The sequence below is a fragment of the Entelurus aequoreus genome, linkage group LG12, assembly GCF_033978785.1.
Source record: "Entelurus aequoreus isolate RoL-2023_Sb linkage group LG12, RoL_Eaeq_v1.1, whole genome shotgun sequence".
In the NCBI taxonomy this organism is placed as follows: domain Eukaryota; kingdom Metazoa; phylum Chordata; class Actinopteri; order Syngnathiformes; family Syngnathidae; genus Entelurus; species Entelurus aequoreus.
In genome coordinates, this window is record NC_084742.1 from 43,594,344 (window position 1) to 43,666,432 (window position 72,089).

The following is a 72,089-nucleotide window of genomic DNA, read 5'->3' on the forward strand; positions in this document are numbered from 1 at the left end:
GGTAATAATTAAAAGAAGATCTCCATCGAGACAGAGAGACTTTTAAAACTGAAGAAAGACAAGGAAGACTTCTATAAACAAGTTATCGATGCTTTTGTTCAAAAGGAGCGGCGCATGGACTTCATTTATAAGTAAAGGTAAGACCATAATAAAGTTTTTTTTATTAAAATGTGCTTTTTTGGTGTGCTACAGTTTGTATATGTAAAGTTAAAGTTAAGGTAAAGTACCAATGATTGTCACACACACACTAGGTGTGGTGAAATTTGTCCTCTGCATTTGACCCATCCCCTTGCTCACTCCCTGGGAGGTGAGGGGAACAGTGTGCAGCAGCGGCGCCGCGCACGGGAATCATTTTTGGTGATTTAACCCCCAATTCCAACCCTCGATGCTGAGTGCCAAGCAGGGAAGAATGCTGGTATGAGCTTTTAAACATAACCCGTTAACTGCTGCCAATCAAATGGTGACTAATATACTCTTTAGGGTTCATATGTTTGTAAATCTGACTGTGATGAAGTCAGTGCCTCACCAGCCATGAACCTCACCGCACGTCACTGATTCAAACCATAACCAAGCATGCATCACTATAGCTCTTATCTCAAAGTAGGTGTACTGTCACGACCTGCCACATCACGCCGTGGCTTATTTTGAGTTTTTTGGTGTTTTCCCATGTGTAGCTCCTATTTTGGTGTTGATTGTCATGTCATGTACGGATGTACTTTGTGGACGCCGTCTGCTCCACACGCTGTAAGTCTTTGCTGTCGTCATTCTGTTTTTGTTCACTTTGCAACCAGTTCAGTTTTAGCTTCGTATTGATAAGCTTCAATGTATTTTCTGAGCGGAACTCGCCTTTTGTTTATTTTTTGCTTAAGCGTTAGATACCTTTTTACCTGCAAACCATCGTCATCCTTCCCGACATCTACAAAGCATGCTACCTGCTGCCACCTACTGATATGGGAGAGTATTACACGGTTACTGGACAGCACAGACACTCAACAACGGCACATCATTTGCAGACTATAATTACTGGTTTGCAAAAAATATTTTTAACCCAAATAGGTGAAATTAGATAATCTCCCACGGCACACCAGACTGTATCTCAGTGGTTGAAAAGTTAGATGACATGATGATGAATGATCGACGACATTCCAAAAAAGTGAAGTTCCCCATTATGGTGCATCATTTCTTACATGGAAAAAATATTTTATATAATAGGGGGGCTTTGGAACTCTAAAACTGGCCTCCAGTGAGGTAACCTTTGCAGAGGTCATTACCATACCACTACACATGCAGGCAAATCACGGGCTGTCGCCCGCCTCCGTGTGTAAATAGGTGTCGGCAATGACGTCACGCAAGGAGCTCTGCGTCTTCACCGTCTCCAACAACAACGGCACTGCCGCTGCTGCTTGACTTTGGAAGCTGGCTCTAGTTTTATTTTTAGCTCCGCCGGCGGAAGAACACAGCGCGGCGTGGGGAGAGAGCCGCCAAGGAGCTGGGACGATGCTCTTCTAGCTGGACGAGAGGATGCGCATTTGCCGCAGGCCCCGTCATTGTGAAACCGGACACCGACGTGCGGCGGATGGGGTGACCGAGCGCGCTGCTCCGCCGGGGAGGTCCCTCGCTTCGGACGTTGCCGGGGTAGGAGCCGCCTGCGCCCGGTTGTAGAGGGGGAGGAGGCAGGAGGGAAGATGCGGACGGAGGAGGAGAGGGCCGCCGCAGAAGAGCCCATTTTGGACGAAGGGTCAGGACGAGAGCAGGTAAGGACGCGGCGGGGACTACACTGCGTAAAAGTTGCGCGCACTAAATCCGTCCTCGCCGAACGTCTGCAGTGGACATTATGTCATTGAGGCGTTCGGAAGTAGTTCATAAGAAAAAAGAGAAAAAAAAGACGCAGTCGTGACTCGGTCGAGGTTTGAGTGCAGAGCAAGGACACCGTGGACACTACTGGCTGAAGGATGGAGTAAACAACACTAAAAACTACAGGTCGTGTCTATACTATACTGCGTCATGCATTGCGCGCGCAATGTGTGTGTTTGAACATATCCTAATGTTGATTTGTCATCCTATGTCTACTGCAACATGCATTGTGTGTGTTTATTCATTTGTCAGCTGACATCCAAGCCTTATAGAATCATCCATCCATCTATCCATTTCCTACCGCTTGTAATCAGAGCTACCTAATTCATTTTGTGAAAAAAGGCATTACAACTCCATCATTAGTGACACACAATGTATTCATCTAAAGGCCTACTGAAATTAAATTTTCTTATTTAAAACGGGGATAGCAGATCCATTCTATGTGTCATACTTGATCATTTTGCGATATTGCCATATTTTTGCTGAAAGGATTTAGTAGAGAACATCGACGATAAAGTTTGCAACTTTTGGTCGCTGATAAAAAAAAGCCTTGGCTGTACCGGAAGTAGCGTGACGTCACAGGTTGTGGAGCTCCTCACATCTGCACATTGTTTACAATCATGGCCACCAGCAGCGTGAGCGATTCGGACCGAGAAAGCGACGATTACCCCATTAATTTGAGCGAGGATGAAAGATTTGTGGATGAGGAAAGTGAAAGTGAAGGATTAGAGGGCAGTGGAAGCGATTCAGACAGGGAAGATGCTGTGAGAGGTGGGTGGGACCTGATATTCAGCTGGGAATGACTAAAACCGTAAATAAACACAAGACATATATATATACTCTATTAGCCACAACACAACCAGGCTTATATTTAATAGCCCACAAATTAATCCGCATAACAAACACCTCCCCCCTCCTGTCCATATAACCCGCCAATACAACTCAAACACCCGCACAACACACTCAATCCCACAGCCCAAAGTATCGTTCACTTCCGCAAAGTTCATACAGCACATATATTTCCCCAAAGTTACGTACGTGACATGCACATAGCGGCACGCACAGACGGGCAAGCGATCAAATGTTTGGAAGAAAGCTGCGTACTCACGGTAGCGCGTCTGCTATCCAACTCAAAGTCCTCCTGGTTGTGTTGCTGTAGCCAGCCGCTAAAACACCGATCCCACCTGCAGCTTTCTTCTTTGCTGTCATCATTGTCCATTAAACAAATTGCAAAAGATTCACCAACACAGATGTCCAGAATACTGTGGAATTTTGCGATGAAAACAGTGCTGTTTGTATTGGGACACAATGGTGTCCCAATACTTCCGCACAATCCGTGACGTCACGCGCAAACGTCATCATACCGAGACGTTTTCAGCCGGATATTTCCCGAGAAATTTAAAATTGCACTTTATAAGTTAACCCGGCCGTATTGGCATGTGTTGCAATGTTCAGATTTCATCATTGATATATCAACTATCAGACTGCGTGGTCAGTAGTTGTGGGTTTCAGTAGGCCTTTAACCATGAACCTAAATCATATATGTTATTGGGATTTATAGAAATATCGTGATGGTTTACCTTACTGTACATGTGACATGATGGACATATTGGTAAACTAAGCATTATTATCACTGTAAAACAGAAGGTTATATAGGCCTACATTATAACATAATAACTAACAGAGCTCACATAATGAGGTGTTTACTCGTTATAAAGCAGGGGTGTCAAACCATATACCACAGTCTCCTATCTCCCAGAAAAATTATTAACTCCAGGGGTCCAACTTTCTTTCTCCATAGTTTTAATTATATTACAATTACTAAGAATCAGGGATCTGCTGTGATGTACAATTCATCTTACTATTGGCATTATTTAGACCAGGAGTGTCAAACGTAAGGCCCGCGAACAGGTTTGAGTTTGCTAAGTATAAAAATGAGCCGAAATTTTTGGAATAAAAAAACCTGCTGTTCTAAATTTGTCCACTAGATGTCGCAATAGCAATTCTTTGTATCTTTGTAGATGATGCTACATATGTAAAAAAAAAACCAAAAACCGCATGATGTTAGTGCACCAGATAACATCCTGTAATTTCCATCCCATCCATTTTCTACCGCTTGTCCCTTTCGGGGTCTCTGGGGGTGCTGGAGCCTATCTCAAGTCGTCACTTCATCGCAGGGCCAACACAGGTAGACAGACATCATTCACACTCACATTCACACACTAGGGCCAATTTAGTGTTGTCAATCAACCTATCCCCAGGTGCATGTCTTTGGAGGTGGGAGGAAGCCAGAGTACCCTGAGGGAACCCACGCAGTCACGGATCGAACCCAGGACCTTCGTATTGTGAGGCACACGCACTAACCCCTGTACCACCATGCTGCCCCTTATAGAATCCGACCTACCTAATTCATTAAAAATGCATTACAACTCCGTCGTTAGTGACACACAATGTATTAATTTAACCATGAACCAAAACCATATATGTTATTGTGATTTATATAAATATCGTGACGGTTTACTTTACTGTACATGTGACATGATGGACATATTGGTACACTAGGCATTATTATCACTGTAAAACATAAGGTTACATAGGCCTGCATTATAACATAACACATAATAACTAACAGAGCTCACACAATGAGGTGTTTACTCGTTATAGACCAGGGGTGTCAAACGTACGGCCCGCGAATAGGTTTTATCCGGCCCGCGGGATGAGTTTGCTAAGTATAAAAATGAGCCGAAATTTTTGAATGAAAGAAACTGCTGTTCTAAATTTGTCCACTTGATGTCCCAATAGCAATTCTTTGTATATTTGTAGATCATGCTACATGTTACGTACAGGAGGAGTAGACGGCACGGTCAACAAGGGCATGGGATTTAGCTCTATGTTTTATTATATATATATATATATATATATATATATATATATATATATATATATATATATATATATATATATATATATATATATATATATATATATATATATATATATATATATATATATATATATATATATATATATATATATATATATTTTTTATATATAATCACCAAACAATAATACAACTAAACTAGAGAATGGAGTGTGACGAAGACAAAGTGTGTGTGTCTGTGTGTGTGTGAGACTCTGTGGAGATTAGCTGTTGTGTGTTACCGGGAGTGTTGAGCGATAGGCGGAAGTCTCGGAGGGTAAATGCAGGCTCGAATGTCCGTGAGACAGGCAGGTAGAAGGGGGGGTATAGCGAGGCGTCAACAGGTCCGTGTCCAGGCGAGAGGTCGAGATCCAAGAGGGGCAGCCGGAGAACCAGAGAGGAACAACGAGGAAGACGAGACGCATAGCTCGTCATGTGGAACGAAGGCAGAGTGCAGGAAGGACGACAAGGAAGACACAAGACCAATCAAACACGAGGGTTGAGAACACACAGAGAGAGAGCAAGTTTGCATAGAGCTGGATGATCGCTTACGGTACTCGAACAGATGTTTACGTTCTGGCCCGGAACGCAGGTCTGCCCTGGCTTAAGAAGCCCAGGAAGATCATCAACGGTAGGTGCGCAGAGTGCTGATTGATTGCAGCTGCTTGCTGCCGCTGGAGTGACGCGTGCAGGAAATGAGCGGCAGTGGGCGTGTCCCGAGGTGCGCTCAGCAGGGCTCATTGATGAATGTGCAGCGGCATGCGCTTGCGCCGTGACACTACATATGTAAAAAAATAAATAAACCGCATGATGTTAGTGCACCAGTCGAGGAAAATGAGCAAACTACATGAATAACATCCTGTAATTTGACTTTGATATAATTTTTTTTATCTTGATAGATTGAAAATTAACACCAATTAGTTGACTGATGAACGTTATCACATAATTTATTCAGAAAGTATAAATAACGACAAATAAGGATAGAATACTATTAACCACAACGTGTAAGTGTAAAAAAAACCCAACAACATTATGATTTGTACATTTTAAGAATGTGCTTGTTTTATTTTTAAACAAAGAAAACAATCTGAAGTTGTCTTTATTTTTAAGTTATCGTGCCGTGATTTTACCAGACCGCCCCACTTGGGAGTAGATTTTTCTCCATGTGGCCCCCGAACTAAAATAAGTTTGACACCCCTTTTATAGAATGTAATGTGAAGTTCCAGTGCATTACACTCTTAAACTTAACAGGCCATACTTTCAGTTCCTGTAAAATCAAATCAAACATATAATAATACATATTAAATAAATAAATACAAAACTTTGGTTGGCGGTTCCATCACCTAAAAACATTGCGTTTCAGTGTTTGTTTCTTACCAAAAAACACAAAAAACACTAATATCGTTTTCATAGAAGTACATCTTTCATGAACAAACAAAAAAACTGCATTTAGTATATCAAAGATTGAAGAATATTTTTGGTAAAATTGTGGCTATGTTATGTCTTTTCATTGTGTGGAAGATGGTAATCTATCACACTCAGTACGTGTCCATGCACTAAATTAGTCCGATTTCTCAAATAGTTTGACTCTAAATGAGCCTCCTACAACCAGTGTTCTGAAAATTACTTTTAAAAAGTAATTAATTATAGTTACCTGTTACTTTACCAAAAAAGTAATTGAATTATTAATGGAATTAATCTTTAATAAATGGAATTAATTACTAGAGAAAGTAATTTATACGTTACATAAAGGTGCCATATGTTTCATGTCAAGTCTGTAATGACCTGGTCGCATCGTGGTGCGAGGTGTTCTCCCAAGGATGCAGACGGCTTCGGACACAGCTTGCAGGTAGGAAAATGATTTATTTCAGCAAATAAATCAGACAGGAAAAAACAAAAACGTGCTCATAGCACGGAAGACAAAAAACAAAGGGACTAGCGTGGGAGCTAGCAAGCAAAAATAACATAGCATGAAAGCTAGCAGGAAACAAAGTGGTCGTTAGCTGTTGCGTAAAAGCAAATTAGGAAGCCAGACCGAGTGAGGCCAGGGCAAAGACTAAATAGCCCTCTGATTAGTGCCCGGACAACAGGTGAGCGTCTCGAACACTAACCAGAGGCAGCTGAGCATAATCTGCCGTCATGGCAACAGAAACGAACAAACACAAGGTGCTGAAAACACATGTGACTAGAAAACGTAAACAAACTGTGATCTGAGCAGCGGATCCTAACAAAGTCATCATTAAATGACCCTGATATGTCAAAAAGCATTAATAAATCATGTTCTTTTCGAATACCTCTATAAATGATAACAGTAGTTATATCGGGGCTATATCCTTTATAGCCCCGAAGTCTTATTGTTTTCATTTCGATGCCCCGCCCTCCACCGTTTGACCAATTAGAAAGTCCGTGAGTGTGTCACATCCAGGTTGCCAGTTACACACCGCCACCTTCGTCTGGCTACTGCCACTGGTAAAGTTACTAAACATGTCAGACCTTAGTAAATCTAAAAGGCGTGGTTACGATTCTCAACTTATTCATGACAAAGCCAGGAACAAAACGAAGATTTGTATTGGGGATGCCTTTAAAAGATGCCAAACTTGCTATTTTCCTCCTTGATAGGTAAGTAAGGCATTTATGTTTTCTTATTACTTGTAATACATGGAAATGGACATTTCTTATGTAAACTATATTGTCCAATACAGTCTATGATCTTGTCTGGCAAAGCTAGTACGTTCGTGCAACGAATGCTTAGGAGCGAAGCACCATCACACTAGTGTAATGCTTATTAGCATGCTAGCCGGGTCAATGACACATCGACATACAGGTTAACGGGGGAAATATATGCCCGTTAGCCTGTATGTCGATGTGTCATCCAACTGACAGGGCAACATATATTTTCAACAAATAAAACCTATATGGATATGGGCAGTGTCAGTGCCTATTTTTTCTCAATATGCCGATACACTGAGGAAATGCGTTCCAACATTAGCACGGCTAATTGCGGTTTCTGGTACTGCTTCAGGCACATATGGGGTGGTATTTGCTTGGCACAATATAATGCATTACATTCAATGGTTTTCTACTTTGTGTATTGACATGGTAGTAGGCTATATGATTTATGCGTAACGTGGTTTTTGCGTAACGTGGGTTGGCTCATAGAATTGCACTCTGCACTGAAAGATGGTGATGATGTGCGTACAGTACATGGAAGAGAATGCAGTGTATCAGGTTGGATGCAACATGGACGAAATGTGGCTGTGATTTTAGTGTTGGCCTTGGGCTTGATATCAAAGTAGGCCTATGCGATATATAATATATATCAGTGGTCCCCAACCTTTTTGTAACTGCGGACCGGTCAACGTGGGGCGGCGTGGCGAAGTTGGTAGAGTGGCCGTGTCAGCAATCGGAGTGTTGCTGGTTACTGGGGTTCAATCCCCACCTTCTACCATCCTAGTCACGTCCGTTGTGTCCTTGGGCAAGACACTTCACCCATGCTCCTGATGGCTGCTGGTTAGCGCCTTGCATGGCAGCTCCCGCCATCAGTGTGTGAATGGGTGAATGTGGAAATACTGTCAAAGCGCTTTGAGTACCTTGAAGGTAGAAAAGCGCTATACAAGTATAACCCATTTATCATTTATTTATAATGCTTGAAAATTTGTCCCACGGACCGGGGTGTGTGTTGTAAGCACAATCATTTGTGCTTATGGACTGTATCCCTGCAGACTGTATTGATCTATACTGAAGGAACCATAATTATTAATAAGGTAAAGAAACAACCCTTTTGTGCGAATGAGTGTGAATGAGTCTAAATGGGGGAGGGAGGTTTCTTGGGTTGCTGCACTAATTTTCTAGTGTATCTTGTGTTTTTTATGTTGATTTAATAAAAAAAATAAAAATAAATTAAAACAAATATTTTTTTTATTTTTATTTTTTTCTTGTGCCATCTAATCGATCCACGGACCGGTACCGGGCCGTGGCCCGGTGGTTGGGGACCACTGATATATATTATAATATGTAATTATTTCGATGGTGTTCCGTGCGGTCAAACCAGACATTTTAGAAGGGTAATGCCAACAATCTGTCCCGACTCCTGACAAAAATATCGCTGCGTAACTTTACAAATACATTTGGCTAATCGACATCTGTAAAATGTGGCATAATTACTTAGTACGCCATCTTGCAAGAAGCATAAACAAGAGAAACCTACAGCGTAGGACTCGGCGATTGCCATTTGAAGATCTTTGGAGTAGGATTCGGATTCGGCTGCGTATGTGGCAACCTCAGTCATGGAGAGTGGGAGGGGACTACATCATTTTAACCGTGATTGCAGTACCATTTCTGGCCACATTGCACCTTTGAAAAAAACTATGCATTTGAGAGATGTTTAATATAAGAACACAGTGCTTTTAAAAGGCAAGGCCTGTTGCATAGAGCTGTGTTTTTTTAGTGTTGCCACCTTGGCGACTTTGTCGCTAAATCTGGCGACTTTCCAATCCTCTTGGCGTAATTTTCTCGTGAACAGCTACTAGCGACAAATCTAGTGACCTTTTCCCGATAATATTGGAGACTTTTTTGTGTACAGGCCCCCAGACACATTTTGTTCTCTAAATGTGGCCCCTCGAGTCAAAATAATTGCCCAGGCCTGATCTATATCTACGCCAAATAATTACTTGATTAAAGTATAGTGTTTTAATTTGCTATATTCAAACACAGTGTTACTGTTCACACTGTGTGTAATGTTACAGTGGCCAACAATATTAAATATACATGTTAAATGAAACATCTGCTTTGTTTTAATGAATACTTAGGCCTACTACGCTACTGTATTTTAATGGGTTATACTTGTATAGCGCTTTTCTACCTTCAAGGTACTCAAAGCGCTTTGACACTATTTCCACATTCACCCATTCACACACACATTCACACACTGATGGCGGGAGCTGCCATGCAAGGCCCTAACCATGACCCATCAGGAGCAAGGGTGAAGTGTCTTGCTCAAGGACACAATGGACATGACGAAGATGATAGAAGGTGGGGATTGAACCAGGAACCCTAAGGTTGCTGGCACGGCCACTCTCCCAACAGCGCCACGCCGTCCCCGTAATATTGGTCATTATGATGGTACTTGCAGAGCAAGGTTTTTTCTGAGGTGTTACTTAAAAGTTTGAGAACCACTGCCCTAGAGCAGTGGTTCTTAACCTTGTTGGAGGTACCGAACCCCACCAGTTTCATATGCGCATTCACCGAACCCTTCTTAATGAAAAATAAAATGTTTTTTTTCAAATTCAAGACAAAGTTATATGTTTTTGGTAACACTTTAGTATGGGGAACATATTCTAAGTAACAAAGACTTAATTTAGAGTTATTTGGTTAGGGTTAAGGTTAGAGAGTTAGGGCCAGGGTTAGAGGGTTAGAGTTATAATGAGGCCATGCCGAATAAGACATTAATAAGTACTTAAAGGCCTACTGAAACCCACTACTACCGACCACGCAGTCTGATAGTTTATATATCAATGATGAAATCTTAACATTGAAACATATGCCAATACGGCCGGGTTAACTTATAAAGTGCAATTTTAAAATTCCTGCCACACTTCCGGTTGAAAAACTCCTTTGGATATGATTTATGCGCGTGACGTCACAAAATCCACGGAAGTGGTTGGACCCCATCGAACCCGATACAGAAACCTCTTGTTTTCAGCGACAAAATTCCACAGTATTCTGGACATCTGTGTTGGTGAATCTTTTGCAATTTGTTTAATGAACAATGGAGGCTGCAAAGAAGAACGTTGTAGGTGGGATCGATCGGTGTATTAGCGGCTAAGTACAATACTTACAGCAACACAACAAGGACTACTTACTACGCCTAGCCGATTCTTGCCGCCAAACCCACGGATGAAGTCCTTCGTCGCGCCGTCGATCGCTGGAACGCAGGTGAGCACGGCTGTTGATGGGAAGATGAGGGCTGGCTGGCGTAGGTGGAGCGCTAATGTTTTTATCATAGTTCTGTGAGGTCCGGTTGCTAAGTTGCTAAATTAGCCTTAGCGTCGTTAGCAACAGCATTGTTAAGCCTTACCAGGCTGAGCATTTTTAACCGTGTAGTTACATGTACATGGTTTAATAGTATTGTTGATCTTCTGTCTATCCTTCCAGTCAGGGGTTTATTTCTTTTGTTTCTATCTTCATTTGAGAACGATGCTATCACGTTAACTCAGTAGCTAAGTGTGTCACCGATGTATTGTCGTGGAGATAAAAGTCACTGTAAATGTCCATTTCGCGTCTCGACTCTCATTTTCAAGAGGATATAGTATCCAAGGTGGTTTAAAATACAAATCCGTGATCCACAATAGAAAAAGGAGAGAGTGTGGAATCCAATGAGCCAGCTTGTACCTAAGTTACGGTCAGAGCGAAAAAAGATACGTCCATCACTGCCTCTCCAGTCCTTCACTGTAACGTTCCTCATCTACGAATCTTTCATCCTCGCTCAAATTAATGGGGTAATCGTCACTTTGAATCTCTCGCTCCATTGTAAACAACGGGGAATTGTGAGGAATCCTACCTCCTGTGACGTCACGCTACTTCCGGTACAGGCAAGGCTTTTTTCATCAGCGAGCAAAAGTTGCGAACTTTATCGTCGATTTTCTCTACTAAATCCTTTCAGCAAAAATATGGCAATATCGCGAAATGATCAAGTATGACACACAGAATGGATCTGCTATTCCCGTTGAAATAAAAACAATTCATTTCAGTAGGCCTTTAATAATGACTAGTTAAGAGCCAATATGTTACTAATTTGCATGTTAATAAGCAACTATTTAATGGTGAATATGTTCCCCATACTAAAGTGTTACCATGTTTTTTTTTACTGGTGCACAAAAGGAACCGTGCATGAACATCACCTTGTTCAAACAACAAAACCAACACAGTGCATAAACTCACAACAAATTACACACCTGCAAATCAGTCTGACTTCTGCTGTTGCCGTATCCGTAATACGCCGATAGGGAGAAGTCTTTATTTACACGATGAGTCGGGTGTGTCTTGACCTCCACCGAACCCCTGAGCCGGACTCACTGAACCCCTAGGGTTCGATCGAACCCAGGTTAAGAACCACTGCCCTAGAGGAAGGGCAGGAAAACCCAAATGATTGCTACATTTCAACAATTCTAATATTTTACGATATTTCCCATTAAGATCACCTGTTTCATTTAATGTCTTTCAAGAGATACTCTATGTGCCTGCACGGCCATTGAATTCCGATGTCTTGCATTTCCTGTTCCTAGTCTTAATTTGGACCACATATCAGTGCAAAGCCTGTTAAATGCTACTTCTCACTCAATACCAGCACTCCTGGCTCTTTATGGCTGCAGGAGTAATGCATTGGATTGAGAGTGCCACCATTACGCTCACTCACCATTACTGTGGCCTTCCTGTTTTAGATCGGCCCACCGTGGCGTATATACGGCTTCATCTTTCCAACCTCCTACTCAACCACTTACAGCATACGGTATCCCGTTTCACTTTTGTCAACCGGGTCCACAAAGTACAGTGGAGTCATTCATTTAACATTTTGCAACTGTAGTTTGGAGCATTGCTCTAAAAGCCTTCAAAAGACAGCATTCAGTACAAACGGTCGAACACATGCAGGTGCCCACAACACAGTTTAACAAGGAGTAGAAAAAGAAGCAGTGTTTTACTGAGCGTCAGCCGCCACGCTGCGCAGGCCTCCTCAGCATCAGCCCATTTATCCAATCTTCACATCCACCCACATGCCACCATTGCTAATTATAGCCGCTCCAGTCACACCGAAGCAGCCCACAACGAGATGATGGAGAGGGGGATATTTTCTATGAGGTAATTACAATTGCAGAGTAAAAACATAGCGTGCCACATTTTAATCATATGTTATCGGGACACTAGCTACAATGAGTAGAGTATTTTTGATGACTCACTTAGAAAACAGCTTTACCGTCCTTTTTGCTCAGGGGCCACATGGAGGAAAATCTATTCCCAAGTGGGCCGGAATGGTAAAATCATGGCATGATAACTTAAAAATAAAGACGACTCCAGGTTGATTACTTTGTTTCACTTTGGCCAAAAATAGAACAAGCACATTCTGAAAACGTACAAATCACAAATAATCCCCTGGACAAAACACTTTAAGTTTGTTGAAGATTCTGAAGAAATTGGTGCAGCTTCAAAAACACAATGAGCTTAGACTTGGCCTAAGTGTATCTACAAAGCCAGGATTAAACTTTTTTTTTTGTTGTTGTTGTTGTCCTGTCCAGCTTCTCAGGCAAATCATATAGTTGATGTAGATGCCCATATCGGCTGTTCAGATTTACTTTACAAAAGATAAGTGTGGGATACTTCTCTTGTTGCCTTATTTGTACTTGACTTTATTAAATGTATTTATATTATCATTTGGTGCAGCCGGGCCGGAGCAGGAGGGGATAGAAAGAGAAAAAAAGGAAGACAGAGGGGGAAATTGTGGGGCCAAGAGGGGGATTAGACAGAGAGACAAAAACAACAACAGCAAACACAACAACAACAACAATAGAGCAACATCAGCAAATACGACATGTACAAATATGATGGTAAAATTGATAGTAAATAAGCAGTTAGCAAAAAATAATACAGAAATGCCAATGAGCATTATTACTCTACAAATGGAGCAATACAGATACTAATAGAAATAGCGCTAATGATAATGAACAATACCAATAATTTACCTTTATTATCAACAATACAGTTGTTCAAATGCAACAATACATATACGTAATGATAACTAGAGATACAAAATAATGCAGAAAAATGGAGGGGAAGAAAGAGAAGCAACCTATATTAACCTTGTAGATTGTTATAGTAACAATAGGTTAAGCTTTGTTAGTGTGCCATGTGTTACCCAGTTTACCCTAGGACAACAACGTTAACATATGTTTGATGATACGTGATTATGTGCATGAGTGTATGTATGCATATGTACTTGTATATGTACAGAATGTGTATACACTACCGTTCAAAAGTTTGGGGTCACATTGAAATGTCCTTATTTTTGAAGGAAAAGCACTGTACTTTTCAATGAAGATAACTTTAAACTAGTCTTAACTTTAAAGAAATACACTCTATACATTGCTAATGTGGTAAATGACTATTCTAGCTGCAAATGTCTGGTTTTTGGTGCAATATCTACATAGGTGTATAGAGGCCCATTTCCAGCAACTATCACTCCAGTGTTCTAATGGTACAATTTGTTTGCTCATTGGCTCAGAAGGCTAATTGATGATTAGAAAACCCTTGTGCAATCATGTTCACACATCTGAAAACAGTTGAGCTTGTTACAGAAGCTACAAAACTGACCTTCCTTTGAGCAGATTGAGTTTCTGGAGCATCACATTTGTGGGGTCAATTAAACGCTCAAAATGGCCAGAAAAAGAGAACTTTCATCTGAAACTCGACAGTTTATTCTTGTTCTTAGAAATGAAGGCTATTCCACAAAATTGTTTGGGTGACCCCAAACTTTTGAACGGTAGTGTATGTGTTTGTACAGTGAATGTATATGTAGGATTAAACTTTTAAGTGACAGTCTTTCTGGGACTGAACAGAAAACACAGCATGTAAACTCTTCTCGGTATCAAATACCTCCTTTTTCATGTCCACGTATCAATCCAGTGCTAACTCAACAAACCGTAAGAAACGGAGGTAAAAACTATTCAAAAGGGTTAAGTTCACTTTTCTCGTGTTTGACAGAGATATTTTGGGGCAACGAGGGTGCCAAATGACCATGTGTTTGAAGCAGAAGACATAAAACGTCAGGTTTTAAGTTTCATGTGGGTCGAGGAGGAGGAGCCACAGTCATCCTTTACTGCAGACCTGGGCAAATAAAGGCTTTTCAATGTGGCCCGCCCGACATTCCCAAATATTTTTTTTAGATCTTTAAGATGGAAACTGTAGCTGCCATTATGATGTGCAATGATGTTTTCAAATGACCGTAAGTCTTGAACTATACAAAGTATTTAAATGGTTGAAATCTGCGCTTTTGCAAGCTATACTAGTTACTATGGTAATCTACGTCACAGCAGCTCAGACGAGGCACCAAGCAGTGTGGGTGGGGAGTGTTTCCACAGAGTGTTTCCAGAGCGAGCCTAAAAATGCGGGTGTCAGGGACAGACGCGAAAGGAGATTTTTACAAGAAAGTTCTAAAGCTTAGTGATGTATCAGATTGTAGGTGTTTTTTTAAAAAATTCTTCGTAATCATATTTCGCTGTGTTTGTTGCATTTTTGTTGCGCTTCGCCTGATTGTAAAATATGTCGATCGAGAGGGGGTGTGACGTTCATATGTTGTCAGTATTCAGTGTTTTATCGTTCATAGTTAATATTGTATATTCTCACATTCTTTATTTTCATGTACATTGTGGGTGTCTCATTCAGTAAAAAATAAATAAAACTCCATTCCGTTTTTTAAGGCGGTCTGTCATAACGTTTTTAGCATTCAATCAGACATTATTGTGAGGTTTTGTATTAGTGTTCCTAAAAATAGATATACCGGCCCCCAGACACATTTTTTTCTCTAAATTTGGCCCCCGAGTCAAAATATTTGCCCAGGCCTGCTTTACTGTGTACCGTTTGCTTGCCTAACAGAATTGTGCCATCCAGTGGACACATTTAGAATAGCAGTTTTGTTTGTTAAAAAAAAAAAAGCAGCTCATTTTAATACTTGGCAAACTCATCACGCGGGCCGGATTAAACCTGTTCAGGCCCGTGGGCCGTAGGTTTGACACCCCTGTTTTAAAGCATGGCCACACTCTGTCAATAGGTGGCAGCATACACTTGCCGACACATTAAAGCACACAAAGCATATTTTCTTAATCCATCCATCTTCTCGGGGCCGCGGGGGTGCTCGAGCCTATCCCAGCTGCATTCGGGGTACACCCTGGACAAGTCGCCACCTCATCACAGGGCTAACACAGACAGACAACATTCACACTCACATTCACACACTAGGGACTATTTAGTGTTGCTAATCAACCTATCCCCAGGTGCATGTCTTTGGAGGTGGGAGGAAGCCGGAGTACTCAGAGGGAACCCACGCAGTCACGGGGAGAACATGCAAAATCCACGCAGAAAGACCCCGAGCCCGGGAATGGAATCCAGGACCATTCTCGCCGTATGCAGAATATATGCAGATGATAATAACACAATAGGAAGAGGAGGATATGCAAAAGTAATAGTTTAGTGCACGCAATGTGATTGATCAAGCCTGAAAAAGTTTAGTGGCCTCTGTTTTGCATCTCTATTTAGCACGAGTTACGCATAAATTGCTGCGCCACATTCCTTTTTTTTATTGAGACAAAGATTATTTATGTATTTTGATATTTGTTTGCTTACTATGGTATATTATTTATTTGTTCACTGTTCTGTTACAGAGAACAAGGAAATTGGATAAAATTGCTATGGTATGAAAAGGGGCAGGTAGCTCTGCTTCTTCCTACTCCCTTTTCGGACGTGCTGTAATGAAACAACTGGAATTGTGTGATGCATTACATTGTATCGTATGCATGTTCCAAATAAACTGAAACTGAACTGAACAGTCAGGAGGAGCTGATCAGTGCGATGACAGAAAAATCTTCTGTGCACGTATCGACAATAGACATATTTTTGTCAGTATTAAAAATATTAGCTATATCATCTGTCCTGCAATTCCATCTTTGAGCTGATTAATGACTTAACGGCTGATTTGGAGCCAGCAGACACAAAAAGTAGGGCTGTTCCGATCCAATACTGATATCTGTCCGTTGGCAGCAAAGAACAAAACTTAATTATAAGCTCCAATACAAGCAGTCCTGCAGTGCTTTATACCACATACCACATTTTGCTACTGGCTAAATTAACTCTAATGAGCTCACAAGATGGGTCTTTTCTTGTATTTTAGTGAAGTAATTTACCAAAAATATACATGACATTTGTCAATATAAACATGTATCAAATAACTAAAGTTGCGTATTACTTACAGCAGGGGTGTCCAAACGTTTTCCACTGAGGGCCACGCACGGAAAAATTTAAGCATACGGGGGCCATTTTGATATTTTTCATTTTCAAACCATAACAAAATATATAGATTTTTTTTTTTTAACCTTTAGGGCTCCCGGGGACCAATCAAGGGTCAAGGGTCTCAGTCATTAAAATGTTAAAAATAACTCAAATTATTATTATTTTTTACAGTATATCTCTATATCAACTTCAGGTTGATATCAAGTAAAAAAAAAAAACAGGTTTTATGCCTTTTCTGTCAAAGACAACTTAGTTTTTTATAGTAAAACTGAAATATGCAGTATTTAGTAATTAGAGCCCTAAAAGATCAATAATTTAGGACACCATTGATTTGAATTCTTTAATATTTTTGAGTAATCAAAGTGAAAAGTTAAATAAAATCCCACTAAATATATTTGGAATCCAAAAGGTCTCCCACTCATAAAGTGATACATTTTTATTAGTTTTTTTTTTAACTTTTCACACTTAAATTACAAGATCAACTTCAGATATATCTGTCGATTTTACGTTTGAACTATTATTTTGTTTGTTTTATGCTCTTTTGTCAAATAAAACTTTGATGTTTTTATATGGCAACCACACAATATATGCAATATTTTTTCCACATAAAACATTTTAAAGTGAAATTTTTAAAGTAATAATTCATTGTAACATAGATTTTTTTTCTTTTTTTTTTTTTTTTCTCGAGCAATGGCAAAAAAAATAAAAATAAACAAAGACAAAAGAAAAAAAAACAGCCTGCATGGCAGCTTTGTGTCAACATTGCAACTTTTTCTCGTTAGATTTCACCTCATTCTGTCATGTCTGTGATTATGTTTTGTTTTAGTCATGTTCGGATTTGGTTTTGGACTTTTTGTGCACTTTTATTTATCACCATAGCAACCATTAGTTTCACCTGGTTCACATTGTCATTTCACGCACCTGTTCACGGTTAGAGTCACGCACCTGTTTTCACTGATCATGTCACTATATAAGCTTTTCTGTTTCTGTTGTTCGTCCTGGCGACATCACATTCACTCCTGCCACTCTGTTCACGCTCATGATCCATGCTGTTCTTTTTTATGTCCTGTTCTGGTTCCAAGTAAGTTTTCTTTATTCAAGCCTTAGTTTGCAAGTATGTTTTATGTCCTAGTTCTGCCTTTGTGCTAGTGTTTTGTTTTCATAGTCGTTTTGTACCTCCACTGTGAGCGCCTTTTGTTTATTCCTTTTTTATTGTTAAATAAACATGTATTTAAATTCACGCCTCGCACGCGCCAATTTTCCTTTGCCTTCTGGGAGAACCAACCACGCCAGGGACCCAGTCCTGACACATTCCACTGTTTTAAAATGTTTTTTTTTAATTTTTGCAATACTATCAATTTTGCAATTTTTGCAGAATGTGTGGCGGGCCGCAAATGGCCCCCGGGCCGCACTTTGGACACCTCTGACTTACAGAGTCTCCAAGGCTGAAGTGCATTAGAACACATCCACTAAGAATCATGTCTGAATCATTCAATTTACTGCGTCATCAAACGAATTACCACTCCGCCTTAATTCAAAGACAGCATAAGTCTGTGAAAGGACGCAGGAATATTGCTCTCAGCTTCGGTGGTGGACAAAATGGGACACATTTTTGCGATATAACGGAGATGTAAGAAGGCTGTTTTAGTAACACTCTTAATGTGTGACTCAAACGAGAGAGTTGGGTCGAAGATAATACCCAGATTCTTTACCGAGTCACCTTGTTTAATTGTTTTGTTGTCAAATGTTAAGGTGGTGCCCTATAACATTCTGACTTATAGGCTGTGTATTATTATTCAAAAATGTTTTTGTGCATCAAAAGTAAACTGGCTAGTTTTTGTTGGTGACTTCATTGTGAAGTGAAGTGAATTATATTTATATAGCGCTTTTCTCTACTGACTCAAAGCGCTTTACATTGTGATACATAATATCTAAGTTACATTTTTAAACCAGTGTGGGTGGCACTGGGAGCAAGTGGGTAAAGTGTCTTGCCCAAGGACACAACGGCAGTGACTAGGTTGGCAGAATCGGGGATCGAACCTGGAACCCTCAAGTTGCATTGTATTTGTCACACTGCAAAGTGGTAGTATGATAAAGAGAATTCAAATTATTGTGCTGTGTTGTGTCCTTGTATTGAATCAAAACAATAACTAATATAATTCAAAATAATATGGTATGAAAGTTTGGTAAATTACAGATTACTTTAGCATACAAACTTCAGATACCCCTGTTGTACCCCTGTCAACGCTTGAAAATTTGTCCCACGGACCGGGGGGGAATTATTATTATTATAATTTTTTTTTTTTCATAAAGAAATACAATCATGTGTGCTTACGGACTGTATCCCTGCAGACTGTATTGATCTATATTGATATATAATGTATATATTGTGTTTTTTATGTTGATTTAATTTAAAAAAATAAAAAAACATTTATTTATTTATTTTTTATTTCTTGCGCGGCCCAGTACCAATCGGTCCGCGGACACTGATATAAAGCACCCTTTAGCTTTTTATGTCTCATTTTGACATTTCAGTGATAGACCTGAGATCTTCCAATGCATCCTTGAAGAATTGGGGTGAAAGAATTTATTTGAATTTAGTATTGTGATCATCTCCTCATGAAAAGTACATGAAAATGATTGTGTCTTCCCTGTCTGTGAAACTCTCACTTTGCTCTTTTAGTGCAATCAACCCACTTAGAGATAGACATTCAGGATGTAACAGTGGAGACATTGGGTGGGGGGCGGCGGCGGCGAGGGGGGATGGAGGATTCAGGGAAGGAGAAGAAGAATGATTACATAAGCAAAGGTAGGAGGATGTGGAGATACACGCCATGATAGCTGGATCTTTAGGCCTCAGGAGTCCTGCTCAATGTTTTTTTATGGGCTTTTGCAGGGAGATGATAGATGGGTGAAGTGAAGGTGTCCTTCTCTTTCACAATGTGCCCTTCAAGTGCAATCGTAAAATGCAGCCGCAGCCATCCAAAGATGCTAGCGGAGAGAGAAAGAGGACTGCGCAGGTCATCTGACATAACGACCGTCTGGCATCCTCTCACATTGATATGATGCTTGAGATGAGAAGTATCCTTAACAACTAAATTATTGACATGTTAGCCCCCGTTGGCTACATTGCAATGCTGGGCTTGAATGTGCGCACCGGCAATCTGAGAGACAGACTAAGGAAGGGGGCATGGCGGCGGGGACGGGGGGAGTGCTGTAATATGATGTCCTCACAGTGCAAGTGAGGCTGCATGCACTTAGCCCGGGCATTAACTGTGTGTGCGTGTGCTTAGGTGTGTGTGTGATGCATTCACGGTGGTAATGCATCTCGGTTGGTCATGACCACAAACTTACACATGCCACCCTTTACCAAGCAGGTAGGTCACAGTCTTAAAATCGTTGTTTTGTTATCATACTGAGAGCTGTTCCTAATGTTTTGACCTAGTCAAGTCAAATATGAATAAAGATATTATAACGTTATCTCCCCACCTCCTCAGCAACGGCCGGTCCAGCAGTCTCTGGCCTCGTCCCTGTGCCGGGAGTCCCACTGGAAGTGCCTCCTCCTGACTCTCCTCATGTATGGCTGCTTCGCCACGCTCACCTGGTGCGCCCTGTGCCGCGTGCCCGTGCTAAGCTCCTCACCCGTGCGCGTGGCCGCCGGTGACAACGCCACCTCGGCGGCCTACTACAATGACGTGCAGCGCTTGGAGAGTCCGTGCTCCAGCGGCTACCTCTACATTCCGCTGGCTTTCCTGGCCATGCTCTACGTGGTCTACCTGGTGGAGTGCTGGCACTGCTTCTCCAAGACAGCCATGTTGGCTCACGCCGAGTTCCAGGTGTGAACAGTGTCTGACTAATAAATTGACAACAGCCCTCACAGAGGAATCATTTTTGTCATAGGACAATACAATAGAAAGTTAACTTCTGACTAGTCAGTGTACAGTTTGTACTGAATGGCAGTATAGATTTCCTATCCACTGAAAATAAATGAATTACTCTTTTAAAGGCCTACTGAAATGAAATGTTCTTATTTAAACGGGGATAGCAGATCCATTCTATGTGTCATACTTGATCATTTCGCGATATTGCCATATTTTTGCTGAAAGGATTTAGTAGAGAACATCGACGATAAAGTTCACAACTTTTGGTCGCTGATAAAAAAGCCTTGGCTGTACCGGAAGTAGGGTGACGTCACAGGTTGTGGAGCGCCTCACATCTGCACATTGTTTACAATCATGGCCACCAGAGAGCGATTCGGACCGAGAAAGCGACGATTACCCCATTAATTTGAGCGAGGATGAAAGATTTGTGGATGAGGAAAGTGAGAGTGAAGGATTAGAGGGCAGTGGAAGCGATTCAGATAGGGAAGATGCTGTGAGAGGCGGGTGGGACCTGATATTCAGCTGGGAATGACTAAAACAGTAAATAAACACAAGACATATATATACTCTATTAGCCACAACACAACCAGGCTTATATTTAATAGGCCACAAATTAATCCGCATAACAAACACCTCCCACCTCCCGTCCATATAACCCACCAATATAACTCAAACACCCGCACAACACACTGAATCCCACAGCCCAAAGTACCGTTCACCTCCGTAAAGTTCATACAGCACATATATTTCCCCAAAGTTACATACGTGACATGCACATAGCGGCACGCACGTACGGGCAAGCGATCAAATGTTTGGAAGCCAAAGCTGCGTACTCACGGTAGCGCGTCTGCTATCCAACTCAAAGTCCTCCTGGTTGTGTTGCTGCAGCCAGCCGCTAATACACCGCTTCCCACCTACAGCTTTCTTCTTTGCTGTCTTCATTGTTCATTAAACAAATTGCAAAGGATTCACCAACACAGATGTCCAGAATACTGTGGAATTTTGCGATGAAAACAGACGACTTAATAGCTGGCCACAATGGTGTCCCAATATGTCCGCACAATCTGTGACGTCACGCGCAAACGTCATCATACCGAGACGTTTTCAGCAGAATATTTCGCGGGAAATTTAAAATTGCACTGTACTAATCTAACCCGGCCGTATTGGCATGTGTTGCAATTTTAAGATTTCATTATGGATATATAAACTATCAGACTGCGTGGTCAGTAGTAGTGGGTTTCAGTAGGCCTTTAATATTTGGCAACACAAGTCGGTAGCAATATAAGCACGTGGTAGAATCATGGTCCGGGGCTGCACGTATGCTGTCGACACTGGGGAGAGGGGAAACATGAATTCCAACATTCCATCCATCCATTCATTTTCTTCCGCTTATCCGAGGTCGGATCGAGGGGGCAGCAGCCTAAGCAGAGAAGCCCAGACTTTTCTCTCCCCAGCCACTTCGTCCAGCTCCTCCAAACGTGTCCTTTGTCTTCCCCATGGCCTCCTACCGGTTGGACGTGCCCTAAACACGTCCTTAGGGAGGCGTTCGGGTGGCATCCTGACCAGATGCCAGAACCACCTCATCTGGCTCCTCTTGATATGGAGGAGCAGCGGCTTTACTTCAAGCTCCTCCCGGATGACAGAGCTTCTCACCCTATCTCTAAGGGAGAGCCCCGCCACCCGGCGGAGGAAACTCATTTCGGCCGCTTGTACCCGTGATCTTGTCCTTTCGGTCATAACCTAAAGCTCATGACCATAGGTGAGGATGGGAACGTAGATTGACCGGTAAATTGAGAGCTTTGCCTTCCGGCTCAGCTCCTTCTTCACCACAACGCACAGCAGTGGTCCAACAGGAGCACAAACACACTTCCAAGATGACAAGTGCTTTGTTGAGGAAGATAAAGATGATGGAGTGGACAAGTATGACTCCTCCAGACCTGAACACTCAAGCAGAATGTAAAAAGGTAGCGCAATGCAAGGGGTCTAACATCCCCCAGTGCTGTCATTACGGTGGAGTGAAAGAAGATTCCAGTTACAAAATGTGCAGTTCTGGTGAGTCCAGTGCTAAATAACAACGGTGACCACAGAAAATATTCAGACCAAGGACACAATTTGGATACGTTCAATGTGAGGTGAACTAACTTGTGTTGCCAGCTATTTAGACAATAATAAATGTGTGTTGACTCATTTTAAGTGGGTCTGTACTGCTATGCAAGCTGTACACAGACTACTCTAAAGTATACAAGTTTACTTTGCTTGCTGAAATGTCAAACTCAATGGCGCAATCGTTGTATCTTGCAGCAGCTATGTACTTTGACTAACCGAGTTGGTGTTTTCTCAGGAAGTGTACGAGCGTGTGCAGAGGCTCCAACAGGCCACACCCTGTATTTGGTGGAAGGCCATCAGCTACCATTACGTGAGGAGGACCAGGCAGGTGACAAGATACCGCAATGGAGATGCATACACAACCACACAGGTGAGAGAAACCACTGTCAATTTCTAACAGGCGACCTTACCTTCCTTAAGAGTGCATTGGTAACTGGACTTGGATTAAGTACATTAGAGGTTGCACTTCATGGCCAGGGTCAATGGGAAAAACACCAAGTTAGAAATCTGATTGAATAATGCTCCATTCATTTTGGACCTAAAAATGTTGCCTGCACAGGTCTACCACGAGCGTGTCAACACACACGCCTCCAGCTCAGAGTTTGACTATGCTCGCTACGGCGTAAAAGATGTGTCTAAGGAGCTGTTTGACCTCCAGCTGCACTCTGCTGTTCGCCTCCGCTTCACCAAGTGCTTCAGGTGGGCTACTCGGGGGCACACTTAGATGCTATTTGGGGATTGTTATGAAATTGCTGTGATGTCAACTAGCAACATTGTTTAAATGGATCTACAAACCCTGTTTCCATATGAGTTGGGAAATTGTGTTAGATGTAAATGTAAACGGAATACAATGATTTGCAAATATTTTTCAACCCATATTCAATTGAATGCACTACAAAGACAAGATATTTGATGTTGCAAATAATAATTAACTTAGAATTTCATGGCTGCAACACGTGCCAAAATAGTTGGGAAAGGGCATGTTCACCACTGTGTTGCATGGCCTTTCCTTTTAAAAACACTCAGTAAACGTTTGGGAACTGAGGAGACACATTTTTGAAGCTTCTCAGGTGGAATTCTTTCCCATTCTTGCTTGATGTACAGCTTAAGTTGTTCAACAGTCCGGGGGTCTCCGTTGTGGTATTTTAGGCTTCATAATGCGCCACAAATTTTCAATGGGAGACAGGTCTGGACTACAGGCAGGCCAGTCTAGTACCCGCACTCTTTTACTATGAAGCCACGTTGATGTAACACGTGGCTTGGCATTGTCTTGCTGAAATAAGCAGGGGCGTCCATGGTAACGTTGCTTTGATGGCAACATGTGTTGCTCCAAAACCTGTATTTACCTTTCAGCATTAATGGCGCCTTCACAGATGTGTAAGTTACCCATGTCTTGGGCACTAATACACCCCCATACCATCACAAATGCTGACTTTTCAACTTTGCGCCTATAACAATCCGGATGGTTCTTTTCCTCTTTGGTCCGGAGGACACGACGTCCACAGTTTCCAAAAACAATTTGAAATGTGGACTCATCAGACCACAGAACATTTTTCCACTTTGGTATCAGTCCATCTTAGATGAGCTCAGACCCAGCGAAGCCGACGGCGTTTCTGGGTGTTGTTGATAAACGGTTTTCGCCTTGCATAGGAGAGTTTTAACTTGCTTTTACAGATGTAGCGACCAACTGTAGTTACTGACAGTGGGTTTCTGAAGTGTTCCTGAGCCCATGAGGTGATATCCTTTACACACTGATGTCGCTTGTTGATGCAGTACAGCCTGAGGGATCGAAGGTCACGGGCTTAGCTGCTTACGTGCAGTGACTTCTCCAGATTCTCTGAACCCTTTGATGATATTACGGACCGTAGATGGTGAAATCCCTAAATTCCTTGCAATAGCTGGTTGAGAAAGGTTTTTCTTAAACTGTTCAACAATTTGCTCACGCATTTGTTGACAAAGTGGTAACCGTCGCCCCATCCTTGTTTGTGAATGACTGAGCATTTCATGGAATCTACTTTTATACCCAATCATTGCACCCACCTGTTCCCAATTTGCCTGTTCACCTGTGGGATGTTCCAAATAAGTGTTTGATGAGCATTCCTCAACTTTATCAGTATTTATTGCCACCTTTCCCAACTTCTTTGTCACGTGTTGCTGGCATCAAATTCTAAAGTTAAAGATTATTTGCAAAAAAAAATGTTTATCAGTTTGAACATCAAATATGTTGTCTTTGTAGCATATTCAACTGAATATGGGTTGAAAATGATTTGCAAATCATTGTATTCCGTTTATATTTACATCTAACACAATTTACCAACTCATATGGAAACGGGGTTTGTACTTTTGTCATCCTTAGCTTCTCCAGTGCACGTGCTGAAGCAGCCTATCTCACCCAGGTAAGTCATCCAGTGACGCATCTAACGTAAGATCAACAATTCTACTCATTGTGCGTTTCCTCTGCCCAGCGAGCTCGCTTCTTCGGTGAGAACGAGGGCCTGGACGACTACATGGAGGCCAGGGAGGGCATGCACCTGAAGAACGTGGATTTCCGCGAACACATCCTGGCGTTCCCGGATCCCGCTCACCAGCCGTGGTTTTCCAGGCACAGAGTCTTCTGGCTGGCCTCCGCTTTCCTTCTGTCATGGCCGCTGAGGGTGGTGTCTGAGTACCGCACGGCCTACGTGCACTACCACGTGGAAAAGCTGTTTGGTGAAGATGAGGATGTCAGTGGGGGAGGTGGGCCGGGAGGGGGCGGAAGAGGCAGCGGGGGAGAGGGTGGGACTGAAAACGGCATCCATCCGGGAGGAATCAGAATGGGTCCCAACGGGTCGAGCTATAGAGCCATCTCGCGAATCAACACAGTGGACATGACAGAACTAGAGTGGCACATTCGCTGCAACCAGCAGATGGTTCCCAGCTACTCTGAGGCTCTCCTCATGGACTTGGACAGTAGCAGTGGGACAAACCCCACTGCTTCCACACCCATCTCCGGGCCCCCAGGCACCACCCCCAACCTGGAGGGGAGCCGGCCTCCTTTGGCCCTGCCTGTGGTGTTCAACTCCACGTACCTCCTCCAGAGCTGCCCCCGATGCCGGCGAACCACATCTAGCTCCAGCCTGCCCTCTCGTCTGAGGGCACCCATGGGAACCACCGCCCTGCTCAATGCAACCGTGGCAGGCTTGAGGGTGACCGGGCACAGCGCAGGGGGGATCGGAGGCAGGCTGGTTCTCAGTCGAAGCGGATTCTCATTGGGGAGGCTGAGCGGCGGGAGGCAGAACAGCCTGTTCCATTCACGCAGCATGGGGGGAGAGCTGGGAGGAAGTCGAGAGGATGGAGCAGGAAGTGGAGGAGGGGGAGCAGGATTCCTGGGCTTAGGCTCCAGGCAGGACAATGAGGAGACCAGAGGTGTGCTGGAGGGAGAGGGGGATGAGGAAGAGGAGCATGAGGTGATGGAGGCGGAGGAGAGGAGGCGGGAGGATGCGGGGAGAAACAGGGATGAAGAGGCGGAGCAGGATGGAGGAGGAGGAGGAAGTAGGAGGGAGGGCGAGAGGGAACGTCCACCATCTTACCAGGATGCCTTCTTCTTCCCTGTCCTCATCATACACGGAGATGAGAGCTGCCATGCTGGAGACCGCCTCTGAACGTCTCAACTATGACAAGAGACAAACCATCAGTGGTCGGTCATGCTGGAGGGACAAGAAAACATCAATCTATGCAAGAGCAGGAGCAGGCGGAGAACCAGTCTAAGAACACAAAGACTATTGGACAAAAGTACTGGGACACCTAGTCAAGGTCTTCCACTCTAAACTCATCCAAGCAAGTATTTAGGGACCTTGCTGATGGAACAAACTGTTGTTGCACAAAGTTGGAAGCACAGATTCATTAAGATGAAGAGGTGTGACCCAAGACTTTTATCTATGTCTTGTGGAAGGAGAATTGGATCAGCAGCTGACCACGAGCCAACACGGTGCCAACAAAGGAGGAGGAACATCGATTTGCTTGCCGTTTCCTCCTTGCTGACGCGGTCCTCTCCTTGCCATTAGTGATGCACTCACGCTCACACCGGTATTAGTCATGCGGCCCTGACAAAACAACATAAATGACGTCTTCACGGACATTCAGTCGTAAACACAATAAGTGATGACAAGTGATGGAACATTTTATTCACCAGAAAGTACCATTTGATTCAGATTAATATTTCTATTAGAAACATGTTGAGGAGACTTTTCTCAGTAGCTTTTGCGCAAAACAAAACAACGCTAAAGAGCTGCTGAGGACGTCAGTAACTCCTCCTCCTCCTCCTGAAGGCAAGCGATTGGCCAGATATTTAAAGACCTACTGAAATTAGATATTCTTATTTAAACGGGGATAGCAGATCCATTCTATGTGTCATACTTGATCATTTCGCGATATTGCCATATTTTTGCTGAAAGGATTTAGTAGAGAACATCGACGATAAAGTTCGCAACTTTTGGTCGCTGATAAAAAAAGCCTTGCCTGTACCGAAAGTAGCGTGACGTCACAGGTTGTGGAGCTCCTCACATCTGCACATTGTTTTCAATCATAGACGCCAGCAGCGTGAGCGATTCGGACCAAGAAAGCGACGATTACCCCATTAATTTGAGCGAGGATGAAAGATTCGTGGATGAGGAAAGTGAAAGTGAAGGATTAGAGGGCAGTGGAAGCGATTCAGATAGGGAAGATGCTGTGAGAGGCGGGTGGGACCTGATATTCAGCTGGGAATGACTAAAACAGTAAATAAACACAAGACATATATATACTCTATTAGCCACAACACAACAAGGCTTATATTTAATATGCCACAAATTAATCGCGCATAACAAACACCTCCCCCCTCCCGTCCATGTAACTCGCCAATACAACTCAAACACCCGCACAACACACTCAATCCCACAGCCCAAAGTACCGTTCACCTCCGCAAAGTTCATACAGCACATATATTTCCCCAAAGTTACGTACGTGACATGCACATAGCGGCACGCACGGACGGGCAAGCGATCAAATGTTTGGAAGAAAGCTGCGTACTCACGGTAGCGCGTCTGCTATCCAACTCAAAGTCCTCCTGGTTGTGTTACTGCAGCCAGCCGCTAATACACCGATCCCACCTACAGCTTTCTTCTTTGCAGTCTCCATTGTTCATTAAACAAATTGCAAAAGATTCACCAACACAGATGTCCAGAATACTGTGGAATTTTGCGATGAAAACAGAGCTGTTTGTATTGGGACACAATGGTGTCCCAATACTTCCGCACAATCTGTGACGTCACACGCAAACATCATCATACCGAGACGTTTTCAGACAGATATTTCCCGGGAAATTTAAAATTGCACTTTATAAGTTAACCCGGCCGTATTGGCATGTGTTGCAATGTTAAGATTTCATCATTGATATATAAACTATCAGACTGCGTGGTTGGTAGTAGTGGGTTTCAGTAGGCCTTTAAGATGCACAAAAAAAGTGGCTCATCAGGAGAAGTCCTTCATAATCCATCAACTAAAATTTAGACGTGGAAGAGTCTCACTAGAACTCAGGCTGGACTCTCTTAACCTGACTCTCGCCAGATCCTTGTAGTTCGCTGAGCTCCACACAAGGATATGGGACTTCTCAATAGGAGATGTCTTTCCTTGTAAAAAAAATAATTGCATGTGATTGTATAAACCAGTTTAACCGTCTTGAATGACGTGCTACTTCAACCACTCACATCGAAATCAACCCGTGACGCTGATGAGAGCGACGCTGGGAAATCCAAAACAGAACAGCCGACATATTGGATAACGACAGAGCGAAAAGTTAGAGAACTTTTACTGAAACAACGCAGCAATGTCAGTAGACGATCGATGTCGCAAAACAGTTGCAATAGCAGAATCAATGTCAGCACACATTGTTGTTTGAATCAAACAGTCGCTTCGGCGCTACGTCATATCTATGAAATCCCGCCCGGCGATCCTGATTGGTTCATTATTTTTTGCTATCTTAAAGGAGTTTGCATTACCCTCGAGCCCAGATCCTCGTGTGGAGCTCAGCGAACTACAAGGATCTGGCGAGAGTCAGGTTTGGACTCTCTGGCCTACTTCCTAAAATTGGATGAGGATACACACCGAGGGAGCGGCAGAAGGTCCCAGTACAACAGCAGCAACACTTTCCAAAGCACACCTTGGATGAACATGTCTTGGCCTTCCTTCCTTGCACCTTTGAACATGACACAGGCTCCTCAAGACGATGAAAGCCTGGTTCTCCCCGTGCTCCACAAGTATGGAAAGCACACACACACACACACACACACACATTCTGTATAGAAACTCTCAAAGACATATACAATAGAGGACATTTATAGAATTTTTTTGTAATGCTGTTAATCATGACTCAGATAGTCCTCATATGAGCAAAATCAAGCACTAAAGCGCACTAAACACACATTTGTGTCATTCTATGTTATGATTTGTTTGGATTGTAACGATGGGACGCACTTACAGTATATGTCAATTGTGTGCTATAGCCACTTGAAAGCTTGCAAAAGCTACAAAACATGCAACATTTCAGCTTTTGTGTTTGTTTGCAGTTTTGAGCGATGTTTATAATGCCTTTAGTAGGCGTCACAAATGTTTTTGCGTGTGTGTCAACCAACGGTTTGCTGGTGTGGCCGAAAAAAAATATAGAACACAAAGTAGGCCTTCACACATGCACTGTCCAATAAGCATGGAAATGTCCTCCATACGTTGCCTTCGTGTCTGTCCACTCTTGTATCTCAGGATTTTAAGTTGAAAACTTTTTGCGACATCTGCTTCAGTTGTTGACACGCTAAAGCAGGCCTGGGCAATTATTTTGACTCGGGGGCCACATTTAGAGAAAAACATGTGTCTGGTGGCCGGTATATCTATTTTTAGGAACACTAATTCAAAACCTCACAATAATTTCTAATTGAATGCTAAAAACGTTATGACAGACCACCTTAAAAAACGTAATGGAATTTTTTCACTTTTCTATGAATGATAAAACACTGAATATTGACAAAATATGAATGTCACACCCCCTTTCAATTGACATATTTTACAATCAAGTGAAACGCGACAAAAATGCAACAAACAGTGAAATATGAAGGGTACAAAATAAACCCACCTACAATCTGATATATCTGATACATCACTAAGCTTTAGAACTTTGTTGGGAAAATCTCCTTCCAAGTCTGTGGAAACGCTTCCCGCCCACACTGCTTGGTGCCTCGTCTGAGCTGCTGTGACATAGATTACCGTAGTAACTAATTAGATGATCATAGTAACTAATTAGATTACCATAGTAACTGGTATATCATCCAAAAGCACAGATTACAACCATTGAAATACTTTGTATAGTTCAAGACTTACGGTCATTAGAAACATCACTGCACATCATAATGGCAGCTACAGTTTCCATCTTAAAGATCTAAAAAAAATATTTGGGAATGTCCGGCGGGCCAGATTGAAAAGCTCAACGGGCCGCATGTGGCCCCGGGCCTTAATTTGCCCAGGTCTGCGCTAAAGCCAAGTGTACACACTCACATGCATGAGCATCTTCTAAAAAAAAACACACACACATTGACATGGGGACAAATAACACAAATATTTGTTGATGTGCACAAGCTGGCGACCATGCAGTCCAGGTTGCCTCTTGCCCGAAGTGAGCTGGGATAGGCTCCAGCTCACCCGGGAAAAGTATGGTTGAATGAATAGCGCACAAGCTGAGTTAACCGTTTGGCCGCCAGATGGCAGCAAAGCACTTTGTAGGGGAAGCCCACAGAGGGACAGGGTAGAAAGCATCCAAACCATCTGCTTAGAAGTGATGATGACTTATTAACCAGGATGCTGATTAACATAAACATTTAGTGACATAACTGCAGAATAACTTAAAACTAATAATGTGCCTCGGTGTATTGCTGGGCGACTTTCTGAATGAACAGGCAATAAGTGAAGACAATTAGCCTCCATTGACTAAATATATTGCCTTTTCTGTGTGCTCAGTACAAGCTACCTTGTCTTTCAAATGAAAAAAAAACCCCATCTGCAGCTGAAGTATTGTAAAAAAAAAAAAAAAAAAAAAAGGAATAAAAACAGTCACATGATGCAGCTTTGTTTCATTTATTTTGTACTACTGAATGAGACTGTCCACTGTGGATGCCGCCATGTGACTGATGCAAGGACAAACCCTGTTTTTAACCCCTAAGAGGGCGACAGCAATATAAAAGTACTAATCTGTATGGTCGCCATGGCAACAAGAATCCTCAGCATCACTTCATCTCAACAGTCTGAATGGATTTTGTCATCGGTGACACACGATGACTATATAATATGCCACTTAAGTATTTTAGCAGATACTCACTGTCAGTTTTCAGGGCTTGTTTGGTTCATTAAAAAGCAGCGCAGGTGGTCACATAACGCTGTTTGTCGAGTGATGATGATGACAGTTATGGAAAATGCAAATAAAGTCAATCTGCTTTGTAAACCAACCTTGGGTATTTCTGCTTTCTTCTATTTCATAAAAAAAACAATATGTGTGTGTGTATAAATATGTATTTTGTTTTTTATTCTATGTAATATGTATTAATATTATTTGTATCTTTTTGACGTCATTTTTAATTGTAATTTTTAATTTTATTTTTTTAATTTTAATTTTTTTAATTGATCAATAGAAAGCCCTGAGAATACAGTGACATGGATGACTGACAATATCCATATACAAAATGTAATACTGTTGACTATCTAATGTTTTATTATAATTGTAATAATTGGTGTAATGATTCAGTAGAGTTGTTATATTTCATTGTCATGTGCAAACAATTCTGTCTTTATAAAGCTGAATTTATTTCACTTTGCTTGTAATTGTAGAATAAAATGGTGCTGTAGGCTAACTATAATTCTGCAGTTACCTCCTAATCATGTGCCTATACACATCATGTAAATTATGTGTGTTTACAGCATGCAAACAAATCTGAAGATGATGTGGCTTACAGCTGCAAGTAATACATGTAAAAACCCCAAAACCAGTGAAGTTGGCACGTTGTGTAAATCGTAAATAAAAACAAAATACAATGATTTGCAAATCCTTTTCAACCTATATTCAATTGAATAGACTGCAAAGAAAATATATTTAACGTTCGAAATGGAAAACTGTTATTTTTTGCAAATGTTAGCTCATTTTGATGCCTGCAATGTTTCAAAAAAGCTGGCACAAGTGGCAAAAAAACCTGAGAAAGTTGAGGAATGCTCATCAAGCACTTATTTTGAACGTCCCACAGGTGATCAGGCTAATTGGGAACAGGTGGGTGCAATGATTGGGTATAAAAGCAGCTTCCATGAAGTGCTCAGTCATTCACAAACAAGGATGGGGCGAGGGTCACCACTTTGTCAACAAATGCGTGAGCAAATTGTCCCGACTGTCAAGGAGTGGACTATGGCGGGTTTGTTTTTCCGAGATGCAATACAAGTTGGAGCAGACATGGCGTGAAGTTGAATACATGATTTAATTTAAACAATAAAAAAAGAATAAACAAAAAGCGCTCACAGTGGAGGTAACAACTTGACTATGGAAACAAAAGGCGCGCACAAAGGCGGAAATACAAAACTTGGATATAAACACAAAACTTGCACAAAGGCAGAAACTATGAACAATAAAACAAAAACACTAACCGTGGCATGAATGAACAAAACTTACTTGGCAAAGAACTGTGACATGACATGAAGCAGAGTGCTGAAATAGTGTGGGGTCGCCAGGATGAACAACAGAAACAGACAGATTTAAATAGTGACATGATCAGTGAAAACAGGTGCGTGACTCAAAACGTGAAACAGGTGCGTGACAGGACAGGTGAAAACTAATGAGTTGCTATGGAAACAAACAAGGAAGGAAGTGCAACCAGGAACTAAAAAGAGTCCAAAAAACAAACACATGACCAAAACAAAAACATGAACAGACATGACACCAACAACTTAAGAATAACATTTCTCGATGAGCTATTGCAAGGAATTTAGGGATTTCACCATCTACAGTCCGTAATTTCATCAAAAGGTTCAGAGAATCTGGAGAAATCACTGCACGTAAGCGATGATATTACGGACCTTCGATCCCTCAGGCGGTACTGCATCAAAAAGCGACATCGGTGTGTAAAGGATATCACCACATGGTCTCAGGAACACTTCAGAAAACCACTGTCAGTAACTACAGTTGGTCGCTACATCTATAAGTGCAAGTTGAAACTCTAGTATGCAAAGCAAAAGCCATTTATCAACAACACCCAGAAACGCCGCCGGTTTCGCTGGGCCCGAGCTCATCTAAGATGGACTGATGCAAAGTGGAAAAGTGTTCTGTGGTCTGACGAGTCCACATTTCAAATAGTTTTTGGAAAACCCGGACGTCGTGTCCTCTGGACCAAAGAGGAAAAGAACCATCCGGATTGTTATCGGCGCAAAGTTGAAAAGCCAGCATCTGGGAGGGTATGGGGGTGTATTAGTGCACAAGACATGGGTAACTTACACATCTGTGAAGGCGCCATTAATGCTGAAAGGTACATACAGGTTTTGGAGCAACATATGTTGCCATCCAAGCAACGTTATCATGGACGCCCCTGCTTATTTTAGCAAGACAATGCCAAGCCACGTGATACAACAGCGTGGCTTCATAGTAAAAGAATGCGGGTACTGGACTGGCCTGCCTGTAGTCCAGACCTGTCTCCCATTGAAAATGTGTGGCGCAATATGAAGCCTAAAACACCACAAGGGAGACCCCCGGACTTGTTGAACAACTTAAGCTGTACATCAAGCAAGAATGGGAAATAATTCCATCTGAAAAGCTTAAAAGATTGGTCTCCTCCGTTCCCAAACGTTTACTGAGTGTTGTTAAAAGGAAAGGCCATGTAACACAGTGGTAAAAATGCCCCAGAGGCAACTTTTTTGCAATGTGTTACTGCCATTAAATTCTAAGTTAATGATTATTTGCAAAAAAAAAAAAAAAAGTTTATCAGTTCGAACATTAAATATTTTGTCTTTGCAGTCTATTCAATTGAATAAAGGTTGAAAAGGATTTGCAAATCATTGTGTTCTGTTTTTATTGATGAATTACACAACGTGCCAACTTCACTGGTTTTGGGTTTTGTAATATGGGTATGTCTTGAGACATACAAAATATTCTAAGCCATGCCCACATGCAGCTACAAAAGGCAGCTGCATCGTCATCATCATCATCCTTATCGTCATCATTCTCATCACTCATTCACACATTCTGACATTAATTTGGACAACAATTGTTCACGTCCATGTTTTCACTTCCACCGCAACCTGCTTGTTTCTCACCACCAACAGTACAATGTCAACCACATTAAATATTCATAATTTTTTTTATCACAATTTGCGTGCCGCAGCTTGATAGGCTGAAACAGGGGTCACCAACCTTTTTGAAACCAAGGGCTACTTCTTGGGTACTGATTAATGCGAAGGGCTACCAGTTAGATACACACTTAAATAAATTGCCAGAAATAGCCAATTTGCTCAATTTAGCTTTAACTCTGTTATTATTAATAATTAATGATATTTATCTTTGTGGAAACACTGATCATCTTAATGATTTCTCACAATAAATGTATATAGAAACAGATAAATATCAATATGCAACACTTTATTTTTATATTTTCTCTAAGTGCACATTTTTCAAATTGAACATTTTCAAATGATCACTTCTAAGACAGTCTTGTGAAATCACAATATCCCATTTTAACTAGCTAGCCACTAACATTTTTTAACAAATCTTGAATTACTTTGCACCATGTTTGTACAAATAATAACTCATGTAAAATACAAAAGTAAACTCTCAAATTTTTAAATCATGTCACACTTTGAACTGGACACCAAATCTGTTATCTGTTTCTTTGTCAGTTAGTGGGAAGCCTGGCATTGCATGCTGTTAACTAGTGTGTTGTACTCTGGTGTGTAACTTGACACTGCAACTCTGAGTGAGTCTTGCAGATGTGCATCAGTGAGGCGTGTTCTGTGTTTGTTCTTGATGAAGTTCATGTCAGAAAAGGCTGATTCACAAAGATAAGATTTTTCCTCATTGTTTGCGGAACCATCTTAATCTTTTGGACATATTTTCACAGCAATCTGGCCTTAAGCTTAATTATGATGAATGTAAAATGTTAAGGATCGGAAATCTAAAGGGAACGTCCTTTCGAATGGAATGCAAAGTGCCTGTTTTGTGGACAGAGGGACCAGTTAACATACTTGGTGTTGTTGTCCCAGAAAATCTGGAAGATCTAGGCTCAGTAAATTATGATAATCGACTAAGAAAGCTGGACAAAATTATGCAATTATGGAAAGGGAAATCCCTAACCTTGTATGGTAAAATGTCTATTGCCAACTCGTTAATTATTCCTCAATTTATTTATTTGTTTTTGTCATTACCAGCTCCATCACAAAACTTTTTTAAGATTTATGAGCGGAGGGTCTTCGATTTTGTCTGGAACGGCAAACCAGAAAAGATTAAAAGAAAGGTTTTGTACAAAGAGTATGAATATGGGGGCCTGAAACTTCTCAACCTTGAAGCTATGTGTCTGTCTTTAAAAGCATCAATTGTTCCAAAGATGTATTTAAACATTGAGTGGTACACAAATGTCCTGTTGGACAAAAAACATGTACTGTATCAAAAGAAATTGTATCCTTTTTTACAAGTGATCCCCTCCCAGAGAGTCTGCTGGGAAACATGGCGGGGTTCATAAAGGAAACAATCCACTCATAGTGGTGTTTTCAATTTTATGTGCCAGAAAAAAGAGACGATATTTTGCAGCAGTTAATATCGATGAACTCTAATATTGTAATAGATGGAAAGCCTTTCTTTTGGAAAAATATGTTTGAAAGAGGAATCATTTTTGTCAATGATATTATCAATGAGAATGGTAAAATTATGAAGTATGATGAATTTAGAGCTATGTATGGTGATGCTTGCTCAAGCTTTTCATTTTATCAACTAACTGGAGTAATTGGAAAAAGATGGAAACAAATAATTAATTATGGAACTACTAAATTATTAGTTTGTAAACCTCTAATAAGAAATTCTAGTTGGCAAAAAGGAACTAAAATAAATAGAAAAATATATAATTTTTATTTAATAAAGAAATCTTTGAAGGCTGCCTCATACAACACAAATGGAAAATGGGAGGACTTTTTTGACTGCCCGTTGCCATGGGATGCCATATTCAAACTAATCTATAAAACTACTATCGATGTGCAAAATCGTTATTTTCAAATTAAAATTATTTATAACTTCTTACCCACAGGGAAAATGTTAAAATTATGGAATATGACAGAGTCAGATGATTGCCGATTTTGTTGTCAGGAGCCTGAATCCACCCTGCATTTGTTTTGGTATTGTCATATTGTGTCTTTCTTTTGGGTGGAAGTTGAAAAAATGTGTTTAAGGATTGGTTTGTTTATGAAGCTTAATGTGGTTTCTGTTATTTTAGGAGAGTTCATTGACAATCATGATTTAGTCAATTTAATTATAGTACTCGGTAAAATGTTTATTTTTAAGGCTAAAAACAGATATTCACTTAGTATTACTTTCTTTAAAACATTTATTCAGTATTTTCTAACTTTAGAAAGTTACATGGTTGAAAACGATAATGATGCCAAAAAACATTAAAAAAAAAAGATGAGAAGTCCTCAAAGGCTTATTTTGAAAGTATAATTATGTTTATAGATTATATGATATCTGTTGTTGTGTTCCCTAATTTGAGTGACCTGGACATAATATGGACTGTACATAAATGCTTATTTTGAAAATGTAATTTTGTTTATAAATTATATGCAATCTGTTGGGTTCCCTAATTTTTTTCTGTGTACATGAATGAAGGTGTGTGTTGCTGAGTCCGACTTGGACATTATCTGGACTGGGCCTGGTTTAAAAAACCCTTTAAACAAATCTAATTTCATTGACAACCTGGTCTGTTGAAGATAAGGCCCTTTTTCAAAAAATAAAATAAAATAAGATAAATAAATAAAAAACATTTTCTTGGATAAAAAAGAAAGTAAAAGAATATAAAAATAATTACATAAAAAATAGTAATTAATGAAAATGTTAGTGGACCAGCAGCCTGTACAATCATGTGTGCTTCAGGGACTGTGTCCCTTGCAGATGTGTTGTCTATGTTGTGGGAACCAGAATATTGGTAGCAGAAAGAAATAACCTCTTTTGTGTGAGTGGGTGTGGATGAGTGTGCATGGGGGAGGTTGTTTGGGTTGATGCACTGATTGAAAGTGTATCTTGTGTTTTTTCTATGTAGATTTAATTTAAAAAAATTTTTTGATGTTTTTTTTTAAATTTCATTTAATTTTTTTTTTTTTTGTAGAACAGGCCCGCGGGCGACTCATCTGGTCCTTACGGGCGACCTGGTGCCCGCGGGCACCGCGTTGGTGACCCCTGGGCTGAAACAAAAAACGAAAGGTGCATTAGGGAACAATGCTGTCATGGTAAAATGATTAGAAGAAACGTTGGCAAATGCTAATTGTCTTATAATACCCGCAGGAGGAGGAAAAGGAGCTGCAAGCCTCAATTTGCTGCAGTCCTGAGGGGGATTAGCAACTTGATCATCCATTGTATCATATTATAATTTGGAGCACACATTCAACGTTTAAAATGTGTAAAATGATAATTATCATGAGGTGGCGACTTGTCAGCCAAGCACCGCAGATCGGGGCGGGCCTCAATGTGGACCCAAGCCCACATTGAGCCACGCCCCATTTTTAAGCGGAAACTTTGAACGGTAATGCAGCACCGAACGGCTAATTTTATATATAGACCTAAACCTGGGATATGTTAGGGTGTTACATTTAGTGCATATTTTAACTATATTAGTTTCTTATCTGGTAGCCAGTATTCGTATGTCATAATTATCAGCTGTGTGGGTTCAGCGGGTGTTGTGGTAGTTGTGATTGTCATGGTGATGAGGCCGGCAAGTAAACCATAGACCAGACCTGGGCAAATTAAGGCCCGGGGGCAGCATGCGGCCCGTTAAGCTTTTAAATCTGGCCCGCCGAAACATTCCCCAAATTTTTTTGTAGATCTTTAAGATGGAAACTGTAGCTGCCATTATGATGTGCAGTGATGTTTTCAAATGACCGTAAGTCTTGAACTATACAAAGTATTTAGATGGTTGGAATCTGCGCTTTTGCATGATATACTAGTTACTATGGTAATCTAAGTCACGGCAGCTCAGACGAGGCACCAATCAGTGTGGGCGTGGTTTGTTTCCACAGAGTGTTTCCAGAGCGGCCAGTCTTAAATGCGGGTGTCAGGGACAGACGCGGAAGACATTTTTACAACAAAGTTCTGCAAGAAAAGTGATATTTTATCAGATTGTAGGTGGTTTTTATTTTACCCTTCGCATTCATATTTCGCCGTGTTTGTTGCATTTTTGTTGCGTTTTGCTTGATTGTAAAATATGTCGATCGAGAGGGGGTGTGACGTTCATATGTTGTCAATATTCAGTGTTTTATCGTTCATAGTTAATATTGTAAAATGTGTCTCATTCAGTAAAAAAAAAAATTAAAATTCCATTTTGTTTTTTAAAGCGGTCTGTCATAACATTTATAGCTTTCAATCAGACATTATTGTGAGGTTTTGTATTAGTGTTCCTAAAAATAGGACCCAAGCACACATACTGTACAACAGATTTTCACAGCTTACATATAAATACATACATATAAATACATACATATATATATAGTATATATATATATACACTATATTGCCAAAAGTATTTGGCCACCCATCCAAATGATGAGAATCAGGTGTCCTAATCACTTGGCCCGGTGTATAAAATCAAGCACTTAGGAATGGAGACTGTTTCTACAAACATTTGCGAAAGTGATTTCCAGCGTGGAACTGTCATAAGATGCCACCTGTGCAACAAATCCAGTCGTGAAATTTCCTTGCTCCTAAATAATCTAAAGTTAACTTTATTATAAGAAAAGTGAAGAGTTTTGGGAACAACAGCAAGTCAGCCACCAAGTGGTAGGCCACGTAAACTGACAGAGAGGGGTCAGCGGATGCTGAAGCGCATAGTGCAAAGACTTTCTGCACAGTCAGTTGCTACCAGTGGCGTGCGGTGAGGTTCATGTCAGGTGAGGCACAGACTTCATCACAGTCAGATTTACAAACATATGAACCCTAAATAGTATCTTATTCACCATGTGATTGGCAGCAGTTAACGGGTTATGTTTAAAAGCTCATACCAGCATTCTTCCCTGCTTGGCAATCAGCATCGAGGGTTGGAATTGGGGGTTAAATCACCAAAAATCATTCCCAGGCACGGCGCCGCTGCTGCCCACTGCTCCCCTCACCTCCCAGGGGGTGAACAAGGGGATGGGTCAAATGCAGAGGGCAAATTTCACCACACCTAATGTGTGTGTGTGACAATCATTGGTATACTTAACTTTAACTTTACACATACAAACTGTAGCACACAAAAAAGCATATTTAATTAAAAAAAAACGTTATTATGGTCTTACCTTTACTTATAAGTGCGTGAGCAGTGGTGTTCCTGTTGGAAGAGTTGTGAATGAATGAAATATGAAATCCCCGCTGCTGTCTGCAGGTGTACCTAATGTTGTGTCCCTGTTCATGGCTCCTCCGGCGCGCCGCGCGATCATTGTTGTTTTTGCACTTTTTGGCTTCTTGTTAAGTGACTTTTTTTGGGTGGATTCGGTCTTGCACGTGGAGGGTTTGGGTGCGGGCTTTGGTTGGTGCGGCGCTCCCGTCGGGCGGTGCATTCTGCGGCGGAGGTGATTGGCACCAGGAGGCGGGGTTATGAGACGAGCCTCCAGTTTTATGATCGCTCAGCACAAGAAATACGTTACACACATACAGTTGTTGACAAAATACACTGTCCATTATATACCTCAGCTAACTAAACTATGGAAATGTATAATATAATTAATATAGCAATACGGTCTCACTGCACAGCAGGCCAGCAGTTAGCCGAGTCATTGTGCACAATCCATGTTGAGGCACAAATCAGTGACGTGCCTCAACTGGCTGCTGATCACCGCACCGTCTCTTCTCAGTATTTGAACGGCAAATGTGAAAATAAAAATAAAGATAATCTAAAACTGGTGAAGTTAAATGGAAAATAACTTTAGTATAATCACTAGATACATATAACAATTGAATTAATTTTTTTTCTTTTTACTTTTTTTTTTCTTTCCATGATGGCAGGTGAGGCCGTGCCTCCCCTGCCTCTAGTGACTGCACGCCACTGGTTGCTACAGAGCTCCAAACTTCATGTGACCTTCCAATTAGCCCACGTACAGTAGGCAGAGAGCTTCATGGAATGGGTTTCCATGGCCGAGCAGCTGCATCTAAGGAATACATCACCAAGTCCAATGCAAAGCGTCAGATTCAGTGGTGTAAAGCACGTCGCCACTGGACTCTAGAGCAGTGGAGACGCCTTCTCTGGACTGATGAATCACGCTTTTCCATCTGGATATCTGATGGACCAGTCTGGGCTTGGAGGTTGCCAGGAGAACGCTACATTTCGGACTGCATTGTGCCGAGTGTGAAATTTGGTGGAGGAGGAATTATGGTGTGGGGTTGTTTTTCAGGAGTTGGGCTTGGCCCCTTAGTTCCAGTGAAAGGAACTTTGAATGCTCCAGGGTACCAAAACATTTTGGACAATTCCATGGGATGGCACTTCAAGTTCATATGTGAGTAAAGGCAGGTGGCCAAATACTTTTGGTAATATAGTGTATATCTATACATCGATAGATAGATATACCGGCCCTCAGACACATTTTTTTCATGGAATAATTGTCATTATTAATACCATAAAACCTCCTAAACTGCACATGAGCAGTAGCGGTAACTCCTTCAGAAGCCACTAGGTGGTAATGTGCTTCTTCAATGAAAACACAAAAACCTCATAACTGGAGTGTGGCTATTGAGTTCATGTTGCAAATATCAGCTTTTTCCACCTCTGAGAATATAAAGTTCATAGATTTAAGCAGGCAAACTGGGAATATGTGAAGTAAATAGCTTAAATGGAATTTAATAATAAGTACTGTAGGAATTGCTTTGAAGCCCTCGGAGGTGCATCTCACCTCATGCAGGTGATGTTTTTGGTGGGACGAAACAAACAAAAAAGGCTGGTGAGGTCATGGAGTGATGAGAAGGAGAGAGAGAGAGAGAGAGAAAGAGAGAGAGAGAGAGAGAGAGAGAGAAAATGTTGAAAGAGCCATATTGGACCAAAAATACAAAAAGCTAATCTGTCTGGAGCCGCAAAAAATTAGAAGCCTTATGTAGGTGTTATAATGAAGGCAACACATGATGTAAGTGTCTATATTAGCCTACTATCAAAATGTCTTTGTTGACAGAAATGTTGAAATGTAATAATTATTCTACACATTTGAACAGGCTTCTCAGAGGATGAGATAACTCCTGGAAATTACTGGCTTAATATGGTCAAAGGTATAGATGTGTGCGTTCAGGTTATAGATGTCTTCTTCCAATGGATTTATTACAATCTTTGCAAACTGGGTAACGTTTGCTGTGGTCTGGAACAACATGGCACACAAAGAACTATCAGAAATGCAGCCAATATTAAATAATGATAATGGGTCATGAGACATGCAAATTTAAATTAAATACACAGAGGACATAAGTAAAGGAAATTAAATGAGCGAAAATATACCTACAAACAAGGCAAAATGATGCAATATGTACATACAGCTAGCCTAAATAGCATGTTAGCATCGAGTAGCCTGCAGTCATGCGCTGACCAAATATGCCTGATTAGCCCTCCACACAAGTCAATAACATGAACAAAGCTCACCACTGTGCATTTACACACAGCATACAAAGTTTGGTGTACAAAATGAGACAAAAAAGGAGTGGCATAAAACACATCTTTCTGTGGCAGCATCGGAAAAAGTTATACATCTAAACAAACAACGTTGAGTTCAAGGACGGCCGAAATTAGTAGGACAAAACGCAGCTCGCCAAATACTGTCATCACTGAAGCATGTTTAATATAAACGGTGGGATTTCGAACACCTTGGAAAGTTTGTGTCCTGTCTGTCTTCCTAGAGAAACCACATCAAAACAACCATATCAGCTTTTTCCATTTTCATTCATTTTTGAAAAAGCTCCAGGGAGCCGTTAAAGATCCGCATGCGGCTCTAGAGCCGCGGGTTGCTGACCGACCCCCGGCCTAGATGCTGTGTAATTGTTACAGTCCATGCACACTAGCTAATGATAGCCACAAAGTGATGAGGATGATGTCTCACTCTTGCTTTGCCCTCGGTGCACATACGCTCCCTGTCTAAACTAAGCATGTCACGTCTTCTCATTTTCAACCCCCCGCATGCTTCTACCCTCTCCTTCCTTTTAATCCCCTATCAACTTTTCTACTTCTGCGGGAGAATGTCTTTGAAATGGCAGATTGTGACACAGCTACTGTATTAGGTCCCATGACAATGTGTACCAAATACACAATAACCTGGAACTCAAACCTTCAACCTTTCCGGTCAAAGGCTACGTTTGGCGCCACTTAACCACAGCTGATAAAAACATTTAACAATTTTGCCCTCCAAATGGAGGCCCCGCTGTGGCTGTAATGCAGCCCACTTAAAGCTCACCTACTCCTGGGTTTGTCAATCGGCCAGGCTGGGTGGCTAAGAGATCACTTGTAGGTCAAAAACCTGTAATGAGGTGCTGTAACTATAACTTAAACCGTGGGTCTTCTGGTCAAAGGCTCCATTTCGAACCACTCAATCACAGGGGCTGGCTCCAAAGAAGTCAATGACTCATGGCTCCAGGTGCAGTCCCATTGTCGCTGGTATATTGCCTACATACAGCTCATCTTTCCTGGACAGACCTGATAACCTCCAAGGTAGGTGATGCTGTATCACTTCTGGGTCAAAAACAAGTACAGTTTATAGTTTATAGTTTATTATTCTTCGGTCAATCGTCAACAAAATACACAAACAGTTGTACATTCATAGATTGAAAATGAAAATGTTGCAGACCGAAAGGGTTTAGGCTGAAGTTAAACACTTATTGCGCCTAACCCTATAAACAATGTCAAAGTACAAGATGAACTTCCGAAAATTATTAAATGTCCTTTGTACAACATATTATAAATACACATTATACACAAGATAAACACAGTTAAATTTTATACACAGCAAAGGCATATGAAATATCCTTGTACACGTATTAAACCTTTGTACCAATTTATATACTATATACAACCAATTATACTTCCATTATTATTTATATCCCACATTTAGTATTTTAATTAACATTGATCATAGTATTAACTACTGTGTTGATTCAAGAGTGATATATTTTTTCAAGACATTGGTCTTAAAGGCCTACTGAAATGAAATGTTTTTATTTAAACGGGGATAGCAGATCTATTCTATGTGTCATACTTGGTCATTTCGCGATATTGCCATATTTTTGCTGAAAGGATTTAGTATAAAACAACGATGATAAAGATCGCAACTTTTGGTATCTGATAAAAAAAAGGCTTGCCCCTACCAGAAGTAGCGTGACGTAGTCAATTGAACATATCCGCAAAGTTCCCTATTGTTTACAATGATGGCTGCCAGAAGTGAGAAAGATTCGGACAGAGAAAGCGATGATTTCCCCATTAATTTGAGCGAGGATGAAAGATTTGTGGATGAGGAAAATGCAAGTGAAGGACTAGTGGGGAGTGGAAGCGATTCAGATAGGGAAGATGCTGTGAGAGCCGGGGGTGACCTGATATTCAGCTGGGAATGACTACAACAGTAAATAAACACAAGACATATATATACTCTATTAGCCACAACACAACCAGGCTTATATTTAATATGCCACAAATTAATCCCGCATAACAAACACCTAGGTGTTTGTTATGCTAGCTCCTAGCTCCTAGCTACTAGCTCGAGCTAGTTATAGCAAGCGATCAAATGTTTGGAAGCGCAGCTGCATACTCACGGTATCGCGTCTGTGTATCCAAATCAAAGTCTTCCTGGTTAGAGTCTCTGTTGTCCGAGTTCTTCGATCTTGACTACATCTTTCGGGAATGTAAACAAACACCGGCTGTGTTGTGTTGCTGACTTCCCTCGCAAAATATCCACTTCGCACCGACAACTTTTTTCTTTGCTTGCTCAGCTTCTTTCTCCATAATGCAATGAACAAATTGCAACAGATTCACCAACACATATGTCCACAATACTGTGGAATAATGAGATGAAAACAGAGCTATTTCGTATTGGCTTCAATGGGGAAGCCATACCTCTGTTAAACTGGCTACGTCACGCGCATACGTCATCACACCGAGACGTTTTCAAGCGGAAGTGTGGCGGGAAATTTAAAATTGCACTTTATAAGTTAACCCGGCCGTATTGGCATGTGTTGCAATGTTAAGATTTCATCATTGATATATAAACTATCAGACTGCGTTGTCGGTAGTAGTGGGTTTCAGTAGGCCTTTAAAGTGTTTTTTAAATGTGTGAATGGAACTGGAACATTTTAAGGAATTATCCAAGCTGTTCCACAGTTGAACCCCCCTGACAGAAACACATCTACTTTTTAAGCTCGTTCTTATCTTAGCTTTCTGCAAGACAGCTGAACCTCTGAGGTCATAGGGATTCTCTCTGGGTTTGAACCTCTCCTGTAGACACGGAGGCAGCATGTGGTTATGATGTGTTGAGGTTTAACAAGATCATGCAGTTTTAATGTTTTTAATTTAATAAAGAGAGCATTGGTATGGTCATGATAATCTGCATAATTTACAATTCTAATCGCTTTCTTTTGAAGTAAGAATATAGAGTTGATGCTTGTTTTGTAATTGTTACCCCAGATTTCAACACAATAATTAAGATAAGGGAGTACGAAAGAATTATATAACATGTTAAGAGCCTCTTGATTTACAGAGTTTTTGATTTTATGTAACATAGCAATATTTTTTGCCATCTTTGTCCTAAGTATATTTATGTACAGTTTCCAATGTAATTTATCATCTATAAAGATTCCCCAAAATTTTGTTGAATACACCCTTTCTATCTCCATATCATCAATTCTTATATGACACTGTATGTTATTTTTCCTATTTCCAAAAATTATATATTTTGTATCCTCCGGACCAAAGAGGAAAAGAACCATCCGGATTGTTATAGGCGCAAAGTTGAAAAGCCAGCATCTGTGATGGTATGGGGGTGTATTAGTGCCCAACACATGGGTAACTTACACATCTGTGAAGGAGCCATTAATCCTGAAAGGTACATACAGGTTTTGGAGCAACATATATTGCCATCCAAGCAACGTTACCATGGACGCCCCTGCTTATTTCAGCAAGACAATGCCAAGCCACGTGTTACATCATGGCTTCATAGTAAAAGAGTGCAGGTACTAGACTGGCCTGTCTGTAGTCCAGACCTGTCTCCCATTGAAAATGTGTGGCGCATTATGAAGCCTAAAATACCACAACAGAGACCCCGGACTGTTGAACAACTTAAGCTGTACATCAAGCAAGAATGGGAAAGAATTCCACCTGAGAAGCTTCAAAAATGTGTCTCCTCAGTTCCCAAACGTTTACTGAGTGTTGTTAAAAGGAAAGGCCATGTAACACAGCGGTGAACATGCCCTTTCCCAACTACTTTGGCACATGTTTCAGCCATGAAATTCTAAGTTAATTATTATTTGCAAAAAAAAAAAATTAAGTTTATGAGTTTGAACATCAAATATCTTGTCTTTGTAGTGCATTCAATTGAATATGGGTTGAAAAGGATTTGCAAATCATTGTATTCCATTTATATTTACATCTAACACAATTTCCCAACTCATATGGAAACGGGGTTTGTAAAAGAAAAGAGACGCTGGTAACCTAAATTGTTTGGGGGCCACATTTCAAGAAAAATAAGGACGAAGGGCTGGACTTCTTTCTTTAATAGTATTTTTTTGTATACTCCTAACAACCAGTATCCTCTGCAGTGAACATTTTATTGTTTTGTATTGTTTTTGTCTCTGTTACTAAATTTACACACTTTAAAAACTTGCACAGCTCCCACATTTCTCACTTAATTTGATCGGTTCCACCATCCACACACTCCATTCACCTTGGAGATTCAAGCTAAATAGTCTCCAGGTACCAAAATGTACCCGATTACCAATAATTACCAGGAATTATCCCTCAATGAATGTCAATATACAAACCTCTTCAAATCACACATTTCTCGTCTGATTCAAACCGTTCCAACATCCACACACTTCACACACTCCACTCCATCCTCGCCAATCAAACATTTCAGTTCCACTTTTGGGCATCGGCGACTTTCTCACTTAAGGCATTCACACGCAATTCCTGCTGGAATTGCATATTTTAGTTAGATGTATTGTTACTCCTGGCAACTTGCACCCACATCTATTTTGTTTCTAGTTTTTGGTTGTTGTTTCTGTTGCTAATTCTTGTCTTTTCTGCTGCTGTGGAATAAACTGTCAATCACATTGTTCAACCTATCTGCCTTGCATCTGGGGTCCATGCATCACAAAACCTAAAACCAGCTGTTTGATTGTAATGTTAGTTGTAATTTAGAGAATCAGAATAAGAATCAGACTTATTGGCCAGGTATGTTTAACACGCAAGGAATTTGACTTGGTACACTGTGCTCCCTTTGTTAAGTGCATCTACAACTACGAGAGAGCAAAGTACTGTGGCTCTATCAGAGTTGTTAGTTGTTCCTTGTTTTTATGCATTGATAAAAGAGAGCAGTCTACCATGTCAATTATTTTGTGTGTTAAAGTTAAAAGTTAAAGTTAAAGTACCAATGATTGTCACACACACACTAGGTGTGGCGAAATTATTCTGCATTTGACCCATCACCCTTGATCACCCCCTGGGAGGTGAGGGGAGCAGTGAGCAGCAGCGGTGGCAGCGCCCGGGAATCATTTTTGGTGATTTAACCCCCAATTCCAACCCTTGATGCTGAGTGCCAAGCAGGGAGGTAATGGGTCCCATTTTTATAGTCTTTGGTATGACTCGGCCGGGGTTTGAACTCACAACCTACCCATCTCAGGGCGGACACTCTAACCACTAGGCCACTGAAGTGCACTTTTTTAAATGTATTGTGTCTATCTTTCACAATCCTATTGAGAGACAAGAAGACAAAAGTTTTTTGTTGTTTTTTTGCATTATAATTTGTAAAAATCGTCTCGTTCTTGGTGGCTGGCAATGCAGCTAATGGAAGCAATCCAGTCTGCCTCGAAATCACTTTAAAAATGCATTAATAAACCGCCAACAATACTTAATTTACGTTTCGTAACCTGTATAGTACAAACCCCGTTTCCATATGAGTTGGGAAATTGTGTTTCGATGTAAATATAAACGGAATACAATGATTTGCGAATCCTTTTCAACCCATATTCAATTGAATGCACTACAAAAACAAGATATTTGATGTTCAAACTCATAAACTTTCTTTTTTTTTTGCAAATAATAATTAACTTACAATTTCATGGCTGCAACACGTGCCAAAGTAGTTGGGAAACGGCATGTTCACCACTGTGTTACATGGCCTTTCCTTTTAACAACACTCAGTAAACGTTTGGGAACTGAGGAGACACATTTTTTAAGCTTCTCAGGTGGAATTCTTTCCCATTCTTGCTTGATGTACAGCTTAAGTTGTTCAACAGTCCGGGGGTCTCCGTTGTGGTATTTTAGGCTTCATAATGTGCCACACATTTTCATTGGGAGACAGGTCTGGACTACAGGCAGGCCAGTCTAGTACCCGCACTCTTTTACTATGAAGCCACGTTGATGTAACACGTGGCTTGGCATTGTCTTGCTGAAATAAGCAGGGGCGTCCATGGTAACATTGCTTGGATGGCAACATATGTTGCTCCAAAACCTGTATGTACCTTTCAGCATTAATGGCACCTTCACAGATGTGTAAGTGTGACGGACTCAAGCCGTCTCGTGGGTTCCCTGGACCATCAAATAGAGACATCTCGAGCAGAGTTGACGTTTGTTTTATTTTTTCAAACAAAACCTTCAGTCCAGGTCGCTTTTCAGCTCCTCTCCTTCGCTCGTCGTCGTCTGTCTCTCGCTCTCCTCCTCTCTCGTGCTGCGTCAGCTTCCCTCTGGTTTCGTCTGGTTTCGTCTCTCCTTCCGGTCCCTCCCTCTCTCTGCTGCTCCCCTTTTCTTTAGCGAGAGGAGATTGGATGATCGTGCCCAGGTGCGCGGATCGCGCACCTGGGCACGATTGCGGCGTCGCTCCCGGCGTGCCTCGCCTCACCACTTGCTCCCCGGCCACGCCTCCTCGCCGTCATCTTGGGCCGGGCCCCGGCGTGCGCTGCTTCGTTGCTCGCTCGCCGGCCCCGCCTCTCCACAGTAAGTTACCCTTGTCTTGGGCACTAATACACCCCCATACCATCACAGATGCTGGCTTTTCAACTTTGCGCCTATAACAATCCGGATGGTTCTTTTCCTCTTTGGTCCGGAGGACACGACGTCCACAGTTTCCAAAAACAATTTGAAATGTGGACTCGTCAGACCACAGAACACTTTTCCACTTTGTATCAGTCCATCTTGGATGAGCTCAGGCCCAGCGAAGCCGACAGCGTTTCTGGGTGTTGTTGATAAACGGTTTTCGCCTTGCATAGGAGAGTTTTAACTTGCACTTACAGATGTAGCGACCAACTGTAGTTACTGACAGTGGGTTTCTGAAGTGTTCCTGAGCCCATGTGGTGATATCCTTTACACACCGATGTCGCTTGTTGATGCAGTACAGCCTGATGGATCGAAGGTCACGGGCTTAGCTGCTTACGTGCACTGATTTTTCCAGATTCTCTGAACCCTTTGATGATATTAGGGACCGTAGATGGTGAAATCCATAAATTCCTTGCAAAAGCTGGTTGAGAAAGGTTTTTCTTAAACTGTTCAACAATTTGCTCACGCATTTGTTGACAAAGTGGTGACCCTCGCCCCATCCTTGTTTGTGAATGACTGAGCATTTCATGGAATCTACTTTTAGGTACCCACCTGTTTCCAATTAGCCTGCACACCTGTGGGATGTTCCAAATAAGTGTTTGATGAGCATTCCTCAACTTTATCAGTATTTATTGCCACCTTTCCCAACTTCTTTGTCATGTGTTTCTGGCATCAAATTCTAAAGTTAATGACTATTTGCAAAAAAAAAACAAGTTTATCAGTTTGAACATCAAATATCTTGTCTTTGTAGTGCATTCAACTGAATATGGGTTGAAAATGATTTGCAAATCATTGTATTCCGTTTATATTTACATCTAACACATTTTCCCAACTCATATGGAAACAGGGTTTGTAAACAAGCTGTAGCGACATTGTTTTTGTAAGAGTGAACACTCAAGAAACTGTTTATCTCGTGTAGTAACACATCGTCTTGAGACGGCATGCTAAGGCATTAGCTGTAAGCTAGCTACGACAAGAGGTAAGCTAGCTTTTGCATCAGCAGCTGAATGGCTTTTGAGTTTGTAATGCACAACACAATGCGACAGAACAACAATCTGTACTGACTAAAAAACATGAACATTCATATTACGGTATCTGTAAAGTATTAGCCCACATTTCATGTTTTGTTTGTACACAGCTCGCTCGACAGCCTATGTAGTTGTAATAACAGGAATGGTGCACTGCATATGTCATGATCAATATTATAGTGACTCACTCGATTGACAATTGTCTGTTTGGTCCAGCTGGCCAGGGAAATGTTTTAAAGTTGACTTTGGGTAAGCACTCCATTTATGTCCGCATAGCTTGGCTCCAAGTTTAGCATTTACAGCGGTAGGTAGGGCTGGGCGATACATCGAATATACTCGATGTATCACAGGGTTTGTCTCTGTACGATGTAGAAAATTACTATTACGTGAGTATTCAAGTATACGTTCTCATGCAGTTGCTTTTAGCTGCGGGATTTACACTACAGGCTTTTCTCACTCTTTCTTGTCTCTCCTTCTCACAGAGAGATAAAACAGGCGCACCTTGTTACATACGTCATATACCGTGCAACGTCATACGCCCTCGCCGATCAGAGAGGTAGCGGCATGGGTGGTAATACGAGAGAGAGAAGGTGCAAATCTGGTAACAAATGGAGGAAGAAGAATTAATTCCCAAGAAAAACAGCACGGGGTCCATCGTCTGGCGGTGTTTTGGCTTCAAGCGGGAAGATGTTGAACAGACAACCGTAATATGTAAAGTATGCGGCAATAGCTTTGCTACGAAAAGTAGCAGCACTACTAATTTGTACCATCATTTGAAAAGTCACCTGCTAGAGACTGAAGAGTGCTTAAAACTCTGCATGTGAACATCTCCACACCCGACAAAATGCCGAAGCAACCAGCACTGACCCAATTGAGCCTGGCGTCTTCCATTTCCAGATCAACACCGTATGAAAAAAATAGTCAAACACAGAAGGAGCTAACGTCCGGAGTAACCTACCACATAGCGAAGGACATGGCCCCAGTTTGTGTGGTTGAAAAGCCCGAATTTAGAAAGCTCATCAACCATACTTGCCAACCTTGAGACCTCGGATTCCGGGAGGTGGGGGGTGGGGTGGGGCGTGGTTAAGAGGGGAGGAGTAAATTTACAGCTAGAATTCACCAACTCGAGTATTTCATATATATATATATATATATATATATATATATATATATATATATATATATATATATATATATATATATATATATATATATATATATACAGTATATATATATATATATATATATATATATATATATATATATATATATATATATATATATATATATATATACATATATATATATATGTATGAAATACTTGACTTTCAGTGAATTCTAGCTATATATATATATACATATATATATATATATATATATATATATATATATATATATATATATATATATATATATATATATATATATATATTTATTTTATTATACATATAAATAAAAGAAATACTTGAATGTCAGTGTAACGGAGGCTATCCAGTAGATGGCAGTATTGTCCTGTTTAAGAGTGTCACAACATTTCTGTTTACGGCAGACGAACTGCTTTACTTTAGACGAAAACGTGACTGCTGTTGTTGTGTGTTGTTACCGCGTTGGGAGGACGTTAATGAAACGGCCTAACAATAAACCCACATAAGAAACCAAGAACTCGTCCTCAATCATTCTACAGTTATAACGGGCAGACACGCTGTTTATATCGTGGGAAAGCGGACGTGAAAACAGACTGTCGCCGCTGTCCCCACTCAGGTCCGCATGGAGCTGGAGGGGGCGTGGCCTCCAGCTCCGGCTGAATTCCGGGAGTTTATCGGTAGAACATTTCTTCCGGGAGGTTATCGGGAGAGGCGCTGAATTCCGGGAGTCTCCCGGTAAAACCGGGAGGGTTGGCAAGTATGTTATAAATATGCCTGCTACTGCATTACATATATACCTATAGTCCATCCATCCATCCATTTTCTACCGCGTATTCCCTTCGGGGTCGCGAGGGGCGCTGGAGCCTATCTCAGCTACAATCGGGTGGAAGGCGGGGTACACCCTGGAAAAGTCGCCACCTCATCGCAGGGCCAACACAGATAGACAGACAACATTCACACTCTCATTCACACACTAGGGCCAATTTAGTGTTGCCAATCAACCTATCCCCAGGTGCATGTCTTTGGAACCTATAGTATGCATCTAAAATGTTGATGGATTTTGGATGTTTTACAAAGCGCTTTATAGGCGGACAAAATCGAATCCCTATTACCGGCATTGTTATCCACCTATTGCTAGCGTTTTTTAGACGAGTTAGAATGCATAAAAAAAGAAAGACATATGTGTTCTTGTCGCATGTGAAGGTTGTGAATGATAGGAACAATTCTATAATAAGTGCAGTTCTCCTTTAAGGAGTAATGTCATTACTACAACAATAACTTTTTGGATTTAAAAACACTGACCGCAGCTTACTTAAGACTAGAGTATAATGACACAATCAGACGCATGACTTTGTTTAATATATTCCATGTATGGATGCCCTTCTGGGTCACGCCAGCATGACGATCCAATTAAACTGATAGAATCTTCTAGTAATTGCCAGTGAAAAGAATCGATAAGCTTGTCACAAAAATGTGCTGAGGATGTTCTCTACTGTCAACAATGATGTTCTTATTTCTTTACAAGCTTGTACAAATACAATATTTCACATTTTATTCTCTTGTATCTAGAGTGCATCTTGGAACATTTTCAGACTGATTTGGCGCACAATGGTTGCCCTGTGGTGCTAAAGAAGTAATTTTCTACATTCCAGAGCACATAATTAGGAGTAGGGATTGTCCATTTTCAAATATGTTAATTGTTTAAAAAAAAATCTATGTTTTAAATTTACATTCAACACTGAGCTGGGCTGGTCAGTTATCTTTTCCGAAACATCTGTGTCCCATTTGCAAGTACTATTCTGTACTCTACAGTATTATATAGTAGATTTTGCATGCAGTTACAATTCCAAGACGTTATTTTATAGACTAGGGTGTGTTGCCATAGCTAGGAAGTAATCTTTGCCATTAAGTTGAATGTGCAAGTATTTTCTTTTGTTGAGTGAGTTGGGTGTTTAAACTGTAAATATTTAATTTATTGCACACCAGCTGTTTGATTGTATTGTGCAGCTAAGTTGTAGTTTTTATTACCAAATATGGAGGGGTTGAAATCGACATTTAAAATTGCTGATGCTAATCGGTAGCATGTCTATGGCATATCCTATGTAAATTCACATTGAGCTAGTGCATTTTGAAAAGTGGAGTCTTTTGAGCGCCTTCTTACTTTTTTGGCATTTAACATTGTAACATTAAGTATTTTCCAGACTAAAGAGTGAACCAGTATATAGACCGCACCCAGTAACTTAATAAAAAAAAAACAACAACAACAAAACAATATATTTTAGTCGCACCGGACTATAAGCCGCGATATAAACGTTGTTAAAATGAGTTATTTACACAGAAATAATTTGTAAATGTTTATTTACATACCTTAACTATTTCCAAACAGTGTCTGTAACACGGCAATAAACAGCTGATCAAACACAACAGAAGTCATCGTAGCATTGTAGCTACAGCAGCTAGCTCTCTAATCAGCTAAACAGACTCAATAATAATTTATGGTGACCTTTTGGTGGATTTACTGAGGAATTTGTGGAACTGAAACAATACAAAAAAAATGCCATTGTAAGTTAGTAATACTAACAGACACTCATAAACATGTTAGCATATTAGCTAATGCTAAAGACGCTAGCATTATTACATTACGATGGCACATACAAATGTGCATGGAAACACTCCTACAGACATCAAACATGGGACGGTTCAGTAAATAAGAATTGTTTTAGTTATACTATAAAACTTACTTACGTTGCTTGAAGTGATGAATGAAGACTCCATAAGATTGGACATGCTATGGACAATTAAAAGATGGAACGGCACTTGAGACTTTTGTGATTTAAGGCTATATAAATAAACATTGATTGATTGATTGATTGTACTCCCGGTTCAAAGCTTTAAACAGCAGGAAAAGGAAATACTGTAAGCATTCACTCAGCAGCACCTGAAGTGACCAAACTCAGCCAAAAGATGGCGCCAAAGGACAAACAATAACACATCAATTCAGTGTTTTTGCATGTGTTTAATGAAAACTATTTGCATTATGGCCGTCAGCGAAGAAAAATCCATAAAATAGCCGCACGATTTTATAAACCGCAGGGTTTAAAATGTAGGAAAAAAAGTAGTCCGGAATTTACGGTACTTATATGCAGTACGGCTGAGTCAGATTTTAGTGCTTGATTGATTATTTCCCGGCCAAATGCTTGACCGAGTCTGCAACCGGACGTGACGTCACGTGCAACAAATGTACTGAAATATGGCACCATTTGATTTTATTTGAATCAGTACCTTTTAAAAGTACCGAATTCGAATCAGGAGAGACATATAAGACAAAATCAGCTTAGTGATCACGCTGCAACCCACACCAGCATATCATGGCACTGGAGCGTAGCTTAGTTTAGCTGAGCTTAGCTGAATTTAGCATAGCAGTACATGTCTTAAATGCAGCTCTGAATGTAAAATAACTCATATTTCCTACAGCTTGGCTTACGAGATGAGAATTTTATTTGGATAACCTGGTCTGACTGTATCGTGTTTATTTTCACTGCACCTAGACCGGGGGTCAGCAACCCGTGGCTCTTTAGTGCCGCCCAAGTGGCCCCCTGGAGCATTTTTAAAAAAGGACTTAAAATGGAAAAAGAAGGGGGAAAACTTTTTATTTTTTTGTTTTAGTATGGTTTTTGTTTGAGGACAAACGTGACACAAACCTCCCCAATTGTTAGAAAGCCCACTGTTTAATATGTTTGTGTGCATGCTTCACTGATGAGAGTATTTGGTGAACATTGTTTTGTCCTACTAATTTCGGCGGTTCCTGAACTCACCATAGTGTGGACTGTGACACAACAGTAAAATATTCCACTCCTTCTTTGTCTCATTTTGTCCACCAAAAGTTTCATGCTGTGCGTGAATGCACAAAGGTGCGCTTTGTTGATGTCATTGACTTGTTGGAGAGCTAATCAGGCATATTTGGACACTGCATGACTGCAAGCTAATCAATGCTAACATGCTATTTAGGCAAGCTGTATGTACATATTGCATCATTATGCCTCATTTGTAGCTATATTTGAGCTCATTTAATTTCCTTTACTTTTATCCTCTTTGTATATAATTTAGTTTTACATGACACACGACACATTATCTGTAAATAATATTGCCTGCATTTCTTGTAGTGGTAGGCTATGCCTACATATCCCAGGGTGCTTTGGGGCTGGGGTTTACTTCCTGAATGACTAGTAAACATGACAGCAACGCTACCTCTCTGTGTCCCTGAGCCATTCTTTATACATGGTGTCAGAGAGTGAAAAAGAACTCAAAAGTTATAACTTTATACTCCTGTGAAGCGGTGGATGTTATCTCTTCATGAATATAGCCTGGAGGAAGCTCAATGCGGACAATAAAAACGGAGATAAGTGAAGAAAAGTTGCTAAGCTAAAAAAAAAAAAAAAAAAAAAAAAAAAAAAAAAGCCTGCGACTTGGCTGAGCTACACAAACCTTTCCTGATCGACAACTAAGGGAATATACAATGGCATCTACACAAATATCACACCCAGAACCATTTGACTTCTCAAATCCGTCAGGATGGCCAAGATGGATCAGAAGGTTTGAGAGATTTCGTGTTGTATCTGGATTAACAGAGAAAGAAGAGGAGTATCAGGTGAATTCACTTCTCTATGCTATGGGAGATGCAGCAGATGATATTTTGGCAGTTTTACCGTTGACTGATGAAAACAAAAAGAAGTATGATACAGTTAAAGAAGCATTTGAGCAGCACTGTGTGGGAAAACACAATGTGATTTTTGAAAGGGCCCAGTTTAACATGAGGTTCCAACAAGATGGAGAGAGTGCAGAAGCATTCATCACCACTGTGCACAAGTTAGCAGAACATTGTAACTATAGAGATCTGAAGGAAGAGCTAATAAGAGACAGAATTGTGGTTGGAATAAATGACAGGAGGCTGTCAGAACAGCTACAGATGGACTCAGAATTGACCCTGGTGAAGACAATACAAAGAGTGAGACAAAGTGAAACTGTTAAGAAACAACAGACATTAATGTACAACACTGCTGGAGAAGGAGACTCCAAGATAAATTTAGATGCTGTTCAGACAAGGTTTCAGCGCCTGGGGAAAAAGCCTCAACACTCAAACAAAGGCCAAAGGTCAGACACTCAAGGAGAAAAAGAGTGTGGCCGATGTGGAAAAGGACGCAGACATGCATGGAAAGACTGCCCAGCTAAAGATGTAGAATGTCGCAAGTGTCGCAAAAATTGGACATTATGCAGTGGCCTGTTTCAGAGGGAAAGCAGTAAACACAGTCACAGAGTGCCAGTCAGACGGTGACAATGATCAGGAGGACTATGCTTTTCTAGGTGAGGTGCAAACACAGACTACAAGGCCTTGGATGGAAAATATACTACTCAACGGGGAAGCCATTAATTTTAAAATCGACACAGGAGCTGACGTGACATCCATACCGGAAAGTGTCTTTAAACCAACACGAGATGGCAAGTTGGAGAAACCACTTAAGAAACTGTTTGGACCGGGACGCAACCCCCTGAATGTAAAGGGCTGTTTCCAGGGGAAAATGCTGGCAAAAGGCCTCTTTACAGACCAACATGTTTATGTTGTGGCAGGACTGACACAACCACTTCTGGGACTACCAGCCATAGAGGCCATGCAACTGGTTCACAGAGCAGAGGCTGTCACAGCGACACAGCCTGAAACAGATTTCAAAGCAGCGTATCCAGCGGTGTTCCATGGGCTTGGTGAGCTGAAGGAGCCGTACCGCATAGAGCTGAAAAAAGGAGCGACACCTTATGCTCTCTCAACACCCAGACGGGTCCCACTGCCACTGAGAGAGAAAGTGCGTGAAGAACTGGATAGAATGGAAACTATGGGAGTCATATCAAAAGTGACAGAACCAACGGCTTGGTGCTCTGGAATGGTTGTGGTTCCAAAACCAAAGCAGGACAAACTCAGGATCTGTGTAGATCTCACAAAGCTAAACAAAGCAGTGAAAAGAGAACGCCATATTCTTCCTTCCGTCGACCAAACACTTGCGATGATGTCAGAGGCAAAGGTTTTCACAAAACTAGATGCTCGATCTGGATTTTGGCAAATCCCATTAACCCCAAAATCACGACCATTAACCACATTCATCACTCCTTTTGGGAGATATCTGTTCAACCGCCTGCCCTTTGGGATCAAATCCGCTCCAGAACATTTTCAAAGAAGGATGTCACAAATGTTGGAGGATTTTGAGGGCGTGCTGTGTCATGCAGATGATGTTCTTGTGTATGGCCGTGACAGACAGGAACATGACCAAAGACTGCACAGTGTGCTCCAGAAAATGCAGGAGGAAGGCCTCACTTTGAACGAGAAGTGTGAGTTTGCTAAGGAGCACATGATCTTTGTTGGTCACAAGGTTTCGGCAAAAGGCATCGAGCCCGACCCAAACAAAACAAAAGCGATTCTTCAGATGCCAGAGCCTGAATGCGCGGAGGATGTGCGCCGCCTAATAGGCATGGCAAATTACCTGTCCAAATTCTTGCCACAACTGGCTACTGTCACCGTGCCCCTGAAAGACCTACTGAGGGAGAAAAATGAGTGGGTCTGGGGGGAACCTCAACAGACTGCTTTTCAAAAGCTGAAAGAAGGACTGAGCTCACCGACAGCACTTGCTAAATATTCAAATGCAGCAGAGACTCAAGTAGCAGCAGATGCATCAGCATACGGAATAGGTGCTGTTCTCACGCAGAAACAGGCTGATGGCTCATGGCAACCAGTGACGTTTATTTCAAGAGGACTGACAGATACAGAGAAGCGCTATGCGCAGATTGAAAAGGAGGCGCTGGCAGCAACATGGGCGTGCGAAAGACTGACCTCCTACGTGCAGGGTCTACACTTCACACTCCTGACAGACCATAAGCCCCTGGTCCCACTGTTGAGCACCAGAGGTTTGGATGATCTGCCACCAAGGGTTCTGAGATTTCGTCTGCGACTCCTGAGGTATGATTATGACATTGTTCATGTCCCAGGGAAAAACCTCATCACTGCAGACACGCTGTCTAGAGCGCCGCTTCAGGACAAGATGTCACCTGGTGACTTGGAACTTGAAAGAGAGGTCCAGGTGTTTGTGAATGCTGTTGTGTCCTCACTCCCCGCTACAGACACACGATTGGAAGAAATTAAACGGGCACAACAAGCAGATGAAACATGCAAAACAGTGTCACACTACTGTCTGACAGAATGGCCGGAAAAACACACGCTGAGGCCAGACGTTGCCCCCTACTGGAAGGTCAGAGCAGACCTGTATCTTGCAGATGACCTTCTCATGAAAGGCGAGAGACTGGTGATACCACAAGCACTCAGAAGGGAGATCATGACTAAACTTCACGAAGGTCATCAAGGAATCTCCAAATGTCGCTCTAGAGCCAAGGAATCGGTATGGTGGCCTGGAATCACTGCCCACATCAGAGAGGCAGTGGACCAGTGTGAAACGTGCCAAAAATATAGAATCCAGTACAGAGAGCCGCTGATGGAGACCACAGTACCAGATCGCCCATGGCAAAAGGTGGGGATGGACCTGTTTGAATGGAGCAAAAAGACTTACCTGCTTATTGTTGATTATTTTTCTAGGTACATCGAGGTGGCAGAGCTCAGAGTTACGACATCTGAGGCCACCATTGGAGCTGTGAAAGATGCTTTTAGTCATCATGGTTACGCACAGACCGTGGTTTCTGACAATGGGCCCCAGTTTTCGTCGGAGGCATTCAGAGCATTTGCAAAAGAGTGCAGCTTCACACATGTCACGAGCAGTCCTCGCTACCCACAAGCGAATGGTGAAGCGGAGCGTGCTGTTCAAACTGTCAAGAAGCTGTGGGAAAAAGACACTGACCAAGTCAGGGCACTACTGGCATACAGAGCCACACCGCTAGAGCACGGATTCTCACCAGCGCAGTTGCTGATGGGGAGGAACCTGCGCACATCGCTGCCGCAGCCTTCAAGCAAGCTGGACCCTAAATGGCCCGAGCTGCAGGAGTTTCGCCAGAAGGATGAGGAAGGGCGACGCAAGCAAGCTGCAAACTACAACCACCACCACCGTTCCCGTGCGCTCCCAGAGCTCCCGTCTGGACAGAAAGTGTGGGTCACCACGGAAGCGACCCCTGGGACTGTATTGGGAAATGCCCACACACCAAGGTCATACTTGGTAGAGACTGACAGGGGCGTTCTGAGGAGAAACAGAATCCACCTCAGAGCCACAGGTACTCCTCCTGGACAACCACAAGTCACCAGGTCAGGCAGAGTGACAAAGGCTCCTGAGAGACTTGATTTGTAGAACTCTAAAGTATTTCAAGTTCTTGTTTGTGGAAAAAAAAAAAAAAAAAAAAAAAAGAAGTGTAAGCGAAAGATGATTGTAATACTATGTCAGAGTTATTCATTTACAGTGGTCTAAGTTCATCTAAAATGTTTGAATAAGTTTGCTTATTAGTTTGTGTTTGAATATGTTGTTGCTGAACTAAGAAGGGGAGGTGTAGTGGTAGGCTATGCCTACATATCCCAGGGTGCTTTGGGGCTGGGGTTTACTTCCTGAATGACTAGTAAACATGACAGCAACGCTACCTCTCTGTGTCCCTGAGCCATTCTTTATACATTTCTGATAGTTGCTTGTGTGCCATGTTGTTCCAGACCACAGCAAACATTACCTAGCTTGCGAAAGATTGTAATAAATCTATTAAAAGACGACAGCCTGCCGTTTCCTTTAACTTGGACACACACATCGACACCTTTGACCATTAAAAGCCAGTAATTTCCAGGAGTTATCTCACCTTCTGAGTAGCCTCTGATTTACTAATGATTTCTAATGTAGCAAAAATGTGTAGAATAAACATTACATTTCAAAAATGTTTTGCCTGTCAACAAAGATTTGCTTCAGTCTGCGACACATAGTCATTTTGATAGTAGGCTATTATAGCTAATATAGACACTTACCGTATATTTCGGAGTATAAGTCGCTCCGGAGCATAAGTCGCACCGGCCGAAAATGCATAATAAAGAAGGAAAAAAACATATGTAAGTCGCACTGGAGTATAAGTCTCATTTTTGGGGGGAAATTTATTTGATTAAACACAACACCAAGAATAGACATTTGAAAGGCAATTTAAAATAAATAAAGAATAGTGAACAACAGGCTGAATAAGTGTACATTATATGACGCATAAATAACCAACTGAGAACGTGCCTGGTATGTTTACGTAACATATTATGGTAAGAGTCATTCAAATAACTATAACATATAGAACATGCTATACGTTTACCAAACAATCTGTCACTCCTAATCGCTAAATCCCATGAAATCTTATACGTCTAGTCTCTTACGTGAATGAGCTAAATAATATTATTTGATATTTTACGCTAATGTGTTAATAATTTCACACATAAAAAACTGCGACTTATAGTCCGAAAAATACGGTACATCACGTGTTGCCTTCATTATAAGACTTGTATACGGCTATTCATTTTTTGCGGCTCCAGACAGATTTGTTTTTTTCTATTTTTGGTCCAATATGGCACTTTCAACGTTTTGGGTTGCCGACCATTGACCTAGACCATGACGCCACAACCACCATGCTCGACCAGATAATCATCTTGTCCTTCACATGTGTTGCCCGATATTTAGACAATATCGTTTTCCATGGTTACTGCCATACAAGCTGTACACCGACTACTAAACCAGCATCAAAAGCCCTGGAATAGCTCTTCTTCAAAGTCCCAGGCTGCACCTGCTCACCAGCCACAACATTACTTATTCCTGTCTCTGGTCTCCGTCTTTATCACATGGCCTTGCCCACCTCTTTCTTTCTTCTATTGGCTTCTATCGCTCTGTCATCCTCTGCTGGATCTCTGTTTTCATCTGACAGTCCTTCCTGCTCGCATCCATCACCTCACCTCCGTCCCCTCCGCCTGATGACACATACACGCGCACACACATGCAAGCGTCCGTCAGGCTCGCAACATCCACTCTGGCACACAAAGGTCCCAAGCTGTGTGTCGCTCCATCGCTCTCCACGCCGAGCTGCTGCTTCATTACCACCGCAAGGGACTGGTGCAGTCTCCGTCAATGCCACGTGCAGAGCTGCGTTGCTGGTGGGAGAAAAGATGGGCGAGCGTGAGGACTTGGTGCATTTTAAATTGTTGAACTGCAGCACTTTCTTGTTAGACCAGGGGTGTCAAACTCATTTTAGCTCAAGTGGGCCGTAACGGTAAAATCATGGCATGATAACTTACAAATAAAAACAGCTCCAAGTTGTTTTCTTTGTTTTACATTGGCCAAAAATAGAACAAGTACATTCTGAAAACGTACAAATCACAAATAATCCTCTGGACACAGCACTTCAAGTTTGTTGAAAATTCTGAGGAAATTGGTGCAGCTTTAACAACACAATGAGCTTAGACTTCGTCTCGGTGTATCTACAAAGCCAGGATTAAATTTAAAGTCACAGTCTTTCTCGGATTGAACAAAAACACATGTAAACTCTTCGAGGTATCAAATACCTCCTTTGTCATGTCCACCTATCATCATCATCATAGCAGTCTGTCGGGCGCGACAATGACTGTTTCATTTCGGTCGGATCATAGACCTCCACTCAGCCCTGTCTTTTGCCTTCAGCTGCCAGGTTGCAGTCTCGATCTTCAGTTCCCTCAAATTCCGTTTAATGGTGTCCTTGTATCGTAGCCTTGGCCTCCCTCTATTTCGTTTCCCTTCCTCCAGCTGTGAGTAGAGCAGATCCCGAGGGAGCCGCTCGTGACTCATTCTCTCTACATGTCCAACCCATCTCAGGTTCGTTTGGGTTAAGATGTCATCCATCGATGGGCAGTCCAGCACGATTTAGGACCTCTGGGTTCTGGATTTTTTCTCTCCAGGAGATGCCCATGATGGTCCGAAGGTGGCGCATAATGTAGGCGTGAAGTTTCCTGATATGCAACCAGTTTGATGTGGGTCGAGGAGGAGGGGCCACAGTCATCCTTTACTGTGTCCCTCCTGTTCTGTCTCGGTATAAACGTTTGCTTGCCTAACAGAATTGCTATTGTGACATCCAGTGGACACATTTAGAACAGCAGCTTCTTTCGTTAAAAAAAAAAAGCAGCTACATTTTTATACTTGGCAAACTCATCACGTTTGACACCCCTGTGTTAGACTCAATCAGTGGCGTGCGCGAGGCTTACATTAGGTGAGGCCCTGACACAATTGAAGTCTTTTTAAACTTTAAATTCATATGTTCTTATCCAGGGGTCGGCAAAATCAAAATGTTGAAAAATGACCGAAAAAAAAAATTGTCTGGAGCCGCTAAAAATGAAAAGCCTTATATAAGTGTTATAATGAAGACAACACTTTTTGTAAGTGTCTATATTAACCTACTATCAAAATGACTATGTGTCATAGGCCTAAGCAAATCTTTGTTGACGGAAATGCTGAAATGTAATATTTATTCTACACATTTTTACAACATTCAAAATCATTAGTAAAATGAGGGTGAGATAACTCCTGGAAATTACTGGCTTAGAAATGCCAAAGGTATAGATGTGTGTGTCCAAGTTTAAGGAAACGGCAGGCTGTCTTCTTCTAATGGATTCATTACAATCTTTGCAAGCTGGGTAACGTTTGCTGTGGTCTGGAACAACATGGCATACAAACAACTATCACAAATGCAGTCAATATTACATACAGATAATGTCATGAGAAATGCACATAAAATCAAGTTAAGAGGACGTAAAGGAAATTACATCGTCTCAGTAATTTTCGTCTCGATTACTGTAACGTATTATTTTCGGGCCTCCCTATGTCTAGCATTAAAAGATTACAGAAATGCGGCTGGTAGACTTTTGACAAGAACAAGAAAGTTTGATCATATTACGCTTATACTGTATATACTTATATACATATATACCTACATATATAGCTATACTGGCTCACCTGCACTGGCTTCCTGTGCACTTAAGATGTGACTTTAAGGTTTTACTACTTACGTATAAAATACTACACTGTCTAGCTCCATCCTATCTTGCTGATTGTATTGTACCATATGTCCCGGCAAGAAATCTGCGTTCAAAGAAGTGATTCCCAGAGCCCAAAAAAAGTCTGCGGGCTATAGAGTGTTTTCTATTCGGGCTCCAGTACTCTGGAATGCCCTCCCGGTAACAGTTAGAGATGCTACCTCAGTAGAAGCATTTAAGTCCCATCTTAAAACTCATTTTTATACTCTAGCCTTTAAGTAGACCCCATTTTAGACCAGTTGATCTGCCGTTTCTTTTCTTTTCTGCCCCCCTCTCCCTTGTGGAAGGGGGGGCACAGGTCCGGTGGCCATGGATGAAGTGCTGGCTGTCCAGAGTCGGGACCCGGGGTGGACCCCTCGCCTGTGCATTGGTTGGGGACATCTCTGCACTGCTGACCCGTCTCCGCTCGGGATGGTCTCCTGCTGGCCCCACTATGGACTGGACTCTCACTATTATATTAGATCCACTATGGACTGGACTCTCACAATATTATGCTGGACCCACTCGACGTTCATTGCATCCGTTCTTCCCTAGGGGTGGTGTGGGGGGAGGGGGGTCACCCACATCTGCTGTCCTCTCCAAGGTTTCTCATAGTCATTCACATTGACATCCCACTTGGTTGTGAGTTTTTCCTTGCCCTTATGTGGGATCTGAACCAAGGATGTCGTTGTGGCTTGTGCAGCCCTTTGAGACACTTGTGATTTAGGGCTATATAAATAAACATTGATTGATTGATGATAAATGAGCTCAAATATAGCTACACACGAGGCATAATGATGCAATATATACACACAACTAGCCTAAATAGCATGTTAGCATCGATTAGCTTGCAGTAATGCAGTGACCAAATATGCCTGATTAGCCCTCCACACAAGTCAATAACATCAACAAAGCTCACCTTTGTGTCTTCACGTACAAAATTAAAAGTTTGGTGTACAAAATGAGGCAAAAAAGGAGTGGCATAAAACACGTCTTGGAAAGTCGGAGAAAGTTGTAAATGTAAACAAACTACGGTGAATTCATGGACTGCCAAAATTAGTAGGACAAAACGGCGCTCGCCAAATAGTCTCTAATCACTGAAGCATGTTTAATACAAACAGTGTGATTTCTAACAATTAGGGAGGTTTGTGTCATATTTGCCCTCCTACAGAAACCATATTAAAACAAAAAATAAATGTTTTCCTCATCTTTTTCCATTTTCACATATTTTTCCAAAAGCTCCAGAGAGCCACGAGGCCGGCGCTAAAGAATGCGACTCTAGAGCCGCGGGTTGCCAACTCCGCTCTAATCAATGTTAATAGAGGTGGCTCATTAAGGGCCCTATTCTCTTACGTCAGAGATGCCCAAACTGTGGAACATGTACCACTAATGGTACACGGGCTCCATCGAGTGGTACGCCAAAGTAGTATTTTCTTATATTCAAACACAGTCTTACTGTTCAAACTGTGTGTAATGTTACAATGGCCAAAAATATTGAATATATATGTTAAATAAAACCTTTGCTTGGTTTTTAATGAATAATTAGGCCTACTATGCTACTGTATTTCATGTTGTCTCATTAAGGGCCTTTTTCTCCTATGTCAGAGATGCTCAAACTGTGGAACATGTACCACTATTGGTATGTGGGCTTCATCTAGTGGTATGCCAAAGTAATATTTTCTTATATCCATTTTCTTATATTCTTCTATAGTATTTCCTATATTCGAACACAGTGTTACCGTTCAAACTGTGTGTAATGTTACAATGGCCAAACATATTAAATATATGTGTTAAATAAAACTTCTGATTGTTTTTTATTGAATACTTAGGCCTACTATGCTGTTGTATTTAATATTGGTCATTATGGCGGTATTTGGAGAGTCAAGTGTTTTCAAAGGTGGTACTTGGTGGAAAAAGTTTCAGAACCCCTGTCCTATGTGCCTAAGAGGAAAAAGGTGCACAATTGCACAGATTTTGGCTGCGCAGCATTTTTCCACTCGATTTAAAGGCCTACTGAAATGAAATTTTCTCATTTAAACGGGGATAGCAGATCCATTCTATGTGTCATACTTGATCATTTCGCGATATTGCCATATTTTTGCTGCAAGGATTTAGTAGAGAACATCGACGATAAAGTTTTGGTCGCTGATAAAAAAGCCTTGCCTGTACCGGAAGTAGCGTGACATCACAGGTTGAAGGGCTCCTCACATTTGCACATTGTTTACACCAGCAGCGAGAGCGATTTGGACCGAGAAAGCGACGATTACCCCATTAATTTGAGACAGGATGAAAGATTCGTGGATGAGGAACGTGAGAGTGAAGGACTAAAGTGCAGTGCAGGAGGCATCTTTTTTCGCTCTGACCGTAACTTAGGTACAAGCTGGCTCATTGGATTCCACACTTTCTCCTTTTTCTATTGTGGATCACGGATTTGTATTTTAAACCACCTCGGATACTATATCCTCTTGAAAATGAGAGTCGAGAACGCAAAATGGACATTCACAGTGACTTTTATCTACACGACAATACATCGGCGAAGCACTTTAGCTACGGAGCTAACGTGATAGCATCGTGCTTAACTGCAGATAGAAACAGACGAAATAAGCCCCTGACTGGAAGGATAGACAGAAGATCAACAATACTACCAAACCCTGGACCTGTAACCACACGGTTAATGCTGTACCGCCTGGCGAAGCCTAGCAATGCTGTTGCTAACGACGCCATTGAAGCTAACTTAGCTACGGGACCTCGACAGAGCTATGCTAAAAACATTAGCTCTCCACCTACGCCAGCCCTCATCTGCTCATCAACACCCGTGCTCACCTGCGTTCCAGCGATCCACGGCGCGACGAAGGACTTCACCCGATCATCGGTGCGGTCGGCGGCCCGGAGACGGAGGAAGTCAAGGTGAGGACAGCAGCGCGGCGGCGGGCGTTGTAGCTTTCAACGACACCCCGGCCGCCATCAGAGTCGGCAAGAAACATATATTTCCCCAAAGTTACGTACGTGACATGCACATAGCGCCACGCATGTACGGGCAAGCGATCAAATGTTTGGAAGCCAAAGCTGTACTCACGGTAGCGCGTCTGCTATCCAACTCAAAGTCCTCCTGGTTGTGTTGCTGTACCCAGCCGCTAATACACCGATCCCACCTACAGCTTTCTTCTTTGCAGTCTCCATTGTTCATTGAACAAATTGCAAAAGATTCACCAACATAGATGTCCAGAATACTGTGGAATTTTGCGATGAAAACAGAGCTGTTTGTATTGGGATACAATGGTGTCCCAATACTTCCGCTTCAACCCTTGACGTCACGTGCAAACGTCATCATACCTAGACGTTTTCAGCCGGAAGTTTCCTGGGAAATTTAAAATTGCACTTTATAAGTTAACTCGGCCGTATTGGCATGTGTTGCAATGTTAAGATTTCATCATTGATGTATAAACTATTAGACTGCGTGGTCGGTCGTAGTGGGTTTCAGTAGACCTTTAAAGCTGTCACTGCGCGCCTTCATCCAAGATGCGCACTCTGAGTGGAGCAACCCTTAAATATAGGCGTTCCTGGCAAATCTGGCCTTCGACTTAAAGGGTAACTCAATCAATCAATCAATGTTTATTTATATAGCCCTAAATCACAAGTGTCTCAAAGGGCTGCACAAGCCACAACAACATCCCCCGTACAGAGCCCACATAAGGGCAAGGAAAAACTCACAACCCCAATGGGACGTCGATGTGAATGACTATGAGAAACCTTGGAGAGGACCGCATATGTGGGTGACCCCCCGCCCTTTAGGGGAGACCGGATGCAATGGACGTCGAGTGGGTCTGACATAATATTGTGAAAGTCCAGTCCATAGTGGATCTAACATAATAGTGAGAGTCCAGTCCATAGTGGGGCCAGCAGGAGACCATCTCGAGCGGAGACGGGTCAGCAGCGCAGAGATGTCCCCAACCGATGCACAGGCGAGCGGTCCACCCCGGGTCCCGACTCTGGACAGCCAGCACTTCATCCATGGCCACCGGACCTGTGTCCCTCCCCTCCTCCACAAGGGAGAGGGGGGCAGAGGAGAAAAGAAAAGAAACGGCAGATCAACTGCTCTAAAAGGGGGTCTATTTAAAGGCTAGAGTATACAAATTAGTTTTAAGATGGGACTTAAATGCTTCTACTGAGGTAGCATCTCCAACTGTTACCGGGAGGGCATTCCAGAGTACTGGAGCCCAAATAGAAAACGCTCTATAGCCCGCAGACTTTTTTTGGGCTCTGGGAATCACTAATAAGCCGGAGTTCTTTGAACGCAGATTTCTTGCCGGGACATATGGTACAATACAATCAGCAAGATAGGATGGAGCTATGAATGAGGTAGATCCCCACGACTTGATCAATTGAAAAGTAGCTCGCCTGCAGAAAAAGTGTGGGCACCCCTGGTCTAGACTCTAGACTCCTGAGCCCCATTAGGCTACTTTTTATTCACCTGAATCACTGCAGATTTGGGCGTATTTCGAAAGATTTAGAGGCAAATATAAAAGCAATCATTCAAAATATATTTAAAATGGGATGGAGTGGATTTTTATAGTCTTAAGAAAAATATATATTTTTAAATTTAAACCATTTAACATCACCAAGAGATTACCGCTAGCTACGACCTCACATCATTTGACACTCATGGTATTTACAGAAGAAAAGATTGGAAGCACATCATGTCTTTACATCCTAGGGGTCCACAAATTGAGCATTTATCGGTGAAAGACAAAGTTGGACTTATTCGTGCATTGCTAAGTAACGTACTTGATTGACATAACGAGTGCAGTGCCGCTGTGATCGTGACGCTAATGAGAAAAATGATACGTTTGTTTGCAGTAGATTTCCTGCTACAAATATTAGTATCATTTACAATTCATGTTTGCAGATGTTTTTATGGTGTGAAGTTCATATTTTGTCTCCCTATTTAGCTTTAGATGTCCTTGTTGTTCAGCAATGATTCAGTATATGCTGTTGAGCCTACCAGAGAGTTATTCATCTCATTTGTTAATACTGTTAAGGATATTTTCTTGATGCTAACGAATATCACCAAAGACGCTATAATGTGGTCATCCGTATCGAATAAATCACTTGGCTTTCTTGCACAACAACAACTAAGCTTTTAGGTTCTTTTATAAAAATTGAGAAAGAAAATACGGTGCATTGGACCAACAATCACAACATTTATTACTAGGACTTAACATGACGTTAGTTTTTTTTTGCACAAGCAGGTCTTCTTAGTTATATTTAGGTATAGCAACCACAAAAGAACACAAACTCATGTGATCTATTGTCCTTTCTTTACATTTAGTTCTGCCCTCAAACACTACTAATATACCTCGATTGCATCACAGAAAGTTTTTCACACAAATCAAATGTTCAAAGAAACATTTTACAAAGTGATCACTGCAGACACAAGTGGTCCGATTGTATTCCAAAATCTATGCAACATTTTTGACCAAAGAACCACCGTTACATGTTATGTACACGACAAGGAAGTGTTTTCAATTTAGAAAAACAAATCATAATATGACTCCTTCAAGGCCTACTGAAACCCACTACTATCGACCACGCAGTCTGATAGTTTATATATTAATGATGAAATCTTAACATTGCAACACATGCCAATACGGCCGGGTTAACTTATAAAGTGCAATTTTAAACTTCCCAGGAAACTTCCGCTTGAAAACGTCGCGGTATGATGACGTATGCGCGTGACGTCACGAGGTCAAGGGAAGTGTTTGGACCCAATTCAAATACCTCTGTTTTCTTCGACAAAATTCCACAGTATTCTGGACATCTGTGTTGGTGAATCTTTTGCAATTTGTTTAATGGACAATGGAGACTGCAAATAAGAAAGTTGTAGGTGCGATCGGTGGAGCGGCGGACTACAGCAACACCAACACCAGGAGGTTGTGTTGTGTTTTGAGCAGGATAGCAGACGTGAGTAAGCCCGCCGCCGCATCTAAGTTAGCTTCTGTTTTTTTAGCTTCGCCAAGCTGAATATTATTAATCGTGTATTTACATCTTCATGGTTTAATAGTATTTTTGATCTTCTGTCTATCCATCCAGTCAGGGTTTTTTTTAAATTTAGTTTCTATCTGCATTTGAGACTGATGCTATCACGTTGGCTACGTAGCTAGGTTAGCTTCTATTTTTTAGCTTTGAAAAGCTGAATATTGTTAATCGTGTATTTACATGTTCATGGTTTAATAGTATTTTTGATCTTCTTTCTATCCATCCAGTCAGGTTTTTTTTTAATTTAGTTTCTATCTGCATTTGTGACTGCTGTGCTATCACGTTGGCTACGTTGCTAGGTTAGCTTCTATTTTTTTTAGCTTCGAAAAGCTGAATATTATTAATCGTGTATTTACATGTTCATGGTTTAATAGTATTTTTGATCTTCTGTCTATCCATCCAGTCAGGGTTTTTTTTTTTTTAGTTTCTATCTGCATTTGAGACTGCTATGCTATAACGTTGGCTACGTAGCTAGGTTAGCTTCTATTTTTTGAGCTTCGAAAAGCTGAATATTATTAATCGTGTATTTACATGTTCATGGTTTAATAGTATTTTTGATCTTCTGTCTATCCATCCAGTCAGGGTTTTTTAAAATTTAGTTTCTATCTGCATTTGAGACTGATGCTATCACGTTGGCTACGTTGCTAGGTTAGCTTCTATTTTTTTAGCTTCGCAAAGCTGAATATTATTAATCGTGTATTTACATGTTCATGGTTTAATAGTATTTTTGATCTTCTGTCTATGCATCCATCCATCCATCCATCTTCTTCCGCTTATCCGAGGTCGGGTCGCGGGCCAGCAGCTTAAGCAGGGAAGCCCAGACTTCCCTCTCCCCAGCCACTTCGTCCAGCTCCTCCCGGGGGATCCCGAGGCGTTCCCAGGCCAGCCGGGAGACATAGTCTTCCCAACGTGTCCTGGGTCTTCCCCGTGGCCTCCTACCGGTCGGACGTGCCCTAAACACCTCCCTAGGGAGGCGTTCGGGTGGCATCCTGACCAGATGCCCGAACCACTTCATCTGGCTCCTCTCGATGTCGATCCAGTCAGGGTTTTTTTAAATGTAGTTTCTATCTGCATTTGAGACTGCTATGCTATCACGTTGGCTACGTTGCTAGGTTAGCATTTATTTTTTTAGCTTCGCAAAGCTGAATATTATTAATCGTGTATTTACATGTTCAGTCACTGTGAATGTCCATTTCGCGTTCTCGACTCTCATTTTCAAGAGGATATAGTATCTGAGGTGGTTTAAAATACAAATCTGTGATCCACAATAGAAAAAGGAGAGAGTGTGGAATCCAATGAGCCAGCTTGTACCTAAGTTACGGTCAGAGCGAAAAAAGATACGTCCATCACTGCCTCTCAAGTCCTTCACTGTAACGTTCCTCATCTACGAATCTTTCATCCTCGCTCAAATTAATGGGGTAATCGTCACTTTCTCGGTCCGAATCTCTCTCGCTCCATTGTAAACAATGGGGAATTGTGAGGAATACTAGCTCCTGTGACGTCACGCTACTTCCGGTACAGGCAAGGCTTTTTTTTATCAGCGAGCAAAAGTTGTGAACTTTATCGTCGATTTTCTCTACTAAATCCTTTCAGCAAAAATATGGCAATATCGCGAAATGATCAAGTATGACACATAGAATGGATCTGCTATTCCCGTTTAAATAAAAAAAAATCATTTCAGTAGGCCTTTCAATGCCCCCTGTCAGGTTTGTCACTGACAGTTTAGTTATGTTTTGGTTTTTCCTCTGTGTTTGTTTTTATTTCCTGTCAGCGCTCTTATTTTGGTTCAGTTTCCTGCTTGTCTCCCTGAGCGCTGTTCCCCTCAGCTGCGGCTGATTGGCACCTGGCCACACCTGGTGTCAATCAGCCGGCTGCTATTTAGACCTGCCTTGCCCTCCAGACAGTGCTGGGGTATTGTCGCTGTCGCTGTTTGCTATAAGCTACTAGCTGTATGCTGCGGACTGTTTGCAACTTGCTGTCTTCTGTTTCCTGTTTGCTGGTTCCTGTTCGCTGTTTCCAGTTCACCTGTTTTCCTGGTATCCTGTTTCCTGTCTCCTAGGGATGGGTCCGGCAACACCGATGCATTGGCGCATGCGTTGAGCTCATAGAGCAAAACCCTGTGTCGGTGCGCGTACCGCTTTTAGAAAGTCACGTGACCGATCATGAGCTGTTTCTGTCACGTGACCGATACGCTAACTGTGTCGCACTGACGCCTCCTCTGTGCCCTGTGAGCGGGTCTTTTCTACAGCCGGAGAAATAATAACTAAGAAGAGAAATCGTCTAAAATTTAATACGTTGGAAAAACTGTTTTTTTTTAAGTAAAAATGTGTAAAAAAAAAAAATACAAAAAATTCCCAGTCCACAAGCATCCTCATTCACAACACGTTCTCTTAGATTTTCATGTTATGATACATGTTCACATTATTTATTGACTGTATCTAAAAAAAAATATATATATTTTTATTTAAATGAAGATATGAAATAATCCTAAATGAAATACAATGACTTGGTTTATATTATTGTATGTAGTAGGTCATAAAATCAGTGTCAGTTGAGTCGGTCCATAGGTTGCCTGTAGGGATTTTTCATGTCCAGCAGATGTCAGTATTTAGTGACACAGTATCGACACAGTATCTATACAGTTTTGCAATGTGTCGAAACGCTTCATGACGCCTCATCAACCCATCACTACTGTCTCCTAGTTCCTGGTTTGTGTTTTTCCTGCATTTTTTGGACATTAGATCATGTTTTTCCTGCACCAAGCCTGCCATCTCTGCATCTTGGGGTTCGTCACCACCAGTACGTGACACCCCCTATAATCCGGTGCGCCTTATACATGAAAACAGATCGAAAATAGACCATTCATCTGCAGTGCGCCTTATAATCCGGTGCGCCCTATGGTCCGGAAAATACGGTAAATACATTCCACAGGCTGTACAAAGTCACGATGTATAAAATTGGTTCTGCAAACATTATATTTGGCAACCTACTGACAAACAGGCAGATTGCTTACACCAAGTGAGAGTACTGAATGCAAAACTAAAACTGAGAAGGAAGACTTGCAGCAGCCTCAGCTCAGCTTTCTGCCCCGTAATTGATTAGTAAATGTGCAAATTTAGTGATTTTTACTTAGGAAAATGTTATAAAACGACTGGATCATACAGAAATTACTTTTTTAAACTGTTTGGTTAAAAAAAAAAAAGAATAATTTTATGTTAATGTTATGTTTTTTCAATTTCATCATGACAAGTGAGGTTCACTATGCGAAACCCAGCAGGGAGGATCTTCTAGCATAAAAGACAAGCATGTTGATGTGACAGTTCAGGTCGATTCGTCGTGCCTGGAGAGTAAGGACCAAAGCTTAGGTGAATTAAGTGGAATAAAGAGAGTCAGCACTTTCTCTGCAAGAGAGTTTACGTTTGTGAGTTTTTGTCTGACAAAGAGTGTCTTTGGCCGCACTAAACCTTGGACGCTATTGGAAAGCAAATCTTCCAGTCAGTAGGAACATTGAGAACCAGCAGGACATTTTTCA

The 72,089-nt window shown here is 41.5% G+C and overlaps 1 protein-coding gene across 5 annotated transcripts; it reads left to right on the plus strand.

Annotated features, from left to right (window-relative positions):
* Positions 1-1,455: 1,455 nt before the first annotated feature.
* LOC133662243 (transmembrane protein 151A) lies at positions 1,456-30,918 on the plus strand. Of its 5 annotated transcripts, none has more exons than XM_062066066.1 (8): positions 3,946-4,042; positions 4,116-4,199; positions 15,814-15,998; positions 20,323-20,661; positions 23,048-23,182; positions 23,372-23,511; positions 25,169-25,208; positions 25,278-30,918. In XM_062066066.1, the coding sequence occupies exons 3-8, from the start codon at positions 15,882-15,884 to the stop codon at positions 26,451-26,453; spliced, it is 1,947 nt and encodes a 648-aa protein (XP_061922050.1). In that variant the 5' UTR covers positions 3,946-4,042; positions 4,116-4,199; positions 15,814-15,881; the 3' UTR covers positions 26,454-30,918. The 5 variants fall into 5 exon arrangements, with proteins under 5 accessions (XP_061922054.1, XP_061922053.1, XP_061922051.1 ...); XM_062066068.1 differs by having other exon boundaries at positions 4,015-4,042; positions 4,092-4,199; XM_062066069.1 differs by lacking the exons at positions 3,946-4,042; positions 4,116-4,199 and adding an exon at positions 1,701-1,754.
* Positions 30,919-72,089: the final 41,171 nt, after the last annotated feature.

Coding starts and splice junctions, on each gene's coding strand:
- LOC133662243 (XM_062066069.1), top strand. CDS start 15,882: ATGCAAAATCCACGCAGAAAGACCCCGAGCCCGGGAATGGAATCCAGG. Junction 20,662..23,047: donor TGGCTCACGCCGAGTTCCAG/GTGTGAACAGTG, acceptor GTGTTTTCTCAG/GAAGTGTACGAGCGTGTGCA. Junction 25,209..25,277: donor AAGCAGCCTATCTCACCCAG/GTAAGTCATCCA, acceptor TCCTCTGCCCAG/CGAGCTCGCTTCTTCGGTGA.